This window comes from Solanum stenotomum, chromosome 1, assembly GCF_019186545.1.
Source record: "Solanum stenotomum isolate F172 chromosome 1, ASM1918654v1, whole genome shotgun sequence".
Classification (NCBI taxonomy): Eukaryota; Viridiplantae; Streptophyta; class Magnoliopsida; order Solanales; family Solanaceae; genus Solanum; species Solanum stenotomum.
This window is the reverse complement of record NC_064282.1, coordinates 12,678,426-12,749,846: the sequence shown is the minus strand read 5'-3', so window position 1 is coordinate 12,749,846 and position 71,421 is coordinate 12,678,426. Positions and strand designations below refer to the sequence as shown.

At 31.9% G+C, this 71,421-nt stretch overlaps 8 protein-coding genes and 3 non-coding genes across 15 annotated transcripts in view; 9 read left to right on the top strand and 2 right to left on the bottom strand.

Annotated features, from left to right (window-relative positions):
* LOC125865143 (annexin D4-like) overlaps positions 1-952 on the top strand; it is a 2,236-nt gene extending 1,284 nt beyond the window's left edge. Inside the window, exons 4-6 of the mRNA XM_049545327.1 lie at positions 75-302; positions 403-474; positions 598-952. Of these exons, the coding sequence (XP_049401284.1) occupies positions 75-302; positions 403-474; positions 598-810 (513 nt within the window). The 3' untranslated portion in view covers positions 811-952. The remainder of the gene's footprint in view (positions 1-74; positions 303-402; positions 475-597) is intronic.
* The window catches only part of LOC125865116 (annexin D3), a 17,028-nt gene extending 10,149 nt beyond the window's left edge, over positions 1-6,879 (bottom strand). Inside the window, exons 1-6 of one of the 3 annotated variants that reach the window (XM_049545318.1) lie at positions 6,736-6,879; positions 6,118-6,263; positions 5,448-5,675; positions 4,986-5,198; positions 4,789-4,878; positions 3,928-4,264 (exon numbers count right to left, since the gene is read on the bottom strand). In XM_049545318.1, coding sequence (XP_049401275.1) covers positions 4,061-4,264; positions 4,789-4,878; positions 4,986-5,198; positions 5,448-5,675; positions 6,118-6,263; positions 6,736-6,811 — 957 coding nt within the window. In that variant the 5' untranslated portion in view covers positions 6,812-6,879 and the 3' untranslated portion in view covers positions 3,928-4,060. Of the gene's footprint in view, positions 1-3,927; positions 4,265-4,788; positions 4,879-4,985; positions 5,199-5,447; positions 5,676-6,117; positions 6,264-6,735 lie in introns of those variants that run through there. The other 2 variants (XM_049545314.1, XM_049545297.1) reach the window with 2 other exon arrangements.
* LOC125853960 (U5 spliceosomal RNA) lies at positions 1,556-1,671 on the top strand. Its single transcript, XR_007445261.1, has one exon. It is a non-coding gene; the product is annotated as a U5 spliceosomal RNA (small nuclear RNA).
* LOC125853958 (U5 spliceosomal RNA) lies at positions 2,991-3,106 on the top strand. Its single transcript, XR_007445259.1, has one exon. It is a non-coding gene; the product is annotated as a U5 spliceosomal RNA (small nuclear RNA).
* LOC125853962 (U5 spliceosomal RNA) lies at positions 3,625-3,741 on the top strand. The gene has a single exon (XR_007445263.1). It is a non-coding gene; the product is annotated as a U5 spliceosomal RNA (small nuclear RNA).
* A 5,409-nt stretch (positions 6,880-12,288) lies between the features above and the next one.
* On the top strand, positions 12,289-13,827 carry LOC125865157 (annexin D4-like). The gene is made up of 6 exons (XM_049545346.1): positions 12,289-12,353; positions 12,457-12,629; positions 12,702-12,920; positions 13,017-13,241; positions 13,328-13,399; positions 13,490-13,827. The coding sequence occupies exons 1-6, from the start codon at positions 12,308-12,310 to the stop codon at positions 13,700-13,702; spliced, it is 948 nt and encodes a 315-aa protein (XP_049401303.1). The 5' UTR covers positions 12,289-12,307; the 3' UTR covers positions 13,703-13,827.
* A 10,960-nt stretch (positions 13,828-24,787) lies between these two features.
* Positions 24,788-25,228, top strand: LOC125865151 (uncharacterized). Its single transcript, XM_049545335.1, has one exon. It carries the CDS (start codon positions 24,812-24,814, stop codon positions 25,226-25,228), a length of 417 nt encoding a protein of 138 aa, XP_049401292.1. The 5' UTR covers positions 24,788-24,811.
* An 8,695-nt stretch (positions 25,229-33,923) lies between these two features.
* Positions 33,924-49,236, bottom strand: LOC125875486 (multisubstrate pseudouridine synthase 7). Its single transcript, XM_049556468.1, has 21 exons — positions 49,021-49,236; positions 47,779-47,857; positions 47,496-47,693; positions 47,187-47,401; positions 45,284-45,356; positions 44,953-45,009; positions 43,464-43,543; positions 43,313-43,375; positions 43,056-43,143; positions 42,129-42,231; positions 41,857-41,960; positions 41,391-41,464; positions 40,025-40,089; positions 39,729-39,901; positions 38,487-38,554; positions 38,294-38,354; positions 37,440-37,477; positions 35,845-35,913; positions 34,897-35,233; positions 34,488-34,590; positions 33,924-34,201 (listed from the first exon to the last, which is right to left on the bottom strand). Exons 1-20 carry the CDS (start codon positions 49,224-49,226, stop codon positions 34,561-34,563), a joined length of 2,181 nt encoding a protein of 726 aa, XP_049412425.1. The 5' UTR covers positions 49,227-49,236; the 3' UTR covers positions 33,924-34,201; positions 34,488-34,560.
* A 5,579-nt stretch (positions 49,237-54,815) lies between these two features.
* Positions 54,816-57,244, top strand: LOC125853293 (F-box protein At5g49610-like). 2 transcript variants are annotated; one of them, XM_049532962.1, is made up of 2 exons: positions 54,816-54,868; positions 55,914-57,244. In XM_049532962.1, the coding sequence occupies exon 2, from the start codon at positions 55,937-55,939 to the stop codon at positions 57,023-57,025; it is 1,089 nt and encodes a 362-aa protein (XP_049388919.1). In that variant the 5' UTR covers positions 54,816-54,868; positions 55,914-55,936; the 3' UTR covers positions 57,026-57,244. The 2 variants fall into 2 exon arrangements, with proteins under 2 accessions (XP_049388919.1, XP_049388918.1); XM_049532961.1 differs by having other exon boundaries at positions 54,820-54,924.
* A 1,535-nt stretch (positions 57,245-58,779) lies between these two features.
* LOC125856603 (F-box only protein 6-like) lies at positions 58,780-60,230 on the top strand. Its single transcript, XM_049536225.1, has 2 exons — positions 58,780-58,854; positions 58,950-60,230. The coding sequence occupies exons 1-2, from the start codon at positions 58,780-58,782 to the stop codon at positions 60,102-60,104; spliced, it is 1,230 nt and encodes a 409-aa protein (XP_049392182.1). The 3' UTR covers positions 60,105-60,230.
* Positions 60,231-61,271: 1,041 nt separating this feature from the next.
* Positions 61,272-66,848, top strand: LOC125861266 (F-box protein At5g49610-like). Of its 2 annotated transcripts, none has more exons than XM_049541212.1 (3): positions 61,272-61,496; positions 64,752-64,881; positions 65,606-66,848. In XM_049541212.1, exons 2-3 carry the CDS (start codon positions 64,762-64,764, stop codon positions 66,728-66,730), a joined length of 1,245 nt encoding a protein of 414 aa, XP_049397169.1. In that variant the 5' UTR covers positions 61,272-61,496; positions 64,752-64,761; the 3' UTR covers positions 66,731-66,848. The 2 variants fall into 2 exon arrangements, with proteins under 2 accessions (XP_049397169.1, XP_049397163.1); XM_049541206.1 differs by having other exon boundaries at positions 61,281-61,496; positions 65,567-66,847.
* Positions 66,849-71,421: the final 4,573 nt, after the last annotated feature.

Here is a 71,421-nt window from a genome sequence, read left to right as displayed (position 1 = left end):
TATTAGTTACCGATTAATGATATTTGTTCAAAGTTCTCTATTAGTAATTTACAATTTTTTTTAATGACAAACAGCTTCTAGTTGCTCTTGTAAGTTCCTACCGTTATGAAGGTCCCCGAGTAAGCGATGATCTTGCAAAATCTGAGGCTAAGATATTTGTAAATGCAATAAAAAATGCTAACAAGAAGAAGCTGATTGATGAGGATGAAGAGATTGTGAGGATCCTTTCGACAAGAAGCAAGCTCCATCTTAAGGCCATCTATAGCCATTACAAGGAAATCACTGGCAACTTCTTGGACGAGGTCAGAAAAAAAGAGTTTAATTTCTATGTACTGACTGTTCGTAGTTTTGTTTTATCCATTTGGTATTAGATGACCTATAATCTTTTTTTATTTTCTTCAGGATCTTGAAGGTGACTTGACCATGAAACAAGTTGTTCAATGCCTTTGTGTACCTAAAGCATACTTTAGCAAGGTAAATAGCAATCACAAAACTGATAAATAATGCAGCATACTGTATTTCTCCCTTTTTTGTTTGAAATAATTTGGTAATCGATTTGACTTTTTTTTTCTCATTTTCAATTTCTTATTGCCATAGATTTTGATCGCGTCCCTAAGATTGGATGTGGATGAATCTGCTAAAGACTCAGTGACCCGAGTCATAGTTACAAGAGCAGATGATGATGATATGAAGCAAATCAAAGAAGAATTTCAGAGCAAATATGGAACTACCTTGGCAGCAAAGATTGCAGAAGTTGCTAATGGAAGCTACAAAGATTTCTTGCTTACTATAATTGCAAAATCTGACTAATTATTTGGCCTAGATTTTGGCATATCCAAAGTTGCATAAGTTGTTTCCATTTGATCTTCTTTTGCTCAATTTATGTATGATTTCAATGTTCCCATTTCAAAAGAGCAATTTCAATATCATAGTTTTCAGCTTCTTGATTCAACTTATCATCAGTACATTATTTAATCATTGCAATTGCTATATCCAAGCTTCTATTCCATATTCTATCCTATCCGAATAATGAAATCAGTAAATATGCAGGCCGATCTTTGCTTTGAGCTCAAGTAAATTCCACTTATAAATACTTTACTCATAAAGGTTTAAAAAATGTAGGATCACTGCATTGTCCCTAGGTTTAGTTCAAGTGATGAAAGTTGAAGGACTTATAAATTAGATCACAGATTCGAGCCCTGTACCGTGTGAACTAAGCTTGATATTTAAGTGGAAAATACAAGAGATACAAAGTTGCTCGCACTACTTAAAGCAATCATAGAAGATGTAATTTAAAATCCGAACATGCATAGGAAATTCAAGATGCTCAGAAATTGAAAATTTAAGATCCGGACTTGCATAGAAATGGAAAAATTGATTTTCAATAATATAAATATTTGAAGGAGTAGTGAAGAGGAAGAAGCAGAGTAAACAAATATTTGATGCCTTTAAAAAAAAGAAAGAGAGAAGCGAATACCACATCGATAAACAATAAGTAAATCCGAACATTGCCGAAATATACAAGTGCATTGCAGTTTACCCGTTAAGCTCACGCAGCCACGCAGTGAGCACAAAGCGAACTATTCTTTCGCCTTTTACTAAAGAATACCGTGTGTGTGCTGCAATTAGTGGCATACGCTATTTTTTGGAGGGTTTCTCTATTTGAGACCCCAACAACTCAAGTCTTAACATTTTGAAACCATAAGTTGGAGGAATACCCCAAGTTATGGAGGGGTAAAGTCTGTTTGTGAATTCTCTACACAAAGTGCTAACAAGAAGGACCTGGTTGAAGATGAAGAGAATGTGAGACTGTAAATACCAATCATGAATAATGTGTATTCTATTGTTCTGCTTTTTGATATTTTCTTTCTTATTTTGTAGATTTTAAGCTTGGATGTGGATGAATCTCTAAAGAGTCCTAGTTGTTACAAGAGCAGAAGAAGACATGAAGCAAATCAAAGAAGAATTTCAGAGCAAATATGTGAACTACCTTGGCTGCAAAGATTGAAGAAGTTGCTACTGGAAGCTATAGGGATTTCTTGCTTACTATAATTTCAAAATCTGATTGATTATTTGGTCCAGATTTTGGCATATCCAAAGTTGCATCAGTTGTTCCCATGTTCTCAAATGCTTGTTTTCCCCTTTGTTTTTCTTTTCAAGTCTTTCACTCAATTTATGTCAGTGTATCCATTTTTCTAATGAGCAATTTCAACACCATAGTTTTTGGCTTCTTGATTTAACTTATCATTACGTTTTCGAATGGTACAAAAAGTGTACTTCCCCTTGTGTCTTCACATTATATTCGGACCAATAATCCAACCTGAATCAGTCCTACATGCGGCATGCCCTCAAGGAGTCAACTTGGTTCACAACAGTTTCATCTTGCATTATTTCTCCATTAATGAGATACAACAAAGTTAATTGATTGCCATACCAGAAACAAAGCTAAAGTGGAGATCAAAGCAAGGAATACTTATATTTAGGGACGATAACTAATTTCAGAGGTCTCACACTACTCAATGCCATTCTAAGTCTAACTTAAAGTCAGGGCAGAGCTACACTATTAGATACGAGTTTGGACGAATCTAGTATATATGCTTATTAAGAGATCCCTGAAATATGCATAACTAAGTTGAACTATAGATTCGGTTGGCTAGTTCAGAACCCATTAACTTTAAATCCTGATCTGCCACTGTTTAAAGTTACCATACAAGATGCAATTTGAACAACTAGAAACTGCAATTACCATAACTTGTAAGTTGAGTTATGGTGTTCAATCAGGGGCAAGTTCAGAACCAAACCTGCATAGGAAATTCAAGATGCTCAGTCCAAAACATCCTCTTGGACATTTCATCAGTCACCTTGTAAGCATTCAGAATCTCCAAGAAAGAAGTGAGGTGATCCGAAGATTACCACATCGATAAACAACGAGTAAATTCAAAAGTTGCCGCAATATACAAGTGCAGCACAGTCAATCTGAAAAATCACGCAGCCACGTAGTGAGCACATAGCGAACTATTCTTTCGCCTTTTACTAAAGAATACCGTGTGCGCGCTGCAATTAGTGGCATACGCCAATTTTTGGAGGGGTTCTCTTTTTTGAGACTCCCATCAACTCAAGTTTCAATCATTTGTAAGTTCTAGCGTAATAATATGAAATAATCTTTTTTTTTTTTATAGATTATGAACATTTGTACAACACTAACCAAGTTGCTGCCTCCAGCCCCCCTTCCCATTTGCCATGGCATATATATCATTGCAGTTCCTATTCGCATAAATCATAATGAGTTAGTAAATGGTCACTAAAAAGTGTAGGATATTGGTAATCATTGAATATGTATAAATATTTAATAGCAGTAACTAAAAGGATCAGTGGTATGGTCCGAATCCACCAAGAAACTGAAGTGAAATCAAATCTTGAATTTAACAAAGTGTACAGTACAGCTTAAATTGATCTATTTGAATGACTGGTGAAGAAGAAGAGAGCAATACTTTGACGCCTCAAAAGTTTGACAGAGAAATAAGAAGTGAGGCGACCAGGAGAGTCCCACATCGATAAACAACGAGTAAATTCGAGGTTGTCGGAATATAAAAGTGCAGCGCGGTGATTCTGTAACTCTCACGCAGCCACGTAGTGAGCACAAAGCGTACTATTCTTTCGCCTTTTACTAAAGAATACCGTGTGCGCGCTACAATTAGTGGCATACGCCAAATTTTGGAGGGGTTCTCTATTTGAGAACCCAACAACTCTAGTCGTAACTATTTCAGCTATAGTGACTTTTCCCTTTTGTTCTAAACTTAATAGTACTGTATATGACCTTATCTAAAATAAATTGAATTGTATTTTCTTTCATCTTGAAATTGAATGTAGAGTAAAGAATGAAAGAAGCAATTTACTCAAAAACTAAGTGACAAACAACAAAATTAAATATATGTTCACTCTGTCCAACAACTAGGTTTTTCACAACAGGTCCACATATTATTAATGTTCCATAATAGCATACAAAGTAAAAATACAGAATTGGAACACTACAACACAATGTTCAGGTCCAGAGAGCCAGTTAGACTTTGGCCCCAAGCAGTGTCATCAGGAACTTCATGTAATCACCTGATGTGTCACCAATAACTGCACTATCAAGATTAGTCTTGTTCGCGATGAAATACTCTCCCCTGACTTTCATCATATCAACTTCAGCCCGAGTTACAATGGCTCTAGTTAGAGAATTCTCATCAGTTCCAATACCAACAATCGAGGCTCTGACAACCTGAATATTCCAAAATACGCTATTTAAATGAAACAGTCTGGATCAAAATATTAAATACTCGAGCAGGATGGCATAATATGCTGTAAACCATGAAAGTAAGGCCTAAGCATGAAGCAGTTCTAGAGAACTCTCTGGTATGCTGAGCTCGTTTCAGGTTGCACACGTTATGACCCTATTTGGCAGTTTAATATAGGTAATAGAAGCAACACAAGAATAAAAATAAAGAAATTTCACATTCAATGGTGCATTGATACTGATGACTATTTAAATCCAGTGTAACCGAACATCAATAAGCAAATTGATAGGACTAACATACATAAATGAAATATATGGTCTAGCTTTTAGAGAATTTCATCTCTAGGATGTAGAATTCAACAGGAGCATGAGCTTGTACACTAAACATAATTAAAATAAGGTAGGGGTATGTGATTTTCCGACAGAAAGATTTGACAGAAAAAAGGGTGTAAAAATGAGAAAATACTTGAAACAAAATATAAAAAAGAAACTGTTTCTGTGAGTAGTACCTCAGCAAAATGTTTCTCTGGCGAATCAATGCACCAGATAACCACCTTCAGTATAGATTCCAGCAGACCTTTTCCACAGCTCTTCATGTCCTGTAAAAGAATCGTAAAAGTAGATAGAATAAAATGCAAATAAAAGAGAAAAATGGGCAGGTAGCGCTATGAAGCACGTTATGCAGGCAGCTTATAAAAAGTGTAACCTGGTCAATGGAGAATCCATAATTTTGCTTGTAGCACTCAAAAGTTGCTCTAAGCTGATGAACATTCCTTGTGCTGAGTATCAACAGAAAATTATCGGAATCCAACTGTTTTGTCCTTATGGTTTCACGAAGGATAGCAGATTCTTCATTTGCAATACTAGGATCCACCAATTCCTTATCATATCTGTAGGACCTAACTAGACCAATGAGAACCTGTCGACATCCATGCACCACATCATTTCAATAACTTGTAGAAGTTAGTGACACACAACTCAACTTCACAAGCAATCATCAGAAGCATGTTATGTAAACTGATAATGAATCATCATCTAGGTAAGATGTTTTCAGTACTCAGGATGCAACCCACTAGATCTATGGTGTCTTTAGAAGAACCAAATGAGGTTGGTTAAAATGATTGTACCTTTAAGCTAGTAAGATGTGACTAGAAGTGGCCATGCATACCTTTTGAACAGGCATAGGGACATTTGCTGCGATATCTTCTTCAAGTGAACAGTTGAAAAGGCCACGATATGTTTGTCTCACCGCAACCAGATGATCAGGAGATGATGCGCAAGCTATCTCTACTATCACTTGCAATTGGGTGATGGTTTTCTTTTTTGACTTCAAGGCTTCATTTGCTAGCCGCGCATCTCTTTCCGAAGGCTCGTATGTCCACAGGACAACTGCTTTCTGTCACACATGAAAAGTAAAATTAGCACTTGAAAACTTGGGAGATACCATGGTCAAATGGAGACTGAATTTACATTTTGCTGCAAATACAGGAATCTGACAGGCACAATTGAAACGTACTAAGAGGTAAGCTATGTCTCTCTCCTAAGGTATTATAACTAGCAATTAAAGAAAATTGTTTGCTGTATCAGGCTAAAATCTTCAGTTGGGTTTAAGAAATCGGAAAGCGAGGAGGAGGTCAAAAGTATTGTGTATATAAGTGCCACACCTACCTACTACAAAATTAACCCGTCCATATGACAAACTAGATTCTAGCTATTTCGAGCTCTGAATCTAGCCTGTAAAGATTTACGTTCTAGTAAGCTAACACTATCAAATTGTGAGTCAATTACGGGAGTGAATGAAATAATTAGGTCTAGAAAAGTGAGAAAAGAAACTGTACCTTGAAATCACCAGACAATTCAGAAAAAATGTCATCAACAAGGGACCTGTTGTAAAGTTGCTGATAGGTTTCTCTGATTTTCTTCCTCTGGCTTGCATTTCTGTGTCCCAACACGGATATCACCGACTTCTCATTAGTTCCCAGCCCTAAACAAAAGAATGAACAAATTACGAACACTCATTCAGATACGGAATGAAAACGGGTCAGTGAAGCCTCAAATTCATATTTCCCCCAATTTACAAGCTTCCCCTTAGTGATCTCCACCTACTCACCTCCCACCTGGCTTAATCTTTTTCTCTATTTTCTTCTTTGTTTTCCCCTAATCAAACTGCTATTTGCCTATTAGGATTTAAGGAGTAGTATTTTCTGTGCATGGAACAACCATTAGCTAATCTTTATCTGTCTATCAGTACAGAATCAAATTGCAATTAGCAGATCATATTTGCATCAATCAAGGGCAAAGAAAGTAGATGGAAAATATTCGCAAACACGATCATATTTTTCAGAAATTAAACATAGTTACTGTAGGATTCAATTGAAGAAAGGAAGTAAGCCCTTAACCATTAAGGGGGGGAATTCGCTGAGAGAAAAACAGAGCAAGGAAGGAAATGGAGATACCTTTGAAGGATTTCATGAGAGTTTCAGAGTCTTCAGTTGGAGAAGGAACAACATCTGGGATTCTCAGTGTACCCATTTTCTTCTCTTCTTCTTCACCGGCACAGAAATTGCAAGTTTTTCTTTCTGTTCTGTAAACACTGTCAGTTATTTTTCCCTCTCAGAAAAGGGCAAAAACGAAAATAAAGGAAAACGTCTTTTTTAGCTCGCTGCCCCTTAATGCCCTTATCTTTTGCTTAGACCGTAATACCCCTACGTTGAAATTTTACTTTCTTCAAACTCGCTGCATTTTCTCCTGGTACGCGTGGCCCTTTTTTCAATTTGATTTGTAATGATTGATTAAAATATTTTCTCTCGAAAATTGACTTTCGTATAGTTTTTGGTTTCCTCCGTCTATATCCAACTACAATAATGCCCATCAAACAATAAAATATAATTAAGAAACTCATTTATTTTTCAAGAAAAATATTTTATTTAGTATTAAACACTAAAATATAAATACGTTGAGTTGAAGATGATTATTGAACTTCAATCCTTTTTTTAGTTCGATAAACAGTATTTATAGAATGTCATTTTCAAAACTGTTTTAAGGGATAAAGTGAGATAACCTCATCTTTATCAATTCCATGTTTTTAAACAACCAATTGTATGATATGATCAATTCGAATACGAGTTGCATAACCCTTTAAAATTGAAGTCGTCTTTGGTAATTTTCAAAATGGATTTCCAATGCTATTTTGAATCACTCCCAAAAAGTATAAGTGTCTTAGACAATGGGGTGAAAATTAACAAAAAAAAAAGACATAAAAGCTAAAACCAAATTATATAATAGAATAATAAATACTCTTTAATTAAAGCACGGTTCATGTGTGAATCTTTTTTCACATCGAGATTCGAGATAATTGATGCATTAGTACGTCGTGTGAATGTGCATGTTCATCACCTAACGTTTATCAAAATAATATTGTTATTATAAACCGTTGAAGAAATTATACAACATGTGAATGATTTGAATTTTATACTTGAAAAGGAGAAGAAAAAAGAGTAAATTATTGGTTTACATAAACAATTGTAGCTTGGAGGGATAAAGAGATTAACTATCCTCCTATTTCATTTTTATATCCATTTCTTATTTAATACTTTGTTTATTTTGATTGTTTGATTCACATCGTATATAATTATCGTATAAAATTATAAAAGAAAAAAAAATACTTCTAAGAATTTCTCCATTCTAGGCTACTAATTTAAACTTAAAACGATTAATTTAAGATATAATTAAATAGTTTCTAGTTGATTATTTTCGGTCTCACAATAGGAGGTAGATAATACCAAATTTTACTTGAAGAAGATTATCTAAACACGTAATATATTATATCATCAGGTCAAAGGTAGATGTAAATGAATACATTATAGAAAACAAAAAAGTACATTATCTGTCCCAACACGTTCTTTTTGCTTGAATTGAAGTTAGATAATATACTATATTAGTACTAATTAATATTAACGAGTAACATGCATTATTGCACCACAATAGAGATTTTCTTCTAGCACGATATATTTATTTAATGATGAAAAGATTATATATATACATACTAAATTATGAAAGGGTAACTTATAGTGTGTTGAATATATCTCTTTCACATGGCATTAAAATGACCATAGATTCTCAAGATCTGATAGTCTTGAGTACGTGCCCATTACTCGTTGCTCACATAAATAATTGATAGTATATTTTTATAATTTCAATTCTTAATGTTCTTATATTTATATTTTATTTTTAATTCTATTAGAGAACAATATTGGGTGTCATTTAAGTCAATTATTATTTTAATAAACTCTATACAAATTAAAACGTAACAAGTGTTCATCGGATTTCAATAGAGACAAGGACATAATACACTTATGGTCACCGTCCAACTTTATTTCTCTATATATTAAAAATAAATATTCATTTTTATTTATCTAATTTAGAATGTAAAAAATAATTTATTTTTTTATATCTATTTTGCTATTAGTCATTAATTCCAATTAATCTTTTAATGAGTAAGATGATTACTAATAACTGGGGTGATATAATAAAATTATTTATTATATTTTTTACTTTTTTAAATTGTATATGAAGACAAATGTAAATAACGGTAGATGAAGAGAATGTTAAATAATTAATATTTTCTGATGGTGTGAACAAATTGATTTTGCTATGCGCTGGTTTCATTTTTAAAACATGGCATACGGAAAAATAACTAGTCATGGATATCTTGACAACGATTGACATAGTATGGACATAATAAATTTGATGATATATAGTACTTAATAATATTTTTCTTAAAATAAACTACGAATGCTTGGCCTCAATTATTAGCATAGAGTCCTGTATCGGATTAAAAATAATAATGAATAGTCTCCCCAATTAGTTATATGTCTTTGGACAATTTTTTCCTTATGAGTTAGTTTTGAAATTCGATTTGTAATGTTTGATTGACTAAAATATTTTCTCTCGAAAATTGACTTTCATATAGTTCTTGATTTCCTCCGTCTATATCCAATTACAATAATGCCCATCAAACAATAAATATAATTAAGAAACTCATTGGTTTTTCAAGAAAAATATTTTATTTAGTATTAAACACTAAAATATAGATACTTTGAGTTGAAGATGATTATTGAACTAAAATCCTTTTTTTAGTTCGATAAACAATATTTATAGAAAATCATTTTCAAAACTGTTTAAGAGATAACCTCATTTTTATCAATTCCATGTTTTTTTTAATAATTAATTTGTATGCAGACGATCAATTCGAATACGAGTTGCATAAGCCTGTGTGAAACTGTGAATGTGTTCATCGCCTAATATTTCAGAATAATATTATACAATTATAAACTGTTGAAGAAATTAATGGACTGCGTTTTGTATGAATACATCATGTGAATGATTTGAATTTTATACTTGAAAAGGAGAAGAAAAATATATAAAGTAAATTATTGTTTTACATAAACAATTATACGTATCTCAGTGGGATAAAGAAATAAACTAATCTCCTATTTCATTTTTGTAACCATTTGTTAATGGATACTCTACTAGTTTTGATTATAAGATTATTAAAGAAAAAAGTACTCCTAACAAGAATTTCTCCATTATCTTAGAGCTATAGAGTCTTATTATATCTATTATATTTGCTATTTCTAAAAATTTTTCCAACAAAAAGTACATTATCTGGCTCAACACACTTTTTTTGCTTGAATTGAAGATGATGTATGTATATATATATATATAGTACTAATTAATATTAACGAGTAGCACGCATTATTTAAATTTTAATGCAAGAAAGATTAGATATATACCAACCAAAATATGTTGGATCATACATCTCTTTCACATGATAGCTTGACGTGCCCATTACTCGTTGTTCACACAAATAATTAATTANAGAGTCTTATTATATCTATTATATTTGCTATTTCTAAAATTTTCTCCAACAAAAAGTACATTATCTGGCTCAACACACTCTTTTTGCTTGAATTGAAGATGATGTATATATATATATAGTACTAATTAATATTAACGAGTAGCACGCATTATTTAAATTTTAATGCAAGAAAGATTAGATATATACCAACCAAATTATGAAAAGGTAACTTATAATATGTTGGATCATATATCTCTTTCACATGATAGCTTGACGTGCCCATTACTCGTTGTTCACACAAATAATTAATTATATTTTTATAATTTCAATTCTTGATGTTCTTATATTTGTATTTTATTTTTATTCTATTAGAGAACAGCATTGCGTGCCATACTATCATTTAAGTCAATTATTATTTTAATAAAGTTTATAAAATTTAGTAACAAATGTTCTTCGGATTTCAATAGGGACAACAAGATTGTTCCTCCCTCGATCCGTCTTTACTGATTCACTATACTAAAAATAAATATTTATTCAATTTAAAAAATCAAAAAAATTCTTTACATTTTATATTTGTTTTGCTCTTATTATTACATAGCAATCAATTCCAATTCATATTTGAATGAGTAAGATGATCGATTAGTAACTAGGAATGATATAGTAAAATTACTATTATATATTTTGCTTCTTAAAAAATATACTATGTCGACTTAAATATAACAAATAAAAAAAAAAATAAAAAAATAATACTTTCTCATGGTATAAACAAATTAATAATTTACAGTTGTGCTGCACGTGATTTTCATTTTTAAAACAGGACATAGGGAAAAATTAAATAACTAGAATATCTTGACAACGATTGACATAGTATGGACGATAATAAATATGATGGATATATAGTGATATTTTTTTAAAAATAAAATATGAAGACTTGACCTCAATTATTAGCGGGAATCCTGCATTGGATCCGATGAAAAACAATTGAATGAGAATAAACTCCTTAATTATATGATTAACGATCATCCGCGGGTGGATCTATGTGGGTTTATGTGAATTCTTTCAACAAAAAAATATATTGTATTTAAGGTAGATTTTCTATTATTCAAATATATTACTTTTAAACCCCCATATGAACAAGAAGCAAATTGTAGTGTAGTGGTAGATCTCTTTTAAATTGATCCACATTTTATTTTTTAGGTTATCTTCATTAGTTCATGACCAATCTTTCAAGTTTAAACATCGAATTTCATGAATTTCATGCAACATGAATTCAAATTAATCAGGACACAAAATACATATCAAACATCAAATAAAAAACAAAAAGAATTAATTACATATTGCATATTAAACATCGAATAAAAAACATGTTTCAATAAAGTTTAATAAAAGGAAAAGAATTAAACAATATAAATTACTAGTTGTAAACTCCAATGACGACATAAAAGTGTTCCGTTAATGAAGTTATTGAAATCACAAGAAGGGAGAAAGAAATAACTAAACTGATAACAATTAACTTGATCAATAACGATTTTTATTAAATAAGTTATAACAGCTTAAGTAAATTCCAACCAAAATATTGCTTTGATTAGAAATAAACCGCTAGTAATATCAGTTTAAACTATTCTAGATGTCTTCANATTTGCTATATGTGAAAGTTGCTCTAGTAATATCACTTTAAACTCTTCTAGATGTCTTCATTAATTAATATACTAATATTAAACAAGGACGTGGGAAGCTCATGGTACATAAATAAAGCATAAAATACATATCTTCATTTAATAAACATTAATGAAGAAGATTTCATAGAGATTTAATTTATTTAAAATAATGTACTTAAATACTTTTTGACTTTTATTTTTGTTTAATTTAATAACGCATGGCGTTACAAGCAACAATTTAATGGACACGTCTTTATAATTTTAAATTCATTACTTTATTAATTAAAGGGACATGAATGCTACGTTATATACAGAGGGTTACTTTGGTCTTTTCGCCTTTACTCAAAACTTAGGTACCCGGTTAGTAATTGATTAAATGACAGAAGTACCCCTAATAACTCGTATAAATATAGTTGCAATTGAATCACAAGTCCCACATCTCAACTCTCAACTTTCTTCTCTCTTTATTACACAAAAACTAAAAAACAGAGAAAATAACAGAAGAAAAAAATGTCAGAGGCTAATGAATTTGCAGCTGTAACCAAAGCTTTCTCAGGTTCGTCAGTTAGATCCAAAACCTAATTTAACAGAATTCAATTATGATTGGAAACTGATACTTTTATTCGATTTTTTTTTTTTATAAAAATACAAATTTGTAGGACTTGGTGTGGATGAGAATTTATTCATTTCATCATTGGGGAGATGGAATCGCTATCAGAGGGAATCGTACAGAGTAAGCACTCCTGGATTCTTCAAAGAAGACGAACGCCAATTCCAGAGATGGAGTGATCACCATATCCTTCAGCTTCGTCAAGAATTTTTGCGTCTTAAGGTATAAAAAAGTTGTAAAATATAAGAAATGTCCATTTTACGTCAAAAAATAAATGTCGAATATTTATTGTAGGATGCAGTGGTGTTGTACACAATGCACCCATGGGAAAGAGATGCGCGTTTGTTTAAAGAGGCGTTGCTATTGAAAATACCTCAACATGATGTTCTCATTGAGACTGCTTGCACTCGATCCTCTGAAGATCTTTTGGGTGCTAGAAAAGCGTATCATTCACTTTTCGAACACTCAATTGAGGAAGACATTGCTCACCATATCAAAGCTCACGAAAGAAAGGTCTTTCTTTTATGACTTAAGTTGTATATAAGCACTACTTTTATTTTATATTATTCTGTGGGGCTCGTCTAAAGTCAGATTTCTTGTGATTAACAGCTTCTAGTTGCTCTTGTGAGTACCTACCGTTATGAAGGGCCAAAAGTGAACGACGATCTAGCAAAATCTGAGGCTAAGGTGTTTGTGAATGCACTAAAAGATGCTAAGAAGAAGAATCTAATTGAAGACGAAGAGATTGTGAGGATACTCTCAATCCGAAGCAAGCTCCATCTTAAGGCCATCTGTAGCCACTACAAGGAAATGACAGGCAACTTCTTGGACGAGGTAACAAAAAAAAGAGTTCAACTTCTATGCACTGACCATTCATAGAAGTTAAGATTGTTGATAATGTCAATTTTTTTCTTCTTTAGGATCTTGATGGTGACTTGATCTTGAAACAAGTAGTTCAATGCCTTTGTTCACCTCAAACATACTTCAGCAAGGTAAATACCAATCACCCAACGGAATAAATATATCGTACATTCTTGTATTTCTCCCCTTTTTGTTTGATTTTTTTCTCATTGATTGCGTAGAATTTGATTGCATCCTTAAGTTTGGATGTGGAAGAATCTGCTAAAGACTCAGTGACTCGAGTCATAGTTACAAGAGCAGACGAAAATGATATGAAGCTAATCAAAGAAGAATTCCAGAGCAAATATGGAAGTACCTTGGCTGCAAAAATTCAAGAAGTTGCTAATGGAAGCTACAGAGATTTCTTGCTTACCATAATTGCAAAATCTGACTAATTAATTTTGGCCAGATTTTGTCATATCCAAAATTTTCCAACATTTCCATGTTCTCAGATGTTTTGTTTAATTTCCCCTTTTGTTTAGTTTGTTTTGAGGTCCTTTGCTCAATTTATGTATGATTGCTTTGCAATGCTCCTATTTCAATCGATTAATTTCAACATCATACGTTGGTATACTTTTTAAATGTTGCAATAAAATATAGAGCTATTCAAGCTTAAGAATAAATGACCTCTTCTTTTATCTTCAAGCTTACTCTTCATATCGAGTTATCGACCTGTTAATCCTAACTGAATGATGATGAATTATTTCTTTTTAATATAGTATTCAATAACCTCAAATTACGTGAAATTCATGTTATTTTCATTCGATTGCTACAATGATTAACAATTCTATAAGCTTGGGCTGCTATCCCTTACCTATAATGTGTGGTTAGCAAAATTGATTCAACCGGCAGCCCATTTATCCCCTATTAAGGAAGAGAGAGATTCAAAGGAACGGCCTCATTTCTTTTTTTCCCTGTTTTCTATTATGGCCAGCTACTTTTAATGTAACATAATGATAGTGTTATCTAATACAAATATGTTATAAATAATGTGTGTACTATGAGATTGGAGATATGAATTTAAGTTACATACATATATCCATAGTGTGGGGAGTCTTTTACGTTAAGAATTCATCACCAACTTAATTGTTTACTTAAGATAAGGCAAGAAAAATCTAGAATATTCCGGAGTTAGAGAGAATTGAAAGAAGATCTCTAGAATATTTTTTTTGAGAGAATAGTCTAGAAATGTTCTAGATAGGGTAGTTCTAGAATTAAGTAATTGAAGAAATATTCTAGAGTAGAGTAGAAAAATTGTTCTATCACCTCCTATAAATAGAGGTGGTTCATTTGATATGTAAGCAAGCAATTAAGTAAGTAACAAACCAAGAAAGTAAGCAAGAAAACAAGAGTGAGTGCTAATTAAGTAAAGAGTGTTGCTGAAGCAAGCAACAAGTTAATGATCAAGATTGTAAGATCGAAGCGGGTCCTTACTTTGATATAATAAAATTCAAGTTGTGAGAAATCGATTGTGCCCGTTTTCACCACCAAATAGTATTCAACATTTTATACCATCGATCTGTAAATTATTTTTCTGATCAAACGAATGCTTAATTTCTTTTGAAGTTCTCCTTTCTCCAATTTATGTATTACTTGGATGTTTGTTTCCATTACAATTAACAATTTCAATATCTTTGTTCACTTTATCCTAATTCAAAAAAACTGCATGCCACATTTCTTCTCTTTCACTCAACTACAATGTCACAATTCTTGTATCTTAGTCTAAACAAATTCCTTTAAATAGATTCCAAATTATAATTTAGAATAATTTTTTTTGTTAATGATAACGAAGACTCAAAAATCAATATACATACTCGAGAATAAAAGAGAGTGAGCAACGGACGTAATATTAAACTACAAATTAGATTTTATAACAAATTTATAAAAAAACTACTTCATTTATACTTTGAATTTACTAAAAAATTTAATAAAAATAAAATTCATTAAATGATTTTGATACTTGATGAATAAGTTATGTTGCAATAGTTTCCATATTTTGGTTCAATAAAGAAGTAGTTAATTTTTTTAGTTTAAGAACTTCTACACCTATTCCCATACAATTTTGGACAAGTAATTTTGTTAGCTTTGGAAACTTACCTAATGCATCTATTCCCATACAAAATAGGATTAATTTTCGTAAAAATAAAATATGATCTTATTATTAGTTTTTTAATTTCTCACTTTTCTTACTTCCACATTATCTTAGAGCTTAATTAGTGTTCTTATAATTGTTGTTACATTCTGATAATGGTACACGAAGAAGAGGAACAGTTTAGATGCTACGGATGATAATAATGATCTTACCATTGAGGTTAGTAAATTGGAAAAGGAAAATAAGGTTCTTCGGGTTGCGATGTTTGAAGAAACGTTACGCCAACATCATATTCAAGTCCCAGCAACAAGTTCTCGGCGAAGCGTTTGACGAGGAAGAGATAAAGAAGAAGGTTGAATCATGGGAGAAGCAAGTGCAAGAAGATAATTTAACGATGATCTTCTAGCCGAAAGAGATTTCTTGACAATCATTGGCGGTAGGAGCCGTTGGTAAGTGTTTGATGAAAAGTGAATTCTTTTTTGTTCGATTCTACTTCGTTTTCAAAACAAAAAAATTGTTTCTGTGTTTTTGTGTTTACGTTCTTTTCAAAAAAAAAATTGTTAGTTGTTTCTACTTAGTTTTTTAAAAAAAGGTTTTTGTGTTTTTGTTTTACATTCTTTTAAAACAAATAAAAAAAAAATTGTTAGTTGTATTAGTTGTTTCTACTATGTTTTCAAAAAAAAAAAATTGTGGTTTTTATGATGTTTTTACTTCGGTTTTAAAAAAAAAAAAGGTTTGAGTTTTGTTGTTCTACTTTTTTTTTTTTTTTTTAAGTTTACGTTGTTTTCTAGTAACTAGTTTAGAAATACATGGTAGTATTTCATATGAACTAATGTCAAATTAGGTTGTAGTGGAAGGATGCTTTTGGGGGGTTAGATTAACTAGGCTTTGATATATATGTTAAGTTGTGATCTGAGGGTGTATAGATACAATATGGTATATATGTAGCTTTCAATCATGAGCCGTGATCTTATAATCTATATATATGTAGTGCTATCATGATGGTTGCTATCATGGGTGAAGGAAGAAGGCTTTGGTTTTAGGATCCAAGTTAGTGCCTTGTGATAGAATAGAGAGTTGATAATATAGATCAATTTATTGACGAGGGACACAAAAACGCAATAAGAGGGACATACAATGCACCGTGATCTTTCCACATGATATGTTCAAGACCACAAGATCAATGGATATTTTGGTCTACAAATCTTTAGTCTTAAACCAAAAGATTAATGAATATTTTGGTACATTCTACGAATCTTTAGTCGTAAACCAAAAGATTAAAGGATATTTTGATACATTCTACAAATCTTTAGTCTGAAATCAGAAGATTAAAAAATTTCTCTAATTTCTTTAACTACTGTTAACTCCAAGTAATTGAGGACTATATTTCTATTGCTAAACTAGGAACTTGGTTGCTTAGCTAAAAGTCGAAGACTAAGGCCTTTGAATTACTTTTTTTTTTTCAAAATATTCACGCTCACTATCAGTTGGGTTAGGTCATACCTAATTCGTGATAGTAGTAATTTACTCGTACAATACACTCTTTCATTGAACTTGATCATTTTCTCTTCCTTACACATTCTAAAGACAGAGAGTTGGCACATTTCAGTTGGTCTAGCCTGATCCAATGCCTTGTAATGGAATATTTAAGATTTTAAAATAAATTCAAGGAGCCATCATGACATTCAATATTTTGAAGATTTGTTACATATTCTTCAATTGTTAATTCAACTATTCAAGGTGACGTGACTATGCTAAGAATTAAGGTGACTTATCTATGATTGTAAAGTGATGGCAGGTCATGCTAAGGCTGGGCACCGGATTGGACCGGAACCAACGGACTGGTATGAACCGATATCGGACCGGAAAGGGATGGGTTGACCGATTTGTTGATCGGTACCGGGATGAACCGGACATGAATTACCGGGATGGATACTAGGTTCCGTCCCATCCCACTATATATCGGGATGGAACCGGACCAGACCGAAACAGATCGAAATGGAACGGGATGGGATAATCGGGACAACACATATAGCTATTTCAAAAAATAATAAAAAAAATTTTAGTTATTTTGTTTTTTTGAATTACGAAAATATGAATGTTTGTTTATTTTTCTAAGTTTAAATTAATTGTTTTGAAATAAGTTTTGAAATTTATAATGTAATTTTACTTAAATTTATTTTAAAGATATTTTTTTAAAAATTTTTACTTATTAAATTTGCAAGTTTAAGTTTAATAAAGTTTTTGAGCTTAAGTTTTGAAGATTTGAAATTTTGAAGTTTATAAGTTATTACTTATTAATATGTTATAAGTTATACTTATAACTTGTAATTTAAATAGCTTAGTTTGTAATTTTAAAAAATTAAATAAAAATAAGGATAAAACAATGACACAAATTAAAATAATATCAATCCAATCCATTTTTTTTCCTTTTTGAAAATATGCCTATATATAAATTATAAAATATAACTTAATTAATAAAAAATAATTAATCGAAACCGGACCCAACTGGTACAACCCGGTCCTATGCCCAATCTTAGGTCATGCTGATCCATACCAAAAAAAGTTTTTTAACTCCGCCTGTGTTTTGTTTGTAGTGTAACACAACTGATCCCAAACTTGAATAAAGAAGAAGGGTTTTTGTTTTTATTAAGAATTCAATTGGCTATTGATACTTTTTTTTACTTTTAGAGATTATTTAGAGAAAATCAAACCTCTTTGCCACTTTTTAATTGAATTTAAAAAAAGACATTTTAAAATCTTATGTATAAAAATGAATTTCTCTTATAAAGACTATAGAACTAATTATATGTTGCTTAAGTCTAATTTTAGGCATCTGACCACTGAGCTAAGCCATGAACTTGACTCTAGGTTGTCAAAAATTATATTTATCCACATTAGCATTTTAGTTACATTTACATCACAATATAATTTTTCGATGAAGAGTGTCTAATTACTGTAGCTCCTCCCCTGTGTGGGATGATGAGGAATGACAATCAGGTTACAGTCTTAAATTCACTGAATAGTTGCTACTTCAGCTTAGTATTGTGGTGGTCGAAAGGAAAAGATCAGTCGGAATAATGTGTGAAACAGTTGGAGTTTGAATTTGAGGAGGTAGAGATGAAAAAGAGCTATACTTTTTTCCCCTGTTTTCTATTATGGAGTCTTTTATACCATCGATTTGTAAATAATTTTTCTGATCAAATAAATGCTTAATTTCTTTTGAAGTTCTATGTCCTTTCTCCAATTTATATATTACTTCGATGTTTCCATTACAAATAAACAATTTCAATATCTTTGTTATCACTTTATCCTGATTCAAAAAAACCGCATGCCACATTTCTTCTCTTTCACTCAACTACAATGTCACAATTCTAGTATCTTAGTCTAAACAAATAAAATAGCTTACTCGTGTATATATTGTGGCTTTTATTAAAAAAGAAAAAAAAGAGCGAAAGTTAATATCAAATATACAAATTAATTACATTAATGAAGAATTAGCAGAATAAAATAAATTGTTTGTATCAATAACTTCTTATTGATATAAGCAATTACGACTCAAGAGGAAAATCTAAAAAATGTAAATTTAGGACAAATTCCTAGAAGATTCTCTACTTATACTTTAAATAGATTTTAAATTATTACATACAATAAACGTTTTCGTTAATGGTAATCAAGACTTAAAAATCAATATACATACTCGAGAATAAAAGAGATAATACATTTATTTAAGAAATGCATGTAATATTAAACTACTATTGTTGAAGAAATATCGTGATTAACTAGCACACAATCACAAATAAAGAAAATAGAGGAAAAGAAGAATAGCACAAAGATTTAATGAGGTTCGGCTAGGCCTATTCCTCTAGCTCCGCAATAGCAGAGAGTTTTCCACTGTGAAAGAAAGCGAACAAGTTTTACAATGCTTTCAAGCCCTTAGGGGTACATTATGTCTCCTATATAATGCTTTAGAATCCCCAACTATATCCACTATATATAGATTCCCAAGCCTGAAAAAGTTTTCCTAATCCTATAAGGACAATATTTTCGGGTTTCCTAAGCTAATAAAAATTTATAGTTTCCTAAATTGTATTATACTAGGGAGAATTCAACACAATATTAAGAAATCCTTTTTAATTAGTTCTTAATTGTTACGTTAATATCAACAAATCTTTTTCAATCAGTTCTAATTGTTACGTTAATATCAACAAATCTTTTTCAATTAGTTCTTAATTGTTACGTTATGGCGTTGGATGATAAAATTCTTCGCGAAGCCAAGTTAAAACAACGCTACTCTAAGATGATAATAAAATCACAAAAGCAAATTCTTGGCGAGGCGTATGATCAAGAAGAGATGGACAAGAAAGTTTGTTCGTGGGAAAAGGAATTGAGAGAAGATAAAGAAAAGAAAGCAAAGTCAAGGAAAAAAGATAGGGAAACGGCACGGATTGCTATTGCAAGCATGAAAAGGACGGTTCATTTTGATGATGCTCTTCAAGTCGAAAGAGATTTCTTGGCAATTATCGGATCTAGGTAAGTGTTTTTGATGAAAAGTGTTCTCGTTGATGTAGTGTTTGCATGCTTTCTGGTGTGTTTTCTAGTTGCTTTTTTCTACTTTGTTTTCAAAAAAATTAAAAACTGTTTGTGGGTTTTCTAGTGGTTGTTTGTGGGTTTTCTTGTGGTTGTTTCTACTTTGTTTTCAAAAAAATAATAAAATTGTTTTTGTGTTTTCAAGTTATTGTTTTACTTTCTTTTAAAAAAAAAAAAATATTTTGGGTTTTTCTCGTTGTCGTTTCTATTTCGGTTTTCAAAAAAAAAAAAAAGGTTGTGTCTTTGTTGTTTCTACCTCGTTTTTTTTAAAAAAATAATAATAATTTTTTTGCGTGTTTTTTAGTAATTAGTTTAGAAATACATTGTAGTATTTCATATACTTTTAAGGGTTAGATTAACTAGGCTATATATATATATATATATATATATATATATATATATTAAGTTGTGATATGAGGGTGTATAGATACAATATGGTATATAGCTTTCAATCACAAATTGCTTTTGAATGGTTGAATTAACGTGCTAAATCTTTTATGAAATATTTTTCAATATATAGTAAATCTTAGTAAATACTATACTTGTGTAGTGGATTTGGTATGAACTTCTTTTTGTGTATCGGACAATCGGTTGGAGGTTATTACACACAACACTTTCTCAACCTTAAGTTTATGTGATGGTTTAGTGTTGCACTTGTTAGGATTGCTGTCATGGGTGAAGTAGAAGCCTACCCTGCTTTACTACCTCCGCTACAGTCTGAAAAAGATTTTAGTTTTAGATTCAAAGTTAGTGCCTTGTGATTGGATATAAAGTTGATAATATAGATCAATTATTGGCAAGGGAGAGAATAATGCAATTAAAAGGACAGGCAATGAGCCATGAGCTTACAATATATCTAGGGTCAATGGAAATGCATCCGAGCTAAATGCTAAATCTATCCAAGTATATCACGACAGACGAAAAATGAGCTCAAATATATCTATTCTGTGTGAATAATATGCACCAATTGACCCGTTATGTCCCATGTTGCGTATCCCCAGGTCCCAGTGAGTGAGCCGGTTGGAGTCTCACGAGTTCCTCCAAGTAATTGAGGCCTATATTTCTACTGTTAAACTAGGATCTTGGTTACTTGACTGAAAGTCCAAAACTAGCCTTTGAATGACTTTTTCAAAATATCCACGCTTCCTCTCAGCTGGGGTTAGGTCATACCTAATTCGTGATAGTAGTAATATACTCATGCAGTACCCTTCATTAGACTTGATCTTCTTCTCCCCGTTACACATTCCGAAGATAGTGAGTTGGCACATTTCAGTTGGTCTAGCATAATCCAATGTCTTGCTATGGAATATTTAAAATTCTAAAAAAAAATCAAAATATTTTTCAGTCGTTAATTCAATTGTTCAAGGTGACGTGACTGTGCTGAAAAGGTGACTTGTCTATGATAGTAAAGTGATGGCAGGTCATGCTGATCCATATAAAAAAAAAAGTCTTTTAACTCCACCTGTGTTTTGTTTGTAATGTAACACAGCCGGTCCCAAGCCCGGATAAAGGAGGAGGGTTTATTGTTTCTATTAAGAAGTCGGATCCTTGATACAAAATCATCCTGGAGAATGCTTGTGCAAGTATATAAGTTTTTATTCTACTATGTTATGTAGCTAGTTAGTCTAATTAGTGTGTAAAGGTAGCTAGTTGCATCAAACTAATACGACGTAGGTACCTTCCTTTGTATTTGTTTATCCATCTTGTAGTTGTAAGGAGATAGCTATAGCATAACCATATAAAAAAAAATGTGTTTATAAGCTATGACATGTTGATTGATTTTGGCTTCAATGTCTGTCTGAATTTAAACTTCTTTAATGAAATTTCGTTTCAAAAGAAAGAAGGGAAGAAAAAAACTCATGTTTTATTACAACTTTCATATGTTTTGGCAGGATATTTTGGTTATATTTCTCATGAAATTATATGAAATTTCTTATCTTTAATTTTAGTTGATTATTTTAGTTATTTGATCCATAAAGTATACCTCCCTTTCTCCTTCAAAGTTTATAGTACTATTACTCATCACTCACATGCATCTCGTAATTTATTAGCATGCCTCTTTTTGTTTCTCAAGTACAAAATTTCATCAAAACAGTTTCATACGATATAAATGAAATGCTGATTTCCCTTTTTAAGTAAAAAATATTATAATTGAGATGAGTAAAGAAATCACAACAAATGAAGTTTTTTTAGAAATATAATATAGATTTTGGTGCTAGGAGGGTGAATTGATGAAATGAGCGGATTAAGTATGTAATCTATGGATTTAATTAACTTAATCGTTTTTTGGTTCAAAACATAATATAATATCTATATAAAAACTATTAAAATTTGACAAATTAATATCAAATTTTAACTCCTAAATCCAAGAAAAATAATTTAGTATTAATTAAGAATCTTAAAAAGTTGGACCCTTTAGATATTGGATGTCATTGATTTTTTACGTGGTTTTTTAAACATATTTATGTGATTTTTGAAAAATACTTATGCTCACGGGTAAGGGCTACACGTGCGATGTGTGTCCCCAAATACTAATATATTAAAAATGAGAAAATCTTAACCTCAAAGTTGGATTATCATTTTACTCTTATACAAAATTAAAATATTATAAATATTTAATTAATTTAAAATTAAATAATAACATATTTATCTTCTCATTTTTTTAAAAAAATATTTTTCTCTTTTGTTTTTTCTTATTTAATTTGCATAAATTTAAAAGGAAAAATCCTTTTGGCCAGAATGGTATTTTACCTATGTTATTTTATCTTTTTGAACATTTTTTATTTTTTTAACTTTAATACCTTCTAATTAAAAAATGGAAAAAATATTAGTTTACTTTAAAATAAATAAAATATTATACACTTTTTAAATTTCTGACCAAATTTTCTAGCCAATTAGCATTACCCAATTTAAAAGGTCATAAACACACTATTTAAGAAATATTACAGCACAATTGTGAAACACTGAAACTGTTGCTGAAGAGTTGTAAAAGATAATTGTAATCATGAAATGTGTTAATATTAAATGTGAACACATTTTATGTTTTAGGCCAAGAAACACATTAGTTGCATTCTAGCAATTTTTAATGTAGTATAAATATCACGTCATATACTTTCTCCATTCCATATTAATTTAATTTTTGAGGCATTTTTTATTTTTCAAATTAACTTAATTATTCAGTTTTCAAGACTACTTTAGAGTGTTCTTCCAATTTTACCCTTCATTAGTTAGTATTGGAATTAGGGATTAATTAATACTCCCTCCGTCCCTTTTTAGTTGTCCACTTTAGAAATGGCACACAGATTAAGGCAACAATGATTAGCACAGTGAAGTTACAAATTTACCCTTATGACAACTTTTCACTTCAAAATTACAACCACTTATTTGAATTAAAGTGAAATAAATTGGAGGGAAACAACATACACTTTTACAATTTTCAAGAAGTGTAAATAAGGGTATAATAGGAAAAAATTTGTTGTCCTTTCTTGATTTGTCAAAATGGACAACTAAATAGGGACAACNATAGTAGTAATATACTCATGCAGTACCCTTCATTAGACTTGATCTTCTTCTCCCCGTTACACATTCCGAAGACAGAGAGTTGGCACATTTCAGTTGTTCTAGCATAATCCAATGCCTTGCTATGGAATATTTAAAATTCTAAAAAAAATTCAAAATATTTTTCAGTCGTTAATTCAATTGTTCAAGGTGACATGACTATGCTAAAAAGGTGACTTGTCTATGATAGTAAAGTGATGGCAGGTCATGCTGATCCATACAGAAAAAAAAGTCTTTTAACTCCGCCTGTGTTTTGTTTGTAATGTAACACAGCCGGTGCCAAGCCCGGATAATTGTTTGTAATGTAACACAGCCGGTGCCAAGCCCGGATAAAGGAGGAGGGTTTATTGTTTCTATTAAAGAAGTCGGATCCTTGATACAAAACCATCCTGGAGAATGCTTGTGCAAGTATATAAGTTTTTATTCTACTATTATATGTAGCTAGTTAGTCTAATTAGTGTGTAAAGGTATATTCCCCGAAACCTTCCGATGTACATTTAATTTTCAAAATTTAACGACAAAATAAAATAAAAAGTAGAATACTACAAAATAAAAGAAAAAAACCCTAGAAATTTTAAAAGCTCGATTGAGCAGTGTAAACCTAAACACAAGATGACATCACATTGATCACTGGAAAACAATATTCCCCGAAACCTTCAGATGTACATTTAGTTTTCAAAATTTAACGACAAAATAAAAAAAAGGCGAGAAGCGAGCCTCATGCAAGTTTCTCAGTCAATTTCCTTTGATCCTAGTAATTTCAATTCGCAAGGTTTCTGTTTCCCTCATAATGGGCAAGCAATCAGAGAAGGCGAAGGCTGCTTGTACCATTTTGTTTGGTGAATCTTTTTCAAAAAGGTACCGCCTATTACACTTAATTTTATAAGCTTGGGGTTCTGTCCATTACCTATAATGTGTTGTTACCTCTAATTAATTAAATATCAACCATGGAATTAAGCAAGAGAAAGATTCAAAGGAACGGCCTCATTTCTTGTCTTCCACTCAAAACGTGACTGGGTCTAACCTCTTTCTATATTTCTGATGCGACAAGAGAATATTTATAAAAATTTAATAAGGTAGCCAAAAGTCTACTGTAGAGAATTTCCATAAAGTTTCCTATTTGGTAGAATATTTTAATCTCTTCATCATTAGTGAACTTGTATAGAAATTTAATTTTGCAAGTTGAACTGACTTTATTGCCCAATCTGATGCTATAAAAGCCTGACAAAGGATATTTAGCAGAGCACCAATTAACAATTAGAAGATGAAAGCTTATGCAATTGCACTCATTGTCTGTGGATCTGTGGCAGCAGCCCTAGTTTTAATTTTGTGTTGTTTTTACAAAACTGGCCGAAAGAAAAAGAGCTCCTCAGTGACTCGAAATGTGACCGGTGTTTCTCCGGTTATTCCTCCGCCGCCAAAGCCTTTACCAGCGAATCGCGATGTTGAAAAGGGCGAAATTAAACCCAAGGACAATACAACAATGAGAGATGGTGGAATGGTTATTCTAGGTGCTGCTGCTGCAACAGTAGTCACGGCAACTGTTATCGACAGTGCTTACAGTGGAGGAGGTGGTGGTGATGGAGGGGGAACGAGTGCTGGCTGTGGCGGAGGAGATGGTGGAGGATGTGGAGGTGGGGGCTGTGGTGGTGGTGGCGGCTGTGGTGGATGTGGAGGTTAAAAGCAGAGGCGGGTGCAGTTTCACAACATCAAACTCATAAAAATCTTAAAAGTTGAATTCATGGAATCCGCTTCAGATTAAAAAGGAGTGAATTATTTCTTTGTATGTTTTCTACAGTGGCTACTCATGTTTTATAAGAATGTACTGTAAATAATTTTACATACCATGAGATTGGAGAAATAATTATCTTTTGGATGTGTATTAGATGAACTCATTTATAAATACAATTTTATCAATTATACAGAAAATGTAAATCGTATTAGATAAGTTTAATGGATAAACTCAATTAAGAAGGTATCGACAGAAAAAGTGATAAATTTATGACTTTCCTCGTGGAATATCATGATCATATTCTTGCCGGTTATTATTGGAAGGTATCTAAGACTTGTTAGTTGTCCTATTAGTTTTCAAATTATGACACGGTGTTAATTCGCCTAACTTGGGGCAGGAAATATGTCAAAGTCCTCTTGAGTGATCACATGTACAAACCCATTATATATGTTTTCAATTCGAGCAATAGAATTTGTCAATATAAGGTATTATTAGATTGAGTATAGTTACATGATTAAAAATCTGACCAATTAACCAATCAACAAAATCACAATATTTGATAGATACATATATTAATAATCTCGAGTAGAGTATTACTATCTTCATTCACTTTTAATTGTCATGGTTTCATTTTTTAGAGTCAAACGATAAGAACTTTGACTAACATTTTATGATGTATTTTTCACCATATTGATATGCAAAAAATTGCAATTTATAGGTTTTTTCATATAGTTTTTGAATATCTAATTTTTTTTATTTAAAATATCAAATTAGTGTAATCTAATTTAACTTTGAAAATTAGTCAAATTGACTTTCGAAAAGTGACATGACAATTAAAAGTGGACAGAGGGAGTAGAATGGAAAGATCCATTGAGATTAGTCACCTTTAACTATTAAACTATCACATGCTTTTTTTTCGATTATACAAATATTTGACCATTAATGAAATCAAGTTATACATGTAGATTGTAGGAAGTAGTAGCCATAGGAATTAAGCAGGAGAAAGATTCAAAGGAAGTGCCACATTTCTTGGTTTCCACTCAACTACAAACTCATGATGACTTTGAGATAAGGCCATGGTCTTGCCTCATTTTATTTTTCTGCTGCAATAAGAAAATATATACCACCTAAAATGATTTAAGGTAGCCAAAAGTCTACACTAGAGAATTTCCACCAATTTTCCAGGCTCTAATTATTTGGTAGAATCTTCTAATTTTATCGAGTTAAGGGTTAAAATAAATAAAAGCGAACTGCAATATTGAAAAAGGTGATATTAAACCCAAACAACACATTTTTTCTTCAATTTTTTTTTAATTAAAATCGCTGATATTTTAATTAATTTATTTTTTGAAGAAATCGTAGTGGGGGAAGCGATTTTTTAAAGATTTTTTTTATTGACAGAGTTAACGGGGTTAATTTATGTGCAAGGATGATTTGCCCCTTGTAGTTTAATTTTTTTTTTATAGGCTGTTTATGCTTTTTGAAGGAAAAAAGTGGGCTTTTTGACTCCGAACTTCAATTATAAAGATCAACTTAAATAACTCTCGATCTAAGCAAATACATTAAAATAGAATTTCTCAATTCTAATAGTATAGTAATACTTGTTCAACAAGCTTCTATAAAAAATGTTACTTTGATTACGCAGTTTGGTGCTATAAAAGCATGTAACAGCCATTCTTGTGGATTTCTTATGGCAGTCCTTAAGATTAGATATCTATGTGCATGAATATGGTAAAGACTTCCTATGATACATTGAGCAAAATGAAATAATTTTTATGTAATAAAAATCCTTTTAGTGACTTTTATTATTGTAACGTAAAAATTGAGTGATCATTAAAGAAATAATTAGTTGAAGTGTGTATTGTATTTGTGATCATTTTGTCATGCAACGATATGTAAAATAGTGCTTCCTCAAAGTCGCATACGATTTATCTCACTCTTACTCTTTCAAATTTAGTAGTTTAAAAAAATAATGTCATCTTTTTAAATATAAAAATAATTTAACTTTGACCAAAATAATGTTATCTTTTATCATGTTTTATATCCATATAAATAACTAAGGACTTGTTGCTTATAAAAAAAAAATTGATTTTATTATTAGAGATCGAAAATGACATGGGGTAAGTTCCAACAACAAAAAAAAAACCCAACTTTAGAGTATTGAATCTGAAATATACCTTAAGACTCATTTTATTTCCAAGTTGTAGCCATCCATTTTGCTTTTTCAAATTTGATTGGGTTTATATTTTCGTTGTTGCTCCAATATTTTTATCGTGGAAATTGTTGAGAATATAATCAAATAATAAAAGTGTGCTCTCTCTAACAGCTTAAACTTTTAGATGAGATGGTCACACACTTCAACATGGTATCAGAGCAGGCAAAGGTCCTGAGATCGAATCTCACCGCCACCCAAATCAAAAAGAATTTCCACGTGCTTGGCCCATGAAAAAAAATCAGGCCCGCATGTGAGGGGACGTGTTGAGAATATAATCAAATAATAAAAGTGTGCTCTCTCTAACAGCTTAAACTTTTAGATGAGATGGTCACACACTTCAACAGAAATAACACTATGAGTCCCTTTTTTGGTGATGGTCTTGAAGCGGAAAGAGTTTTGTTGGCCATTATTGGTGCTCCAAGTCGATGGTAGATTAAAGATTGATATTTGTACGTATAGAACAGTATACGATACTTGTAATATATAGAGTATTATTTTTGCCGCCATTTACATTGTTTGTAATTGGTGAGAAGAAATTGTTAAAGTTGTTTGGGAAATCAATTAAAGAAATTCATGAGTTATTGTAGTTCAGTAGAGTGCACATTACTTCTCTTGTTGTTAATGATAGATTCTCTTTTAGATAAAAAAAAATATTCTTGAAAACATATTATTCACATCAATATATTGAGATATTTAACCAACACTATCGTACTTTCAATTTTAGGCATATGATCAGTTGTAGGTTGTAGTTTTGGAGCGGCGGTTGCTCCACAAACCTTCAAAAAGGACTTTCAATATAATATTAGTAGTTGGATTCAATGATATGAACCACGAGTGTCACTCAGATGGTAAGCGCTAGGAATTTACATAGATCATAGTCGGTTTGATTTGTATTTTTATTAAAAAATAACTTAATCAATTATGTCAATTTATTAAATTTATAAACTAACAAAAAAAATTGGTTCTCTTTTCGATTTTAGATGGTTCTTTCGAGTTTTTTTTTTGTTATTTTATAATTATATCATGATTGAAAAAGAGATTAAATTGAAAAGGTTATTATCTTTGATCGTGTGATTTAATGTAGAACTCGAATTTCCAATTGGTGAGGCATCTGATTCCATTTTCAAGACACTTGAATAAGGAGAATTGAAAAAAAGAAAAGAAAAGATGTACAATAACATCTCAAAGACGGTGTGTTAGGAAAATATATCAAAAACTCACGAAAAGAAAGGTCATGAGTACTTTAGACACTTGAATAAGGAAAATTGAAAAAAAGAAAAGAAAAGATGTACAATAACATCTCAAAGACGGTGTGTTAGGAAAATATATTAAAAACTCACGAAAAGAAAGGTCATGAGTACTTTGGAAAAAAATAAAATCGATTCGATTTGGCTTGGCTCAAACCTTATGGTAGTGGATTTGCGTCACTAAGAGAGCAAAAGACTGGAGTCGACAATCTTAGGAAGGAGTAAAAATACAATAAAAATAAAATATGAAGATAACATTATTTCTGATAACAAATTAATGTTTTATTTGCATAAATGTCAAAAACGTCCTTGATTAAAACCTTTTCTATGTTCCACTTGGGATATATATAGTTTATAAAAGACATAGGAATATAATTGGCTCTTGGATTGTACTTGTATTTTTGTCTTTTGAACAAAGGAATTAAGATGTTTTAATTTGAAGTACATAAATGATAAACATATAGTTCATGTTGTAGTGTAAAAAGACATTTATATAGAGCTTTTAAAATATATATTTAGATAATAATGTACATAATATTATTTTATTTTTTAAAAAAAGGCAGACAATTTATAAAAAATTCCTAAATACTCTTATTAGTGTTTTAAATATATCCAAAATTAGTGTTTAGAAACTATTACGTTAATAAAAATCAAGATTAAAAGGTCTATATGCAAAATTAATAAAGAATAAAAGAGATGGTGAAACTAATTAACTACATATTTAACTCACACATATTTAAATAATAACAGTCCTAAATGGACTACCTTGAATTTACTTGAATTAAAATTTACATTAATTTGATCATGCTTGAAAATAATAAAAACTTTTCAGGTTTGAAAATAAAATAAAATTACACGTTTCTAAAAGTTACCATATTTGGTATTTTGGTTTATTAGTTTAGGAAACTTTTTCATAAACCATTTCCAAAAAAATAAATAGGAAAGCGTAATTTTTCTACGTACATATATCTTCTCTTCGATCAACTTTCTTTCTATCAAAATTCAGCTTTTATTAATTAGTTTGTTCATTGTTACGTTACATTATGAACACAGAGAAGGATAAGATGTTGGAAAAGTCCCAACAACAACTTCTTCGGGCTGCAATGTTGAAGAAGCGCTATGCACATATAATCGTGAAGTCCCAACAAGAAGTTCTTGGCGACGCATATGATGAGGAAGAGATGAAGAAGAAGGCTGCATTGTGGGATAAGCAATTGCAAGAAGAGAAAGCCAATTCGAAGAGGGAAAGAGATAAAGATAGAAAGGCAGCGAGGATCGCCATTGAAAGCATCAAAAGAACTGTTAGTTTTGGCGATGATCTTCAAGCCGAAAGAGATTTCTTGACCATCATTGGGTGCAGGGGCCGTTGGTAAGTGTTTGATGAAACGTGAATTCTTTTTTTGTTCGATTCTACTTCGTTTTCAAAAAATAATAATTTGTTTTTTTGTTTTTGTTTTACGTTCTTTTCAAAAATAAAAATAAAAATTGTTAGTTGTTTCTACTTAGTTTTCCAAAAAAAAAAAAAGGTTTTTGTGTTTTTATTTTACGTTCTTCTAAAAAAAAATTGTTGGTTGTGTTAGTTGTTTCTACTATATTTTCAAAAAAACAAAAAGTTATTTGTGGTTTTTATGATGTTTATACTTCGGTTTTCAGAAAAAAAGTGTTTTATTGTTCTACTTTTTTTTTTTTTCAAGTTTGCGTTGTTTTCTAGTAATTAGTTTAGAAATACATGGTAGTATTTCATATGTAATGTCAAATTAGGTTGAAGTGGAAGGATTCTTTTAAGGGGTTAGATTAACTAGGCTTTGATATATATATGTTAAGTTGTGATATAGACACAATATGGTATATAGCTTTCAGTCACGAATTGCTTTTGAATGGTTGAATTAACGTGATAAACCTTTTTCCGTAAATCTTAGTATATACTATACTTGTGTAGTGGATTTAGGTATGAACTTCTTTTGTGTGTATCGGACAATCTGTTGGACGTTATTACACACACAACACTTTCTCAACCCCAAGTCTATGTGATGGTTTAGTGCTGCACTTGTTAGGATTGCTATCATGGGTGAAGTAGAAGCCTACCCTGCTTTACTACCTCCGCTACAGTCTGCAGAAGGTTTTAGTTTTAGATTCGAAGTTAGTGTCTTGTGATTGGATATAGAGTTGATAATATAGATCAATTATTGGCGAGGGAGTGAATAACGCAATTAAAAGGACAGGCAATGAGCCATGAACTTACAATATATCTAGGGTAATGGAGATGCATATGAGCTAAATGCTAAATCTATCAAATTAAAGTATATCACAACATACGAAAATGAGCTTAAATATATCTATTATGTGTGAATACCATGCACCAATTGACCCGTTATGTCCTATGTTGCGTATCCCCAGGTCCCAATGAGTGAGCCGGTTGGAGTCTCATGAGTTCCACCAAGTAATTGAGGACTATATTTCTACTGTTAAACTAGGATCTTGGTTACTTAACTAAAAGTCGAAGATTAATGCCTTTGAATGACTTTTTCAAAATATCCACGCTCACTTTCAGTTGGGGTTAGGTCATACCTAATTCATGATAGTAGTAATATACTCGTACAGTACCCTTCATTAGACTTGATCCTCTTCTCCCCGTCACACATTCCGAAGACAGAGAGTTGGCACATTTCAGTTGGTCTAGCCTAAACCAATGCCTTGCTATGGAATATCTAAGATTCTAAAAAAAATCAAAATATTTTTCTATCGTTAATTCAGTTGTTCAAGGTAACGTGATTGTGCTAAGAATGTGACTTGTCTATGATCGTAAAGTGATGGCAGGTCATGCTGATCCATACCAAAAATAAGTCTTTTAACTCCGCCTGTGTTTTGTTTGTAATGTAACACAGCCGGTCCCAAGCCCGGATAAAGGAGGAGGGTTTATTTATAAGCTATGGCATGTTGAGAGATTTTGGCTTCACTGTCTTTGTCTGAATTCAAATGTTTTTAATGAAATTTCATTCAAAAGAAAGAAGGGAGGATAAAAACCCATTTAAGAAAGAAATGAATGAATAAAATGTCTTATTTTGTTGCAACTTATATATGTTTTGGCAGGATGTTTTGGTTATTTTTCTCATGAAATTATATTAACTTTCTTAGCTTTAATTTTAGTAGATTGTTTTAGTTATTTGATCCATAAAGTATACCTCCCTTTCTCCTTCAAAACTTATATTACTCATCACTAACATATAGTAATATTATTTATTAGCATGCCTTTTTGTTTCTCAAGTACAAAATTTCATCAAAACAGTTTCATAATATATAAATTAAATGCTGATTTTCCTTTTTAACTAAAAAATATTATAATTGCGATGAGTAAAGAAAACACAATAAATGAAGTGTTTTTTAGAAATGTAATATTCCATAGATTTTGGTGCTAGGACAGGGGTGAGGGGTGAATTGATGATATGAGCGGATTAAGTGTGTAATCTATGGGTTTAATTAACTTAATTGTTTTTGGCTCAAAACATAATATAATATCTATGTAAAAACTACTAAAATTTGACAAATTAATATCAAATTTTAAACTCCTCAATCCAAAATAAAATTAATTTAGTATTAATTAAGAATCTTAAAAGTTGGACACTTTAGATACGGATGTCATTGATTTTTTATGTGGTTTTTTAAAATATATTTATCATATATATGTGATTTTTGAAAAATACTTGATAAGGGCTACACGCGTAATGTGTGTGTCCAAATAAATATATATATATCTTTTTGCCCTTATACTAAATTAAATTATTTTATTAATTTAAAATTAAATAATAACATATTTATCTTCTCGTCTTTTTTCAAAAAATATTTTCCTCTTTTGTTTTTTCTTACTTAATTTGCATAAATTTAAAAGGTCATAAACACTCTGCTTAAGAAATATCAATGCACAATTGTGAAACACTGAAACTGAAACTGTTGCTGGAGAATTGTAAGAGTTAATTGTAATCATGAAATGTGTTAATATTAAATGTGAATCCATTTTATGTTTTAGGCCAGAAACACATTACTCGCAGTGTTGCACTGTAGCAATTTTAAATGTAGTAAAAATACCATATCATGTACGATTTTCAAGAAATTCAAAAGCTTTAATGAATTTTAACATCTTAATGAATCCCACAGTTATATCTATATTTAGAGATAAAAAAACCAGTAATTGCTTCATCAGAATCAGCTCCTATGGATCTCTCAACTACGTTTATAAACCCAGAAGATAATAATCCTTATTAAACAATAGCATAAGGACATATCAGTTACAAATATTTTTACTTCTCTTGGCATTTTTCAATACTGAGAGCCTGCAATGCTACATTGAAGAATCCAAAAAGACATGATTTTACATTANTTCAAGAAATTCAAAAGCTTTAATAAATTTTAACATCTTAATGAATCCCACAGTGATATCTATATTTAGAGATAAAAAAAACCAGTAATTACTTCATCAAAATCACCTCCTATGGATCTCTCAACTACGTTTATAAACCCAGAAGATAATAATCCTTATTAAACAATAGCATAAGGACATATCAGTTACAAATATTTTTACTTCTCTTGGCATTTTTCAATACTGAGCCTGCAATGCTACATTGAAGAATCCAAAAAGACATAGATTTTACATTAAACATTATATTTCAAAGACAAATTGAGAATATTCATTTAATAAAATCTATTTAATTGTATTTTTTTTCTTAATTTCATAGTATCTCTTTCTTACTATTTTTAAGTCGATTCTAAAGAGATGAATAACTAAACTAAACTTATTTGATTAATTCATAATTTGTTTTTTTACAAATGATTAACCAAGTAAACTGAATTAAATGAACTAAAAAAATCGATTGTGACATTTATTTATCTTCTGAATATTATTTATCTTCTGAATATGCACAATAATATTAGTAATGATTGAATGGACACTAATTCAGAAAAAGATCAAGAAAAAGTAAAATACTGAAAAATAAAAGAAAAAAAACACTATAAATTTTAGAAGTTTGATGGAGCAGTGTAAAAGTAGGAAGTACCTAAACACAACATGACGATATAAGTTAAATTTAACAGATTAAAATTAATACATTCCTCTCATCCCGCTCCGTTTTTCATCTTGTAATTTTTACGTGTTTACTTCTATACTTCGAACCCCCTCAACAAAAATCCTGGCTCCGTCACTTACCATCTAACATAAGGGATATATCAAAAACACTGTTTACATCAAACGTATCTCTTCCAAATAGTGGTGCATATATCCGATTCAAATGGCTCTTTACATTCTATTACAGATTTGCTAATACTATATCATCAGCAAGCTTATCGAAAGGTGAATAGTAGTACAATGAAAGAAACTTGAAGCACTATAAGCAAGGGCGGAGACTGAAACTCATGGCTAATTTCCTTTGCAACATCACATTGATCCTGGAAAACAATGTTCCCCGAAACCTGCAGATGTTTATTTATTCTTCAAAATTTAACAAGAAGATAAAAAAAAAAGCGAGAAGCCAGCCTCATGCAAGTTTCTCAGTCAATTTCCTTTGATCCTAGTAATTTCAATTAACAAGGTTTCTGTTACCCTCATAATGGGCAAGAAATCAGAGAAGGGGTAGGCCAGGGCACTGCTGATGGTACCATTTTGTTTGGCGAATCTTTTTCAAAAAGGTACTGCCTATAATAACATATAACAATTTGCAATTCAAAAGCAAAAGCTAAGAGGAAAAGAAACCCTTACCATCTAACGCAATGGTACTTAGCAAAGGTAACCACTTCAAAAGCCAAAATTTTCTTTGTAGACGAGCGTTTGCTTAATCATTTAGTGACTTGTGAAATGCAACCTGCATAGCGAGTACAAAATATTAGCTTTCATCCATGCACTGCACCAACCTATCAATATGTGCAATATGAAGAAACAACATATTTCACGCTAGGTCAGTGAAAACGGACAAAGTCAGCAGCAGTTGTTAAACTCACTGACTCACATATTTCTTTTGTAGTTATTCCCCCTCCCCCTCAGGTAAGTTTAACTCTTCCTATGTCAGCATAAAAGGTTTATCAAGATAATTTTTTGGTGGGAGAAATATTTGCTTATGTTATTGATTTCGTCACAAGATAAATGGTAAAAGTATTGTCAATTAACATACAGAAGTGGATGTTTTCAGCAGCTCCCTCACAGCCATAGTTGCATAGCAAGAAGCTGGTAGTGTAAAGCTCAGCTTGAGAGCCATCTGGCTCTCCTCAGCATTACCACCACTCTGAGATTTCTCTGATTGCATCCCTGCTTCATTGTTAATCTTTTCCTCACACATTTTTCCAGAAAGCATGTCGCCACCTACAGAGATAGCTGAAGAGTCAGCAGGAAGCTCTTTGCTTCCATTGGTCGGGTCCTCCTCTCTGCCCTTGCTTTTCACTGACTTGGCAATGACATCAAAATCTGTCTCAGCCAGAGGTATAGTTCCATCAGTGTAACTAAGCAATTCCCTACAAAAACATAAATGCATTCAAAAGGACGAAAATGGAAGCTTCTTGTCCAATACAACAATAAGTTACAATCCCACGTAGATGGTTTGCGTATCAAGGGTGGGGCGAGAATCAGAATTCTAAAGAGTGTATTCAAAAGAAACATTTTTTCAAACTGGCATATATTACTCAGATCAGTCACCAAATCACAATTAAACCTCTGATACAGAGTTGCAGTTTACAGAGATCTAAATTAATTTTATAAAGTGAGGTGCATTCATTATGATAGAAGTAGCAAAAGTACCTATAATGTTGAACTACATTCATATTGATAATTATAATGAATAAAAATATTTAATTTAATAATAATAAGAGCAGTTGACAAAATTATTATTGGTTTTTTAATCTAGTGGTGGAAAAAGGTGATCTCCGAGGATCCACACATGAATGAACTGACAACTAAAAGTTTGGAGAAAAAGGCATCTTGACAAGTCTTTTCAGATCCAGGTCGAAACAAGATAAGTGACAAGTCCTTGGGGTTCTGAATAGAATTCAGCAAACCTGGGAAGGATGGAACAACGTGACAACGGAGAAGAACTGAAACTAGATATGTGCCACCATGTCTGACCTACCATTCAAAATCCTTCGGCTTTTGAAACACACGTCTGTAAGCTCCAGTCATATTGGTTATGGAGAATTCTCTGCAACAAAGAGGAGGACAAGCCCCAATAGTAAGTAAAGGATAATTCCGTTCTCATCCATAACTTCAGACTTCAGTCCATTCTAGGGTTAATGATAATGAGAGCATCCCATAAATATCACCTTTTCTACATATGAACTCCTTTTTACTTTTTTTTTGTGCAAGAAATTTATTATACTAAAGAAAAATAAGGCCACTGTATAGCAAAGATAAAAGTAAATCAGATTGCATCAAGGTAGGAGGAATGATTTAGGCATGGTCTTTTAGCGATAACTTCATACATGGTGCTTTACACCTCAACAGCACATTTAACAGACTTCCGCAGGAAGTGAGCATGTATTCTCGGTATCACGCAAGTGAGTAGACAGAAGAATGAATTTCCTTAAACATGCCTAGCAATGATTTGATCATCAGACGTTCTAGGTAGATGGAATCGCTGATTGGACAGTTCGGATTGGTGTCGCAACCGAATTGACGATTGCCAGGCAAAAATGTGATGTTGCTTAGATTTCAAGAAGCAAATCATGGTGGGGACAAGGAGCTTGATCAATGAAGAACTCTTTACCTGCTTCTTGATCGATGGACCGTTATAGCACATCGTGTAATGCTCTAAACAATAGGTATTCTAGTCATTAATTTAGTGGCTCCTATTCATTCATGGAACATGAATTGTTTCTGGTAGATTAGAGAAGGCCACAGAGAATGATATAAAGCTGATTTGTCGCTGACAGACATGTCAAGGGTCAAATTATTAGTTACAGATTCAGGGAAATACCGTGCTCGGTGGTTATTGAAGATGTAATATTCTTTAGTCTGAATTTCCCAGACTAAGATGATCCAATCATCGAAAATTATGTCGGAAAATAACAGGTTTGAAATTGAGGAAGGACGGCAAGCAATCTCCCAGTTGATTTTTAAGTGTTGTGTACCATTTGCCCTCCCTGAAATATATATATATATATATTTTATTTTATTTTTTGAGGGGGGTGGAGGGGATTATAATGAAATTGAAATACAAGGCAGATGGGTCAGGGGAGAGCAATGGAATGAAAAAGAAAAAAAAAAGCATATGCAATGTGATATTAGGGAAAGCAACAGAAGAGAGAAAACTCTTAAATTGGGTGGAGAATAAAGTTTTGGACTTAGAAATTTTTTTGGAGGAGCCATGAGGGTTACAAAGAGGGAGCAATAGATCTCTTATCAGATAGAGAGCATTGGTGGAGAGAAGTGAACAGCGAGGAGAGCTACGTGGAATGATAAGGTTGAAACAGTAATAGTCGAGAGGACTGTACCAAAGATGGAAAAGGGACGAAAGAGATGACTGTTTTTGATACTATGTGTCTTCTATACATAGTATATGCGTTGTGTAGCTAGCTACCAAGCTAAATAACAGTTTGTGATTTCTTGTACCATATAATGCTGACGTGACGTGCATTCTAAAGAGAATTTACTTACAAAGAAAAACATCAAGCAACTAATGAAGAAGTGGATGAATTATTCAAAATTAGAGAAAAATGTTTTACTCACTTGATCTTATGTGCAGTCTCTGTCAAGCTGATACCATCCTGACCAGTAATGATAGTGTGTTAGAACGGAACAAAATAAAGAGAGTAGACACGAATAAATTTAAGAACAGCAACGACAGTCATCACAAGTGGACTGGACAAAGGTTAGTGATAACTTCACATGCAAATCTTTTTAAATTGTTCTACTTCCCATTGTACTTCAAAATTTAAACAAGAAGCTAAATGCACATCATGAATTGCAAAACATCATTATATGAATTAGAATATGATTAGTTGCCATCGTAGAAGAATGTTAATAATCCTAATATGAAGTTATGATTGCCACTTTAGGTATACCGAAAACCATATGAGACAGTGAGCCCAATTCTGTTCGGCTTTGCATGCTTTTTGGTTAAAGCACTTGAGATGCTGTTCAGAAAATATAAATAAAGAGTTGCAGATAACCAATTTCACTCAGGGAAAGAGATTAAAAGGAAAAGGTTGTGCAACTTGGCAGCAATTTCTCCGACAAATCTAAAAGGCAGATTGATGTTCAGCTAGAGAGGAACAATCCACAGAGAAAAGGAAAAAGGATGTTTAAAGAAACAAGAGCCTGTTAAATAGGAGTCAAGTCCTTGTTCATAGCTACAGGTCTATTCCTCCTCAGCACTAGCATGGCATGGTACTGCCAAACCCATCTAGTTTCAAATACCATGTAGTTTCTTTCTTCATTATGGAGCAAACACCTCCCATCCCTCACTGCATTTCTCTTTCAATAATGTACCACCAAATCACATAAGAAGAAAAAGTAGTGATTGGCAAAGTATAATCGGATACAGGTATCACAAGCTCAGCCTTTAGATGAAGAAAAAATACCTTTTGTGCTAAGTCACGGTAAACTTCACCAATGTCATTTGATGGATAAATAACTCTAGACCTGCCATTATAATATGTCTCACAAACAAGAGCAAACAAAAACTCAAAAGAATATTGTAATCACTCTATTATCTTATCATCCGAACTAGAGTTATAATATCTCCTGAACTAGCACTATATTATCTTATCTTACCCAGGCAAAGGTAGAAGTACGTCATCAATGGTATATGTACCAGATTTAAGGTCTTCTTCATTTATAACCTGTCAAACAGAAAATATCGCTCGACTTAATAAGACGGATGAGAACTGCTCACAGAAAAAAAGCAAAGGTGCCAAACAACTACGCCTCAAGACCAGGGAATGCGAGGAAACTCAATATAGAAGAGGCACAACAAGAGCAACGTTTTTTTAATCAATTTAACTTCTCCCTAACCTCTTAGGAACCTCAGTAGGAACTAGGCATGAGAGTGAAGCCACTATGTGTACTTTTTAACATTTAAATTAATATAGACGCAATTTTAAACATCAGAAAAGAACTACTCCCCCCATATCATAAGTAACAGATAATTGATAATCATGCAGAATATATAGCAAGCTAACACCATCAAATTTCACCATACAAATGGATAAATGGTGGTCATCCAGGTCACCAAGTTGCATATTGCATCCTCCTCTTTTTCAGTTATATAGGGATTTAGGTAGCAACATGCAAGTAGAAGATATAGGAGAGAAGTATTGAAAACACCCCTGAACTTGGCGTGAATAGTTCAGGGATGAAACTAATAATTCACCCCAAGTTTAAGGGTGTTCTCAATACTTCTCTCAAAATATAGAGAACTTATAATACTTCTTATTTTGTAAAACGTTGGCCTGAGATGAGTTTAAATGGCAAAACATGGTCAATGAGGATTCATATAGCCTGCCCCTTCTTGTTTGGGACAGAGGCATAGTTGTTGCATAAAGATTTAGCAGTTGGCCCTCTTAAAGTCAAAATGCAGTAAGCCACTAACCATCCTTGCAAGTAAGTTCATGATATGATATGCAACCTGCTTTAGAGCACCCTGTAATTCTCAACCTTAATGGTAACTTTACCAATCAAATGAAAAGTCAAAGTGATTAGGATGTATCCCTTTCGTTATTTCATTTGGACATATTCTATAAAACATACTATCAGGGGAGAACATTTGTACAAAATTTGGGATTGTTTTGAGCTTTATCAAGCTGGAGACCCGGAGAGTGAGCTAGGTAGCTAAAAGGTCTTTTGTGTAATCTAATTAGGGGTTCTTGTTACTATGTCGTCGGAATATGAAATGTGAACTCTGCATAGAGTTGGAGGGAATACATATGAACCCATCTGCCATGCAATGTTTTTCATATAAACTCTTTGCTTAGAAATTTAGAACAGTTCTTGTACTTGGATAATCCAGATACCAACCTTGACTGGTATATTTCTTTCTTCAGGAAGATCAGTCTCTGAGATCTCATCCATATTGCTATAATCATCCATATTATTGTCTTTCACGTCTTCACATTCAGCAACAAAAGATTCTTTCACTTTATACTCTTCTTTTGAATACACCAAATCTCCCAACACAACTTGGTCAAACCCTATGATATGGGGCAATGAAAATGTATGAGAATCATTGGCACACCGAAGCACCCATAACCATAAGTACATTCTGATCAACATATATACGGAAAAATAGTTAATAGAAGTTGAATAACGCAAACCATGCTTTTGCACTCTCATGCTTGCCGCATGGTTCCAAAGATAACTTTGATAGCTATGAACATACCTAAAAAGGAGAAGATCTGTATCATTATAAAAGCTCAAACTTGAAAAGTTATGCATGACTCTTTTCTGTACTCCCAATGCTTTAAGCCCCTTAAATCTCATGATCAATTGATGTTTATGGCATTACACTCTTGGAAGCAGGTAAGAAGCTGTAGAGTTCTATGAAACTGAATAGCTTTTCAATTACTAGAATGTTTCACCTTCTTTAACTCCACAGTTCTCGTTTAGAGTTGAGCCAATGATTTCACAGTATTTACCTTAAGACCCAATGAGTTATGCAGTGAACTATATCGTCAGAGGTTTGATACATAAACAGAAAAAAGTAAAGGATTTTGGGATCATACAGCACTAGAGAAGTTGGGCACAGAGAAAAACTTTTCAAGAATTTACATACAAGTAATTTCAGAAGGGTTTCTTCCTGAAATATTCATCAAGCATATCTTTCGGACACGTCCTTGTGGAGGGTATAACTAGAAGGATCTATCAAATCAAGGGCTCGGATAAACAAGCCCCGCATATATACTGAATTTGTTCGAGGAAGGGGATGCAAGAGGAAAGGTGATCATAAGTTGTGATTTTCTTTGTTTAATTTTCTACAAGGATTTACTTTCCTGAGTTAAAAGAAAGAGAGATTTCAAAAATGGAAACACAAGAAAAACAATTAAGGGCCTTAGTGTAACAACCCTAATTTAATTAGAGGTTATTTGGTAATTGGGTTCGCCTGACTGGTGGTGTGTACTTGGGTGTCAATCACGTCTAGAGGGTAGTTTGGGATGTGACTCTTAGACTATTCACGTCTTTTTCATGCTCATGTGTTTTCTTTTTTCCTTGTTGGGGAGAGGGGGGTGTGAGGGATGTGCAAAAGCTTGGGAGGAATATATTTTTCTAGATGAAGTTGCCTTATGGTGACACCCATCTAGCAAGCGGATACCTAGTATGGGTAAAGAAATAATAACTGCTTTAGCAGTAAGAAAGAAGCTTTGACTTGAAACTAACAGTAGTTCAACAAAACTGAGGAGCAGGCACACTGACCCTACTATTTCAGAGCTGATAACTCAACGTCTTTGAAGCACCTTGATCAGAGAGCTCAGGAAAAGGATTATCAAAATGCAAATCTCAGGTAGATTCAACGCAAAGACTCAAGGGAACTGACTAGGAAGAATGAGTTGCATGTATTTGCACTTTATTGTTTCACCTTTTTTTTTGATAAGGAACTTTATTGTTTCACCTTTCAATCACTAAATTTCAGATAAATATGTAAAGTACAAGAAGAAAATAGTGAATCCTACTATGAAGACTTACATCATTCGGAGAGTCCTGGGTATGGCCTTCAGAGCTTGTAGATAGTTTCCAGGAGATCTTTTCAGGCACTGCAACTGAATAATGTTGACAGGAAATGTCAATTGTAGAACATAAACACACGATCTCATATCACAAATATTGCTTAATTATAATAAAATTGGAACAAAAATATGACCTGCTCTATCCCAGAGAAACTCAATTACTTTGGGAAGTCAAGGACAGCACAAATAATGCAAAGCAAAAAAAGAATAAAAATAAATTAAAATTTTAGGCAAACTTGGATTATTGCAAGTCTTTAAATGGTGACGCCCATCATGAGCAAAACATTAGCTTACTTTTGGGATGTCGGACTTACATAGGTGTAATAATAGAGGCTAACTTCAACTTCTTTTTTTTTTAGAAATTACAGACAATAACTAAAGGACTCAAGTGTGGGATAAATTTAATGTTGTTCACTGGAACTTACAATTGCCTTTTCAGCAACCAGATAACGAGGTAACTGCCTTAGAGTCCCATCAATGTCACCACTTTCCTTGTAATACTCCCTTACTGTACTGATGGCATTCTTCTGTATTCAAGGTTAAAGCTAAGGAGAACAATTCTTTCCTACAGGCACACATAATACAGAATATTTTTTATTAAAAATATGTTGGGGAAGAGGACTTTCATGTTTAAGGGTTGAGAGACAGTGAAAAAAAAAAAGCAAAATTATGGATAAAGTGAAATAGCAAAGGATATCCCCTTCTCTTGGATCAAGAATCAAGCTGACAGCAGCTTTCCATTCTCCACACAATAATGCAGCTCCAATTAGATGTGTTGGCACAGAACTGCTGCCAAACCGCTACATCATTTGCATAGACAACAAGATGAACATAGCCATCAAATTCATGAAAGATTGGTGACTTTCACAGTTTCACTTGCCAATCAAAATAAAAACTCAAGCTTAGCAATAAAGGAGTTCCATATTTTATTTCCAATTAAGAACTTCACTAAATCCCTCGTCAAAATCCAAAGAGAAATGAAGAGCCAAGAAAAATTGAAAGAATATCAAGCAGCCAACCAACAATAACCAGAAAATGTTATTATATGTGAATCCTGATCTGCCTTGATTATGTTGAGTACGGGCTTCTTGTTGGTGATTACAATGTCATGCAATGCACGACTAAAGATAAGCTCAAGCAAGCAGTAATTTCAAAATTGTAGCTCACATTTACCCCACATACTGACATACTTATGAATTAATTATACAATCAGGGAACCATAAGCGTATATGAGCAAGACACTGGAAAATGAAGAAAGGAAGATCATTAGTGAGTTTCTCCTAAAGCAAAATAAGGTCGGAGGGATTCCAGGAGTTTCTGTAAAAGCTCTTCTTTTTTCAATGAGAAGGTAAAAAAAAATTATATGTATTCACTACCCAAACTCTAGAACAGTCACAAGAAGTAATTAAAATGTACAGAACAAAGAGTTCCCAGCCCTCTTAAGTTTCACAATAATTCTAAGACACAAAAATAGCCTCTGGATCTTCAAAGTTAGCCTCTGTAAAAGCTCTTCTACAAAGAGATTCTTCCGAAGAACAACAAATGGACAGCCTATACTGGATTTAAAGAAGAGTTAACTTATCCACCAAAACCAAGATAAAAAGATCTGCATATTACGACGTACCTGTAAGCCAAAATAGTTTATAAACCCATGTTTTCCAAGGGCAACTGCTGATGCTTTAATTATATCCTCAGACTCTGCTGACACTCCCCTGTAAGGATTTCAGTTCCAGCCGACCATATAACAGGTCATACAATCAGCAAACTTTACAGCCATACTTCAAAAGAATAAGGAATATGAGCAAAGAGAGGAAAATGACATTCATGTCCCATATGGAGCCTCACAAGAATGGACAAATGAAATATTCAAACATAGTATACCTAAGTGTTATAGTAAATCGGTTCCCATAAAGCTGCCCAAGCAGAAGCCCTTCTTTAACATGGCTGTAATATCAATAGGTCAGAAACACTTTTCATCAAAGAGAGAGAGAGATTGTCATAAGACCTAAGAACACAGAGGCGTTGATCTCACCAAAAGTCACCAACTTTGATACCAATCAATCTTTTGTTGAGAGCTGCTAATTTACTTGCTTGTTGCTTGAAAACAGTTACCTATATAGTGAAAAATGTGAGAGTTTAGTGATAGAAAGAGATATCACTAAATATGTATACCCACATTGAAAAAGAAAAAAAGGTGCTGTTGTGTGAAATAGAAAGTATCTAGGTGAAGGACAACTGATACACCAAGCAATTTGTGGCACCAGAGCTGGTTTAAAACATTTTTTTCTGGTCAAAACAGATGTGAAACTAGCAAAAGTAGCAATTTCAGTTCATAAAATGGATGGATATCAACTTAAAGACAGAGAAACGAATTGAGAGATCATTGCAGAACCTGGAAAATCATGACTATAGTGGTTAATTTATGTTGCCAGCTTAGAAGTTGTTGAGTTTTAAGTATATCCAGTCAAGTGATAGCAGTGTTTTTGGAAGCGCGAAGCGGAAAAATGTGACGAGGGTTTGCTTCGCTTAAAGCATGAAGCAAGAAACAAAGTGCGCATTTCATTGAAGTGAAGCTTATTTTTTGACAATTTAAAATTAAGAAGCGCTATACCCTCGCTTTGCTAGCTTTTTACAACTCAGAGTGATAGTGGGACAAGTGAAAAAGAGTTTCGGGCCATAGACCTTCAAATAGCAGATTGGTCAGCACAAAGTAAACAAAAAGGAGAAGATATTAAGGAATGCTACCTTGAAAGCTAAATGTTAGCAAGTCTTCATACAACACCAGAAAATCAACAAAACTTTTACCAGAAACCACACAAACCAACTACTATTCCACTCTGGTTTATTAAAGCATAAGCAATAATACTACTAGTCCTACAACTACTTTTTTTTATAAAGAGGTAGTCCTACATTAACTACTACTAACTAATAGGCAAATTTCACTATTGTGATTTAAGAGAAGTTAGAATGCAAGAAAAATCAGGAAAACACTAAAATAATAGCATAAGCACAATTCACAAATTCTGTGTCAACTTACTGGAAAAAACTTTTAAATAAAGTACCATAAAAGCATGATAAAGCTTAAGATGACAAGCATCTAAAGACAGAACTCAAACCAACATGCTCAAACATGACCCATATCAAAGGAAATCATTTCCTTCATTTTTCGCAATTGTGATCCCCCATCATTCCCTTTTCTCAAACAAGAAAAAGGTCTTATTCACTCAACATCGCGTTGGAGTTCCAAAGTCGCAAGCAATTGTGTTTATTAAAGAATAGCACAACGACGACATATAATTAATATAATCCCACAAGTGGGGTCTGGGAAGGGTGGTGGATACACATCCTTGCCCCTACCTTGAGAAGATAGAGAGGTTGTTGCCGAAAGACACTCGGTTCAAGTATTAAAGAGAAACACATGACATCAAAAAGTTGACCAGATGACAAACCTATTAATTTTTACTCCTAAACAAAGATGCAAGTAAATAGCGAAGAAAGAAAAAGATGACCAGAAAACGTACCCTCTGAATTGAAACAGCACGCTTATCTTTAGTACCAGCAAATCCAAAGGACCTAAGCTGCCAGATCAGCCATAAAATCAGCCATAAAATCAATCATATACATGTTGTCTTACAACTTTTATATATCAAACTGTCGATAATGCAGAACTAGTACTTGTAAGTTGCAACACACATCTGACAGCAATACAAACACTGGATGAAGTGTTTCCTTTTAAATATTTCTTGTTTAAACTCAGGTATCGATTAGAAAAGGTAGCAAACATATGCGAGAGAATATTGGTTTTGAAACTAAACGAAGTAAGTTCAATCTAGGAAATTGCATGTCACCAACCTGAACGCCAAGCATCTTTGCGATAACGTTTAAAGCTTCCTGTGTATCCTTATTCTCCTTGAAAAGATGAAACCTGAAATTTAGATTTTGCAGCAACAACACCCTTTCAGATACTATTCAAGAGCAATATGATGTTAAACAACGCCATGCTTTCTAAAACCATGAAGGGTAGTGAAAAATATAAGAAATTTATCAAATAAGATTATTAAGATTTTTATCGTATGATCTAAGTAAGGAAATCAGAACTTAATACATACTACATAACATTTACAGCGCAACAAGAGTAAGGAATTAATGTTGGCCTGTTTCATTGAATCATATTTGTCTTCATTCCAACGAATATGTAAACTTTCCTTGCCAGCAGAATGGGTAAATAGGAAAATCAAAAGAAAGAGAAATTCAGCACTCAAGCTTGTTGCTAGAGTGGAGACAACCTTCCAAAGGCATACTCCTCTAACTAACTTGATGATAATCCGACCTGCTTGGGTTGCAACCAATCGTCATTGTTAAGAAAATGATTTGTGGGCCTGACGCAAACCCAAAAGCTAGCTCATGGTGGGGATTATCTAAGACACTTCAAGAAAGTGACAGTTCATTTGCTCAACCAATGTGGGTCACTCAAACATCTCCCTGCACACTCCAGATTGAACATCTAGCGCATGGGTAACATAATAGGTGGGCCCAATTCCAATATTGAGTAAATCAAGAATAAATATAGATCTTGCTCTAATATCATTCTTTGTAAATACGGAAAAAGTTTTAAATCCCTATAATTGTGTAATCAGGAGAGGGAATTAATTTTCTTGATTACTTGTAAACACCATTCAACTCTCAACATGTTTGAATAAACAAGCAAGCAATACATTCCTTGACTTCACATTCTTCACCAACATCATATTCTACAACTTTAAATATCAGAAGAATGATCATTCAAATTCTTAGTAACTAATCATTACTTGGAACATATGAAATAGGAGATTGTTCCATAGAGGTGACCGTGACACCGCATATAGTATTGAAAGAAGACATTGACTACACCAGTTCTATGAAGTAGGAGATTGTTCTAGACTATAGCAGTTCTATGAAATAGGAGATTGTTCTAGACTATAGCAGTTCCATGAAATAGGAGATTGTTCTAGAATATAGCAATTGCAGTCACTCAATAAAGATGTTCGCCTCAATTTTAGAATGGTGATGGGGAAAGAGGTGAGTCATTTTACAAGAGATTCATGGTCTTACACCCCCACGAATGGATAATGATCTTTACTTTGTCGTATCAATAAAAATGAATGGGTAAAAGATATAGGAGAAGAGAGGGTGGCCAACCTTTACTAGTAAAGGAGCTTCTTGTTGTAGCACTCAGTGTGATAGCATTTAGCAAAAGTGAACAGAGATTACTAATTTATAGAAGTTATTAGCAACTGGAAGAATCAAAATTGACTGGATCTGTTGATATGCTTACGAGATTGATGTTACTAATCTTAAATGAATAATTGGATTTTGCTTGAGAATTACTTTGAAGATGCTTCTTTGACACCCTCTTGGAGAGTTGTTTGAAGTATCACTCAAAAATAGTTTGACTACTCCAAAATGTATTACTAAAGAATTCTTCTTTTCCAGATTATTTGATTTCTCTATGTAGTTAATTTATAAGACTATATATTCAGAACATACTCAGTAGTCCAACAAATGTGCAGTATGAACTTCTTGAATGAAGAAAATAGAGACCATTAATCTTTCCTTGATAACTAGAAAACCTATCTTTGTATGTGATGCAAAAAATCTACACAGAACACAATAAGCTAAAGATGCATCAATGCTGTAGATTTGTATGAATAAAGTACCTTCTCAAAAAAAAGATCTGAATGAAAAAGTAGAGGCAAATGCAACAACTAGAGTTTACCTGAGGAACTTGCCAAGATGTCCTGGCCAACTGTCTGAACCTCTACTGTCATAACGTTTATCATCTCGGTCTTTCCTTTTCCTAGAGGATCTACCCCTTCCATTATTCCTGTCGTTATTCAATCTCACACGAACACACTTTGATTGGTCCTCTACTCCATCAACTGTATCGGTTACAAGGAATTTTAATCTTTCCTTGAAAAAGTTATGAATTGCCTGAAAAGTATTAACATATCAGATATAGGATACTTCCAAAAGGAACCATATGAAACCAAAAGAAACAACGAACGAGCACGTGATAAGGACTAACAGTCCGATGGGATTTATCTGAACTTGATGAAAGGACGATGGATTCATCACTGACATCAGCCCCAGAATTAAGTTCATCAATAAAAGCTTTAAGCTTGTCAGCATCAGAATTGCCAGCGAGAGATCTGAAAGATTCTATCTCTGTCACATAACTTCTATTCAGTTGGTCAGATATATTCACAGCCTTGTTCTCTGAACACTGGAGAGAGAGATTGGCGCATATCATAAAGCAATTTTAAATGAACATAAAGGTCACTAAGAAGAAATTAAGGTCAACTTATCACCTCCTTTGGAGCCTCCAACGAAGTCAAATGAACAACATTTTCATCTAAGTCCACCTCATTTACAATGAAGTCGGAGTACCTAGAAACAAAACAAAGCAACCACAAAGATGAACCCATTTTCCTAAAATAAGCAAGACAATTCCCCAAACCCAGCTGCAGCTTTCAAGAATGCCCAAACAATTTCAAATTAAACTGTTTGTACCTTTAATTATAGCACACTCATGGTGGAAATATAAACAAAACCACAAAACAAAAGTTGCTTGAATTATCAAGAACATGCATATAGATTTCAACATTGAAGATACCTCAAGTTTATGACTTCCTAAAATATTTTCTTTAGATGGTAATTGTCTTTGTATATGTACAGATCACACACTTTAATAGGACAAGAAAACACTTGACTCTAACTTTCGAGTTACAGAAAATGCAATTCCCTCAATGGGTGGTACAACAAATCAATATGAACTTAAACTTCTTTAGCCAAAAGATGAACTTTCAGGTCTAGGCATTCTCAAGTAATATAAACCACATCTCTAAATGATCTCCAACGTTTTACTCTAAGACCAATATATACAGAGAAAGAACATAATTCCCAACTTATCTTTCCTCTTCAAAGAATTCCCTTTACATGAGTATTACTCTATTTACCAATTCCAACTAATGATACACCCCATTTGACGACTCATCCCAATGCAAATACATACTCATTATCTAGGCATTCTCAAGTGATATAAACCACATCTCTAAGTGATTTTCATCATTTTACTCAAAGATTTGGTATAAAGAAATTGAAATCAAGAATTGGGATATAAAGAAAGAACACATTCTGTAATCAAGAATTGGAAAGAACACATTATGTAATCAAGAATTGGGATATAAAGAAAGAACACAATATGTAATCAAGAATTTGGAAAAATAAATTGTAATCAAGAATTGGAATATAAAATTGGAACGACTTCCCAACTTATCTTTCCTCTTCAAGAATATCAAGAATTGGGATAAAATAGGTTTCCCAACTCATCTTTCCTCTTCAAGAGTTGGGATAAAATAGGCTTCCCAACTCATCAAGAATATCTAGAATTGGAATAAAATAGGTTTCCCAACTCATCTTTCCTCTTCAAGAATATCAAGAATTGAAATAAAATAGGTTTCCCAACTCATCTTTACTCTATAACCAATTTCAACTATTGCAACTGCAAATACATAACCAAGAAACTGTCACAGAAAAAAGAAAGAAAAGACCTCTGCTTGAGGATGCCACGAAAGCCAGGGAGGTTGGAAATGTAGCAAGAGATACCCACATCAGATTCATCCATAGTTTTCATAGTAGCAGGCAAAAGGGTGTGTTCAAGAAATCTGTAGTAGTAGGGTTTAAGAATGTTAGGCAAAACGGTTTTTGTTAGTAGCAGATGATGACGCCTCAGTTTAGAACAGAGGGTTTTTAACATTAGTAGAGAAACCTAAGTACACACAAAACTCAACAACTTATATATAGAGAGTAAATTAATTCGCTTCAGTGGTCGCTCCAAGTTTTGTAAAGTTAATTTAATAAATTAAAGTGTCAAATTAATATGGGACAAATAAAATGAAATTGAGGGAGTATAAACTATATAATTTTTAAGGTATATAGCGATTTTTCGAGGTGTAACTTTTAACTTTTTTTTTGTGGTGCTATTTTTAGTATTGTGTTTTTAATTATTATTTTTATGACCGTGAGGTCCGAATCAATTTATATATATATATCTTTGATTAAATCTTTTTTTTTCATAATTTGGATATGATAAACATGTTCCTTTCGGAATTAAATAAGCGTTGATTGGATTATTAAATAACTAATGACATATTTTAGAGAACTCAATGTGTCTTTAAATTAATGTTATTAGTTAAAATATTATATAACATAAAGTAACAATTCAAAAAGTTGACATATTGCGACTGATAATTATAAATCTAATATCAAATATGAAAGTAATGAATCAATTATCCAATAGCATTAACTACAACATGAAAAACAATCATCATGCAATACATATACAACGCAATCCATGAGATGATGTGATGGACGCATTCCATAACAAAATATGACTTGCTAACAAATGACATCAAAATATAATTCATAATAATACATGAATTAATCTTTCATACATAATATGTGTACAAGTAGAACACAATCTAAGTAAATTTCAAAGGAAAAAAAAATAACAAGTGTCACCATTAAATAAATAATAATAATAGTCGAAAAGCTCATTATTTATTCTCAGTGTATTGAAATCAATGATAAGGCTTATTAAAACATAAAATAAAATGTCAAATTGATACAATTATTTCAAATCAAAACTTAAAATCAAAATAAAATGCCATATAAGTGTATAATCTACACCAAACTTTGTTAAAACATACTCTTATACGTTACTTTTATAATATAATTTTAAAATACGTAGCATACAATATATATATTTTTTTTTATCTATACTATACTTGTGGTTGTAGATTACTTTAGAATTTTTGCATTTATCATGCATATATAATGACCTTCGATTGATTAAAGCAACAATTATGTAGTATACAAGGATGTGGAAAAGTAATAATGAGTATGACAAACATAACATTGTGATATTATAAGAGAAAAAACATAAAGTCACCACTAAAGTTGTTTCGAATTTTCATAAAGACACTTTAACTCAGATATTCAATACTTTTGTGGGTGCTAGGACGTCCTCAAAGTTAAGATGTCTTTTTAAAAATTCGAAATAACTTCAGTAGTGATTTTATGTCTTTTCTCTATTATTTTAAACAATCTATAATTATTATCGAAATGATTTGATATTTTATCATCCTTAACATATATAAATTTTGAAATAATGACATCATTAAAGTCAATAAAACACATATGATTACATGTAATTTTTTTTGAGAAAATGACATAAATAGTCTCTTAACTATAGCTAAAATGGTCTCAACTATATACTTAACAAATTTAGTCCTTTAATTAGTCAAAACCTTATCAGCTTTGGTCCTTTAACTATACACTTACCGATTTTAGTCCCTTAACTATAGGTTTATCGATTTTAGTCCTTTAAGTATTCAAAAACTTATCAGGTTTGATCTTTGTCCATTTTTTAAATACAAATTGCTTAGGTTTATATTAACGGAAATCTTCGTGAAATTAAATCTTTAACCCATTTTAAAGTTGTTTCTCTATCCCCGCCCTTTTTTCTTCAAACTACTCTTATGAAAAGAACAATAACGTCAACGATTTGAAATAAAATTAATGAGGAAAGCAGATATAAGTCCTGATTTTATTCAATGGAGGATAAAATTAAGCATATAATTGTTGTTAATGACTTGAATATGCTAATCAGTGCGGATTTTATTTAATTTACTCAAATTTCTTTACGTAAAATAAAATAAATAGAATAATAAAATTGATCTATTTAAAATAAATTTAAAAAATTGCAAATCTACCATTTTATAAATTTCAATTCTTAAAAATTAAACAAATTCCGTTCAATGAAGTCGTTGGAGTACAAACTTTGGATTTAATGGGTAATAATTTTTTTCTTTTTATGATAAAGTTGAGCATATTCGAGTCATTAGTAGCAATAATATGCTTCATTTTATCCTTTGTTAAATAAAATTATGACTTGTATTTTCTTTTCTCGTGAATTTTATTTTAAATCGTTGAGGTTAAGGTTCTTCGCATAGGGTTAATTTGAAGAAAAGTAGCAGAGAGAGAAACAACAGAAAAATTTGGTAAATGATTTAATTTCTCGAGGCATGAATTCCGTTAATATAAACCTAAGCTATTTGTATTAAAAATGGACAATAATCAAACCTGATAAGTTTTTGAATATTTAAAGGACTAAAATCGGTAAGTTTATAGTTAAGGGACCAAAGCTAATAATTTTTTGAATAGTTAAAGGACTAAATCCGTTAAGTGTATAGTTAAGAGACCATTTTAGACCTACTCTTATAATTAAGAGACTATTTACGTCATTTTATCTAAAAATTTTATTATCAATATTTTTATCTCTAAACAATAAATTATAGTCATATTTAATATATGAAATTCATATAAAAACTAATTAAACACATATATACGAATCGAAATTGAACGTTTTTAATAAAAACTTACATTATCATAAGAAATTAGCATAATATTCTTCCACATACAACATATTAATAAGTGCTTTATGACTAAATAACACAAACACGTACATGTCTCAATATAAACGCATTTAATAAGAAGAACATTTCATAAAGAAAAATTGTTTAAATAATTATTGTCAAATATTTAACATGTACGTTATTATTTATTTATTGTAAAATAATTTATGCATTATTTGTTTTTGTTTAACAATTTATGTATTACTTATTTTATACACAACAACCATCATAATATTAATTATGGTATAAATAATTCATGAATTACAAACCTTATATAACTAACTAGTGTACTTGACCGCGCTTCGCGCGGTTATGAAAAGAATTAAAATAAAATTACATACTAATATCAGTAATTACTTTAATAAAAGAAATTTTTTATTAATCACATAATATTATAGAAGAGAAGCTATGAAAAATATTTAGGTTAAATATGAAATTCATTAAGAAATCAATATATGTGAACTTCTGAAAGTTAAATATTAAAAATAAATTTCATAGAGAAAAAGAGAAGATAGTATTAGAACTACTGGAATGTAAACTTGAGATGGAATTATTTTTTTCTTTTTTATTTGGGATCTTTTTTAGTATAATTTATCTATATTTATGTAAACTTGAAATTTGATTGTTCTTTTCTGCTTCTTTGTAATCTTTTTAATTATATTCTTAGTATAATTTTTCGATAATGTGTAAACTCAAATTGCCATTAATAGTTATTATCCATGACTTTATTGTTAGCCAACACTATTTTTAATTATTATCCGCAATTACTATTACTTGTCGTTGTCATCGCCCAATCATCACATATTTTAATTGTTTTTATTATAAAATATTAGATTAATTTAATATTTGATTAATAACTTTTAATAATTAAATTTTTTTTTAAAATAAGCTTACATATTAAAATGATGAAAAATAACAATCTTAATTAGTTAGTTTCCATATCTTAATATATTATTATTATATTTAGGTTGAGATATCCAGTTACTTTTTGGGACAAGTTATATTGGGAAAACAAAAGAATGTAAGAAAATAAATTTAAAAATAAACATAAAATAGAACAAAAGAGAGAATTCACTAAGCAAAAAAGATTCAACAAAATGACACATACAAATTCCTATTTCTTTTAATTTTGCTTGGCTTAACCACAAAAATATTAAAAAGTATATTTCACATTTTAAATAAATATTACATTCAATATAATAAATTCCTAAGACTAAAGAGTCACAGTAATTGAGAGGATTAAGAATTTGGCTTTGGAGTTGCTTGTAACATAATATAGTAATAGTTGTTCATTATTACACTAATGAAGAACATTAATTATAGAAAATGAAAAGACAATCAAATTAGAGTTATTGAGATAAATATTTTATTATAAGTAAATAGAAAGCAAGGAAATCAACAGTATTTTTAAAATTATAAATTAATCGCAATTTTGAAATAACTTGAGAACTCCTGAAAAACAACAAAAATGAAAAATATAAAGACTGCAACTTGACTTATTAATAAACAACTTGAAATCTCCTAGAAAACAACAAAAATGAAAAATTTAAAGACTGCAATTTTACACATTAATAAATAATTTGTTTTTAAGAAAACCAAATGTATTTTCAAAATTATAAATTAACTTTACATTCTTATGTTCTATCATTTTTGTTAATAAAAATTGTTCCCCCAGAATCCAAACTATGGAGGTACATGTACGTATTTCTTTAAGTAGCATATCGATATCCATTGACTCATTTTCTGTTTCTATGTTTTAAAATATTATAGCCCACAAACACAATAAACTAATATTATCAACAAAAAAGTGAGAGATGAATTTACCTGAAAAAAACATTTTTTTGAAGAGTGTTATCAATATAATATAATCAAATTATCTAAGAATTACAAAGAGGTCTAAAGAGAATAAATAAAATATTTTTAAAAAAAAAACTCAGGATTTATATCTTCACGAACACAAACAAATAACATTAAATGTCTGATTTCAACAAAGAAAGAGTTGTAATTATATTAGACATATCAAATTATTTTACCTTGTAAAATCAAATTATGCAAGAATGTCTAACCATTTTCATCATAGATATATATCCTATAATCTGCAAAATATGATCAAATAGGTTAAAAAAATTATCTAGCAAAAGAATAAAAAGATATAGAATAAGGAGATAATTGCATTTAATCATAAGTCCTCTTACACATCTAATCATTTTTGACAAAACATAAATAATCCAAAAGGAAATAATATAATAGAAACATTACTTCTTAAGCACCTAAAAAAAGTAAAGAATAATCAATCTATATAGTGCAAAATCCATTAATCTCCATCTCTGGATGATTTCATTTCATCTTATATGCAAAAGTCAAGAAAAATAATAACAAATTGTTAGTCCTAAAATGAATCTCCGTCTTTATGGTTATAAAGAGAATCATAAAGATGACAAACCAACATAATTTATCCAGAAGAAACAAAAATATACTTTGACATATTAGCTTTTCTTGCTAATTAAGAAGATGATTTTGCAAGAAAAAAAATAATTTAAATAAATAAGAAAAAATGTAAAAAAAAAAAGAGAAAAATAAATAAATATGAATGGAGGTCATAAAGATGTGCCGCATCACATTTTCTATGTTCCTCCTTTATATATATAGAGAGAGAGATTCATCCATCAAACATCTCTTTAAATGTCCTTTTGGTAAACAATTTTTTTCGTACTAATATTGCATATAACTTAAATCTTTAGACGTAACTTTCTATTAAATATTTTTTTATTTTTACATATCTTTTAAATATTTGATGGTATTCATGAGTAATTTATACTTTTTAAGGGACTATTTTAGACATATATTAAAATCATGGGAACAATTTGATGAAAGAAAAAAATAAATATCAAGAGTCCATTCTAGTATATACAAAGAGTCCAAGGTAAAATTTCTTCACTTCGATCAACAAGAGTAACTCTCTGTGAACATTTGATCAAGGTTTGATTTCTTTAATTACGCGATTATCAATTATCCATACAATGTATTGATTATATCATGAGAGTTTGTTGTAGCTTTATGATTGATTGCTTCTATCTTATTATGTGGTTTTGGGATTAGGGTTTTGTAATTTGCAATCTTTTTACTGATTTCGTTTTCTGTTTAGTCATTCTTTGCAATGTAATTTTTGGATATTTTCCGACCCATCTTGTTTTCTTGAAGAATGAAGTTATTTTTATGCTCAAATAATTGTTTCACTGAGTTTGGCCAACAAAATCCTTTCAAAGAATGTCCTTAAGAAAAAAATCATTGTTTTGGAAACTTATAATCATTATATAAACGAAAAGCATCAAACTTGAGTAGTTAATCGACATTCGTGTCTGTGTTATGCCCTGTATTTTGTTTATGCTGATTATCTTGACATGAAGACTAATGAAGTTAGTTGACTTGAATATTTTTGTTTGATCATTTATTATTTAGTTATCAAATCCAGGACAAGGGTATTATTCGTATTTAGTCCTGATTTGAAGCTAGGTTCACATTGATTCTTTTGACATGGAATATAGCAAGTGGTTAGCAGTCACAAATAACATTCACATGATGACCAACTAGTGGTCCAATTGAATTATGGTTTTAGAGACACTAAAGTCATCAACAAGCTGTCAAATTCACTTTTGTACTAATCTTAGCACATGTCGTTAACGGAGTTGTTACCAGAAAACCGTTGCTTCTGTAGTATGACATCTTATTCTGTAAGTATCTGCATATGAATAGAAAAGAGTTATAATGTAGGGTCTGTCACAGGTAAAACTAAATGAGATAAAACACGTAAACCAGTGGATGTATCTAGAGAAAGAATATGTTGAAGATTCTTTGTGGGGTGATTTCATTTGTTAAATGGAAGTATGAAACTATTAGTTCCGAACTCCTAAAGTGTTTGTTTCAATATGATGCATTCTAACTTTTAGACCGGTGTTGTTGTTTGACAGTGGAACAACTTTTGGTTGCAATAATGGATCGTGGAAAAAGGCCAGACAGATCTCTTGCTGCGCTGAATAGTAAGATGTATATGGATCTTAAGGACATCATCAGGGAACATTCCCTTTCATTTCTTCCTGCCAAATCACTTTTCAAATTCAACGCTGTTTGTAGGGACTGGAAACTCCAGATTTCGAGTCCATTTTTTGCCCATAATCAGTCACTTTTTTGTCGCAGTACTTCAGGCTTCTTTATCCATTCACTTGATGGTTCTCCTTCTCTCATACCCATCGACCCAAGCTTTTGTGGGGTGCCAGATCCATTACTTAAGTTTTTGCCCGAGCCTGTTGACATTAGGTCCTCCTCAAATGGACTGCTTTGCTGCCAAGGTCGTGCAGAGGACAAGGCCTACTACATATGTAATCCTGTTACTCAGCAGTGGAAGAAACTTCCAAAATCAAATGTGAATCATGGACCAGATCCAGCAATTGTGCTCATATTCGAACCATCATTGCTCAACTTTGTAGCTGAGTACAAAATTATCTGTGCTTTTCGATCCACAGATTTTGGTGATGCAGTTGAGTTTGATATCTATTCCTCCAAAGGGAATTCTTGGGAAGTTGCTGGGGAGATCCATTTTGGAGCTAGAGCAACACGTATGCCAAATCCAAAATCAGGGGTTCATGTGAATGGTGTTGTTTACTGGATGACAATTTCAGGTAGTATTCTTGCTTTTGATCTAACAAAGGAGAGGTCACAGCTTCTTCAAAACCATGATTCTCGTGGGATTTTGGGGGAGTTTAGTGGAAAGCTCTGTAAGATGAACGTCATTGGTAATTCAATCAGTTTAAGCATTTTGGATAATGTCCACTCAAATACAATGCAAATGGGAAGCCAAACCAAAATGTGGGCAGGAAAACAGCAGGTTGTTCTTGACAGTAATATTGTTGGGAATGTAGCGGGGGACTACTCAGTTTTACACGTCGACAGTAATATGTTGGTGGTTCGGAGCCAGGGAAAAGCCTTTTGGTATGATTTCAAGTCTCGTGCAACAAAATGCATTCCGGGTGAATTTCATAATTCGAGATGCTTTCCCTACGTCAACAGCTTAGTCTCCCTCTAGTCTGCCTTGGCTGCTGTTGAAAGATCTTTGTTTCGAGCTACAACATCCTTGCTTGTAATTTCTTTCAAGAATAATCATAGTTTGTCTATTTTATATTTCATGTTATTATTATTCATTACTTTATCTGTGATGATTATTTCAAGTGACAGCGTAGGATTAATTATGCTATATAATAGCAGTGGATATATTAAATATTCGTAAATGAAGTTTGTTTCATAATCCTTCCAAGCTTTTTCCTACTATAAAGTAAGTAGAGGATCATACCACAATTTCCACTCATTGTATATGGTTGCTTTTATATTTTTATTTTTGTGTTTTCACTCGAGTGCTAGTAGGGGTGGCAAAATCAAATTCAATCCGTCCAATCTGTTTAAAATAACTCGCTTATTCATTAGCTCAATCCTTTTCAACTCAACTCATTAATAACATTGTGTTGTGATTAATTCGGATTTGCGTCCTAAAGTCCAGGGTGAAATTTCTTACCAAAGATAACTTCATAATTACTGTATTAAATTGTGAGTTCTTTTAATAGAAATAATTGACTTTTCTCCATATAGCTTTTATACTATGAGTTCTTTTAATAGAAAATTATCCAATTTCCTTTTTTTTTTATCTGAACTAGATCCACTAAACCAAATGAATTCATACCAAATTAAATTCTCAAATCCCCAAAAAAGTAAATTGGGTAATTTTAGTTGATTTGGGGATTTCCATCCAATTGAGGGACACAAATGAAACAACAGGGTTAAGAATAATTTCATCGAAACGGTAAGAGCATAGTCAACCAATAAAACAAAGTTGAGAGATATTTTCGACCCTTTTCCCTTAATTTAATTGGTGTGCAGTTTTTTTCGAAACTATGGGATTCGTTTTAGCTATTACATTTAGTTTTAAATTCATATTCTTTAGTTATAGCTTTATTATTTTGAATGTCAATATTATTTGTGTATATTTTGTAACTACTTCAACTAAAAACTCAATGATCGATAACGAAAAATACTTTAATTATGGACATCTCACTGGACCTTTTCATATTAGATTTTGAAAAAAAAAAATGATCTGCTACAACACAAGCATAGTGTAATTTATTTTGAAGTAAGAATTTAAAATCATTTAATCAATAATTCAATACCATTATCAAATATTTATTTTACACTTAGTGAAATGATTAAATATCATTTAATAATTAAAAAAAATTATTTAATTAATAATACTTAAAAATAAATTTATGAACAAATATTGGACCCGTTTAAAGCATGAGATTTTTGTAACTAGTATTACATATAAATAGGAGAGATAAAAAGGATGTTATATCCTAGAGGGATTCTCTTTCCATGATCCATGAATGAATATCCTAAAAGAAAAAAATATAACGATAAAATAAAAATAATAAAAATTGGTTTCTTTCAGTTACTTGGAATGGAAGTTACAAGAGAAGGAAGATCTCCTTGTTAAATAAATCAACTAATTCCTTATATATGGGAGAAGAAACTAAACAAACACTCTCTGTTTTATTAAAACTAAAACTCTTTATTCTTGGTTTTCCGGCTATTGTGAGTATTATGATTATGTATTACAATTGATTCAATTTCATTGCCTTTTGATTCTTTCTTTGTTTCAAAATTCCATTTTATGTGAAATTTACATTTCAAAATCTGTTAGTATAGTGAAATTTCTTGATTCTAATTTCTAGTTGTAAGTATGCTTTGAGGGTGTTTATACTTACAATTTTTCATTGTCGTGCTTTTAGATAAATGAAATCTTGGAAGGATGACGACATGACTGATAGCTCTGATGAATATGAATGGGAGGATGATGGGATTTTCAAGGTATTGTTTTCTTCCTCGAAAACACACACAGCCTAAAGAAGAGTAGATACAATTTTTTCACGAGTCTTATTACTATACTGTTTTGTCTTGTCTAGGACGACGTTAAGACTGTTGCTTTTAAGCCAGAATGGAATGAAGAATCTGAGATACCTGCAGATTACATTAGGAGAGAATACATGGAGATCAAAGACATGGCAAAGAAATATGTAGCGCCTTTCCTTCCAGCTAAATCATTAATGAAGTTTCGGGCAGTGTCCAAAGAATGGAATCATTGGATTGTTAGTCCATTATTATCATACCAACAAAGTACTTCATTCTATAAACTTTCAGGCTATTTTTATCATACAGTGGATGTTGATTTTCAATCTAATCCTGATTTTTTGTCTCTGGACCGTTCTGCGAATGGAGTCCCCAGTCCTTCCCTTGGTTTCTTGCCTGAAAGGGTCAAAGTTCTAAGTTCTAGCAGCGGGTTGCTCCTTTGTCAGGGACGGGAGAATTATTATGTTTGTAATCCTGTAACCAAAGTTTGGAAACTCATCCCTTGTCATCAATATTATCATGGATTTGATCCATCTGTTGTTCTTGCATTTGATCCTCGGGATAATATTGAATCATATTATCACATTGTCGCTGCAGTCCCTCTTCTTGGTCAGCCAGTTGTCTTCTTTGAGATTTACTCGTCTCAATCAAATTCTTGGAAGCGCTCTTCTTCAGAATGTCTTGAGTTAGAAGGTACAATTCTTATTGGTGGGGGATTTTATATGAAGGGGATGGCTTACTGGAATACAACATCAAATGAGGTGCTAGCATTCGATGTGAAAAATGAGATATCAGCAGTTCTACATGTGCCTATTCCACCTGGGAGATATGGTGCCTTGACTCAGATAGAAGATGAGCTATGCTATGTAACTGCTTATAATGACGGTGGGGATGTTTTTGTATTAGATATCTATGGAGGAATGTACATGAGCCTGAAAAACAGTGTAAGCATAAATCTTGGACACAAGAAGTCTCGTCGAGCATTTGAGGAAATTCCCTTTATTGAGAACAGTACTGTGTCGTGTAGCGTGCTACCTTGTTTTAACAACGCTGATGATATTGTGGTGATCTACACGAATGAAAGGATATATCTTTATCACTTGAGGGAGCAGAAGGTCGAGGCTCTCAGGACTCCACGACAATTAAATCCTCAGAGAAGATTCATACCTTATATAAACAGCCTCGTTATGTTACATGAACTGAACAATTAGTGCCTTGATGATATTTCGGTTGCTGTCAAGTAGAAAACTCTCCCCTACATCCCCGCTGCTGCTGCTCTGTTCTATGTGGAATTGAACATTTTTCATGATTTTTTGTTTGTTGGACTTGGATGACAGAATTAGTACTTTGAATTAATAGCTTAGCTTTGGTAAATAGATCATGTTTTCAATTGCCATTATTTCGTTTGGACAGTAGTTTTGAATGTTTTTTCCTTCACAAATAATAATGGTTTGGAGTTTTTAGTTATGGCTTCCTTTGATTTTCTTTCTACTACTGTATCAAATAAACAAGGCAATTCCCCATCATCTACCTGGATGCAGAGGGCCCTTGTTAGCTCTGTAGTAGCAAATTTGGGATGCTATGTGTGACACAAACGTCGACAATTGTGTTGTTGTAATTTTCAACTATGGATAATTTCAGATTAGACAATTTTATACTTATTAGCAGTAGCCCTCCCTAACAAAAACAACTTCGTTTTCAAGGCCTCTATCAAAAATTACTTGTCCACGCTATTAAAAATATTTGTCACAAATTATTTGTTAATTGGCCCAGTGATTTGGGCTTGGGACATCCATGTTGGAGGTCTCAAGTTCGAAATCCCTTGCCAGCGAAAGTAAGGTGTTTGCCTTCTGAGTCGAGATCGTCGCACTGGACTTGCCTAGTGTAGGTTACCTCTCCTATGTGGTTTGCGAGCTATTGCGTAGAAGTAGGGGTTTCACCCTAAGGATATGTAATGACCCTCTTGGTCATTTTTGTGTCTTGCCTTCTGTGTGTCGTTTAGAGCGTTNGGTAGGGTATAGTAGGTGTCATCATGACTCGAGAAATCGGGTCGTGACAGGATAGCAACGGGTTCGGGCGACAGATCAATAGTCAACTCAAGGTGGGTGAGATATTCTTTATTTTAGATAGTGAAATCATTCCATTACCACCAACCCAAAGAAATATGACCTCTTTGAGATATACGATTTATGCCTTAGTGAAAGGACTTGGCTTTGCATCTGAAGGAGATTCTCTAGTTGGGTACAGTGCAAAGCCGAAAATAAAATAAAATAGAATTATATCATTTTTTTAAAAAAAGGTTTACAAGTTATATTCTCAACAGTTTGTGGTGCACTATACTCTTTACATAAGCAGTTTTTTCTTTAAACCCTTTTTTAGTATCTTCTTCGCATTCTATATTCTCTCTTTTGGGGGTTCAGTTGGAAACACAGAAAGCCAAATTAGTCAGAGATTTTTCACTCTCCGCTATGGCTATCGATGGAGAACAGTCGCACCAATCTCACAGATCACGTCAATCTGGTCCTACCGCCAAGAAAAAATCAAAGTCCAATGAGAGAAAGAAGGGCGTTTCCCACGAAAACAATAAGCAACATAATCCCAAGGTACTCATATTCTTTAATTTTTCTTTAAATTCTGTATATCATTATGTGCTTGGGTTGTCAACTGTTTTACGCTATTCCTGACAATTTTTTAGGCAATAATATGTGTGATGTAACCGCTTATGTAGATAGTAATTTTAAAGTTTTAGTATTCCTAATCGAATAGTTATTTCTTGAGACTTATTGGCATTTGCAGTTAATTCCACTGTGAAAGAAAAGAAGTCGCAAGCACATGTTTGCTTGGGTTAGATGTCATTCATTGGGTATTAGATTTGATCCTCTTATGGATTATGCTATTATAGGTTGGGAAGTCACTGATAATTAAGTCTCTTGTGAAACTTTTTAACAGTAAAAGAGGAGAAAGCTTTAATTTGAAATGTACCTCTCTCCTTTAATAACAATAACAACATACTCAGTGTAATTGCACTAGTGGAAACTAGGGAGAACTTGCGAAGGTAGAAAGATTGTTTCGCATATATCCTCAACTCAAGTAAAGCATATCAAATAAGATAAATGCATAATAGTGATGCAATTGTTAATTTGATAATTACCTAACATGCTTTAATAATATTACGACTCAATCAAGTGAGTAAATAGGATTTAAGATCCACTAACTGATAATATAAAGCTTTAACTTAAACATCAGATTGATTGGTTAAAAGATAGAGAGATTTAATTATGATCGTCAATAATTCACGTTAGTATGCTTGATATGGAACGTGATAATTGCGCTTTTAGTATCATTTTATTTATGGATGTTAATTCACTTATTTACACCTATAATTATTTTTTTTACTTGATTATTATGTTATCTAATGCTGTAAAATTTCTTTTGTAAGAAATTTATAACACTTACATGTAAAGAAATAAGAATAAATATTGGTTTCTTTCTTATACAAGTCAAACTGCTCGACCTCCATAGTTACTTAGGATTAGAGCTGTCAAAATGGACTTGTCCCTTGAGGCCACCCCAGTCCAATCCGCTACTAGGGATTGTTTTGGTTAAGATTTCTTAAGTCCATTTAAAATTGATGCTTATAAAGCCAGCTCAAGTGAGTTCACTGGTTATTGAGGCTCGACCGGAGTTAGGTTGAGGCCGTCTCGTGGGGCAATCAGGATGAACCTTTATTGGTGGAGGAAGGGATAGTGATGGATTCCTATAAAGCATCCAGGAAAAGCTAGCTCCTACTCTTCCTCCTTCTCCTAAAGGCTATTTAATTTAAATTAGAAATTTAACAGAAGATTGTAAAACAAAGAGAGTAAAAACTAGGAATAATGATTATTGAATAAGTTTTAGTATCTTACACAATACTTTACTCATTTTTCTTTAAATCCTAATCACCAAGTATAGAAGTTGCATTCATGATTATGATTTAATGTAAACTCTAAACTTAAAAAGAAAATTGTGAAAAAGAGTAGAAGCTAGGAATAGTGATTACCAAATAAGTCTTGGTATCTTACACAATACTGAACTTATTTCGCGTTAAATCTCCAATACTAAAATTCCTAATCACCAACTATAAAAGTTGTATCTATCGTGCTAAAAATCTGATGTACATTTTTATTCAAATTCAAAGTGGTAATGTTTAAAGTGAATTTAAAGATTATTAGTTTTTGTAGTTGTTTGATAATGTTCAACTAATTAAACTTCATGTAAATGCAAAAGAAGATAATCTCAGATCAAAAAGAAAGGGGGATACGGAGAAATTGGTAGATGATACAAACTTAATTGGATTGAGCCTTGGTATAGAAACTTACTAAGTGATCACTTTCAAATTCAGAGAAACCGTGAAATTAACAAAAATGAGCAATCCTGAGCCATATTGTCTCCTGCTTCGACTGATAAATCCAACCAAAATTACCACATCATCAATTCAAAAGAGAGATGAGTTTGGATATAATGCGGATTCAGGCAAATTTACCTCTTACAAACTTGATGAAGAAGGGGGCATAGGATATTAATCAAAACAACTTTGTGAATTGATTCAAATGTGCTTAGTAGTGATGTGTTAGTGTTGAATATGTACTTTCATATAATTATTTGTTAGAAATGTTAACAAATTGACATACATTTAAGTTCGGATTTAGATTGAAAACAATGAAGGATTAGTCCATCCCTACCTGTGACACTCTTCTAAGGTTGGGCTGGGATGGTCATTTTAAGGCTTTTTAACATGAAGGGATGGCCCGCCCTAACCCATCAAATTCCTTGGTCCGCATAGCTTAAGCTGAATTAGATTGAACTGACCTATTTTGACAACTCTATTCGGAATGAAAATGACTAGAAATTTGACTTGAGATTGTGCAAGGCAATGAAATGTCGAAATTCTCCTCCTTTTATCAACTTTGTTTCCTTATAAATATATAGACATAGAAGTAAGGAATATTTCCTTTATACAAACTAAACTCTTTACTAAATTTCTGCAATCTTTAACTCTCTCCACTCTCTTCTCCACACACGGTTCTCGTCACCGCTAGGGTTTCAAGCAGCTTTTCCCCCTTTCTTCTTTGTTTACGGCAACTCAACCCCTGGTCATTGTGAGTTCTTTCCTTAATTCTTCTAATGTTAATTTATTACCAGTATTCATTAAAAACACTAAATTTCTTTTTACGATTATCCATTATATATGTCAACAAAAGTGATTTATTCTTAATTTGTTCCATTTGATAGTCATTTGTTTCAATTGTTGGAATGTGTTTTGATCCCTTGTATTATGCTTATGTGGGACTAGTTGTATGTAAATATTTCACGTTTCAATTGACCAAGAATTATATATATGAACTGTCGGATTTTACTCAGATTTTATGATATGATCTGCGTGAATGACTTATTTAATTGCCTTTTGACTCTTTGTTTCAAAATTCCTTCTTTATGGAAGATTTACTTTTCTAAATCAATGGTTGCTGGATTTTCAGTATTGTGAAATTTCTTGATTGTTGATAATTTGATTTCTTCGAAGCACAGTTACCAAGGAGATGAATTGTTAAATGGTGATTGGGAGATTTACATTTCAAAATCTATGATTTTAAGTATAGTGAAATGTCTTTCCTTCTTTTGATATTGATGATTAGTGATCTATGAAGTAGAGTCTAGAGTGTACCTCATCTACTCCTTCTCTGAGATCCTAATTTCTCGCATACTAAAACACTTTGTTAGAGTGGATTAGGCTGTCTTTCTTTTGATTGTTCATAAGTATACTTTGAGGGAGTTTATGCTTTAAATTTTCCATTGTCACTAACACCGTGTTTTTTGGGCAGAAAAAATTAAATGGAATCATTGAAGGACAACATGATGACTATTAGCTCTGATGAGTTTGAGAATAATATCATGGCTGATGCTGAGGAATTTTCTCCAGCTATTCAACAACAGGATTGTGGGACTCACAAGGTATGGTTTTCTTCCTCTCCTATTTTTGAGTATTTTTATTCGTTTTATATGAATAACAATACTGAAACTTATTTAATTCAGTACAACAACAACATACCCAGTGGAATCCCACAAGTGGATTTGGGGAAGGTAGGATCTACGCAGACCTTACCCCCTCTCCCCCTCCCCCCCCCCCCTACCTTTATTGGATAGAGAGTTTGTTTCCGATAACCTTTTTATCATAGAAGAATGGTCGTTTTTTCTTCTGATCGATAGTTCTGCAATAGTGAAACATATCTAAGGTTACACAACCAACAATTACTTGGATGGATGAAAATTACTATTCATTTTGCTTCATTTGAACTCATCTTATTCCAAATCCATTTTTTTTATTTTCACAATGTAATTATATGGGCAATTTGAACTCCCCTATATTTTTGAGAAGCTGCTTCTTTAGATCTTGCACTTTCTATACTCTCTTGTTTGTCTTTCCGTTATTTTCATTATTTTTTTGAGAAATGTTGATGAATACACTATTTAAATGAGCCTTTGTAAGTGAACTTGTTGAAAGGGCCCAACCTAAATAGAGAGGAGTAGAAATAAATGTTTCATGGGACTGACACCAACTAATATGAGTTTGAGCTGTAATTGATATGCATATATCTCTTTCATCTGATTACAATAGCTCTTTTGTCTTGGATTGCAGGTTCCAGATGACGACTTCAAGGCTGTTGCTTATAAGCAGGAATGGAATGAAGTATCAAAATTACCTGCAGACTACATTAGGAGAGAAGACATGGAGATCAAAGATGTGGCTATGAAACATGTATTGCCTTTCCTTCCTGGTAAATCATTGATGAAGTTTCGGGCAGTGTCCAATGAATGGAATCATTGGATAGTTTGTCCGTTATTAGCATACCAGCAAAGCACTTCATTCCAGAAACTTTCAGGCTACTTTTATCAAGTTGTGGATGTGGATTTCCAATCTGATCCTAATTTCTCGTCTCTGGACCATTCTGCGAATGGTATCCCCAATCCTTCCCTGGGTTTTTTGCCTGAAAGGATTAAAGTTCTCAGTTCTAGCAGCGGGTTGCTCCTTTGCCAGGGGTTGGAGAGTTATTACGTTTGCAATCCTCTGACCGAAGATTGGAAACGTATCCCTCCTCATCAATATTATCACGGATCTGATCCAGCTGTCATTCTTGCGTTTGATCCTCAGGGTAATATTGAATCGTATTTTCACCTTGTCGCTGCTGTCCCTCTTCTTGATCAACCAGTTGTGTTCTTTGAGATTTACTCGTCTCAATCAAATTCCTGGAGTCGCTCTTCTTCAGAGTGTCTTGAGTTGGAAGATACAACTCTTGTTGGTGGGGGATTATATATGAAGGGGATGGCGTACTGGAGTACAACATCAAATGGTGTGCTAGCATTTGATGTGAAAAATGAGGTCGCTGCAGTTCTACGTGTGCCTATTCCACCTGGGAGATATGGTGCCTTGACTCAGGTAAAGGATGAGCTATCCTATGTAACTGTTTACAACGATTGTGGGGATGTTTTTATGTTAGATATATACGGAGGAATGGACATGAGTCTGAATCACAGTGTCTGCATAAATCTTGGACACAAGAAGTCTCGCCAAACACTGGAGGAAGATCCCTTTATTGACAATGGTACTGTGTTGTGCAGCGTATTACCCTGCATAAACTGTGGTGATGACATTGTGGTGATCTGCACAACTGAAAGGATATATCTTTATTACCTGAGTGGGCAGAAGGTTGAGACTTTTATGACTCCAGGACAACTAAATCCGAAGAGAAGATTCATACCTTACACAAACAGCCTCGCTGCGATACATGAGCTGAAGAACTAGCTGTTGCTGTCAAGTAGAATTCTCATGTCCTTCCATCATAACTCCTTGAACATTTTGCTTCTTCTTTTGTTTTTTATTTGACTTGGATTGCAGATTAAGCTGTTTGAATAGCTTTGTGTTTTTGTTATAAATATGTTTTGGATTGCCAATAGTTATTGTGAGTTTTTAGTTGTCAGTTTTTTTCTGCTGCTACTGTTTATATTTTATGATGGAATGTGAGGTATGATTAGCTTTACGTTGGAGGTGGAGGGTGTTTACTACTTGAACCGTTTCCTTTTGTTTTTCCCACCATGAAGAATTAAAGTTTATATCATTCACGTTTACTAGTATGCTAGTAAAGAAAGCCCGGTCGCTGCCCGGGCCAACATTAATAAAGTTATGTTGTTACTCTCTTCGTCCAATATTAGATGAGAATCTTACTAAAAATATTTTTTTCATATTATTTTAGCACTTATTAAATTCGGATAGAATTAATTAATTCTTTTCCATTTTACTCCTACAATTAAAATGACCATTCCTATATTGTATGTGTATTTTGTGTAACTCATTTCAATGTGCATTGATATAAACAAAGGGCAAAATGGTGAAGTCTACCAATGTATTAATGATTTCTGAATCACCGTGTAAAGTTGAAAGTGCCCATCTAATATGGGACGGAGGGAGTATAGTTTATGTATTGTTATAAAATTAGTAAAGATTGTTATAATATATTTTTCTCATAAGTGAGCTAATATAGAAACTTATTTGTCATTTGTCTTTTTAATTTCAATTTTAAATAGCAAATAAATGTAGCGATAAGATTGAGGGTAGAAATGAAGCATATCTTTCTAAATTTAAGTAAAAATAAACAGAGTAGAAGTAACATTATGGTTATCGATAGGACGATTCATTCGGTTATTTTTAAAAAAATTATATCATTCAATTTTTCGGCTATTTTATAATGTATAACCAAAATTAAAATTTTAAAATCATCCCAATCGTAATTTATGTGACAGAAGCAGTACAAAAATTAGTCTTTTTTTTGTTGTTTTGTAGATATTTTAAGTTATTATTTATTGTAAATTATAGTACTTTTTATTAAAGTTTTTAATAACATATGTTACTTTTTATGTTTGAGAGTTAAACGAACTTTTTTTTAAATGTCTTTTAATTTTATATGTGTTTTGTCCTTTTCCATTTTGAAAAACCAATATTCTCTCCATTTTATTTTATATGTCATTTCTTTTTATAAATATATTGGTTATTCCCTCTTCTTATTGGAACACATGTTGACTTGTGGTGAATACTTATTCCCTCTTCTTATATAGTAAAACACATGTTGACTTGTGGTGAATACTTATTCCCTCTTCTTATATAGTAAAGTAATACATATAAAAATAAAAACTAAATTTTATAATATGTTTTTAATGGAACTGGGAATCGGGACAAATTTAAATTAATGTGGGCATCAATGAGGATAGATAATAGACATTGGATGAAAACATACAATTTGTTTTAATCAAACGCAAAATTTTACTGGTCAAATTATTTCTAATAATTATTTTGAGAAAAATACTAAAGGGAAAAGAAGAAAATAACATTCTTATAAATTGGGTTATTCTCTACTTATATACTAGTAAAAATATCTGATGTAATAATTAAGATAGGACACAAACTAGGAGATACACTCAAAGTAAAAGTGTATCTATCACGAATAAAATTTGATGCAAACTACACAAATTTTACTACCTTAAGGTCTAATCACGTGCATTCTCATAAGTTTTTACAATTACTATTCGTGTCAAATTTCGATCTTACATGTATAATCTACTCAGATATATGAGGTCAAAAATATGTGCAGTTTGTTCTTGAAACATTGTATTCAAGTGATTTTACATGTATCTTGGACATACTAACTCTCTCGTTCACATCTCTCCTACATCGCTTGCCTCTCTCCCTCTCGCTTGTATCTAGTATCCCGGATATATATATATCTAGTGTGATTCACATGTATCTGAGATATACTGACTTTCTCGCTTGTCTCCTTGTCACTGCATCTCGCTTGCCTTTCTCCCTATTTATTTTTATTTCAGAGTGTATATGATATCAAAAATACATGTACTGTATTTAATTTGAAATTTGGTATAAAAGTACTTCCTCTGTTCCTAATTACTTGTTCACTTTTAAATTGACACACCTATTAAGAAAACAATAATTGACATAGTGAATTTACCATTTTACCCTTATTAATTATGAAGTGGAAGAGTTTCAAGAAATTCTAATTTTTTTTTATAGTAATTAATTGAGGGTATAATAGTAAAAAAATATTGTCCTTTCTTGATTTGTCAAAATGGACAAGTAATTAGGGACAACTAAAAAAAGAAAAATGGACGAGTAATTAGAGACAAATTGAGTACTAATTAGTGACACAATATGTAATTATTTCAAATTATAGGGATAAGGGTCTGAAAAATACCCTAACTTTGGTCGAATTTGCTTTGCGATACTAAACTTTCATGAGGACCTATTGCCTCCCTAGACTATTTAATACCTTATTTTAAACATATATATTTGCCCACGTGGACATAAAAAATAATGCAAAATTATAAATAGTAATATGTCCATGTGGGCACATATATACCTTTAAAATACACTATTAAATAGTTTAGGGGGTAAAAAATAGGGTATTAAACAGTCTAGGGAGGTAATAGGTCCTCATGAAAGTTTAGTATCGCAACAACAAATTCGACCAAAGTTGGGGTATTTTTTAGACCCTTATCCCCAAATTATATGGAGAACTAGGTAATTTATCCGCGCGAATATCTTTCTAAGCTTTTGAACAACCTTTCCAATAATCGACTGTTATAAGAAAAAAAAAGTAAATTTCATAGGTTTTAAGCAACAAAAAATAAATGATTTGTCATTATCACTTATCTCAATAATTGTAAATAAATAATGAATGACTAAAAATATCTTGATATCTAATAATTTTATCTTTTACATAATTTATCATAATATATGTTTGATAATATAATTGTCTTATTAAAATTGAGTGATGTTTTTATGTAGCGATTAAACATCACTTTTACTATTTTTTTTGTACATGAAAAATATAGAATCTAGTAATTTTTTTTGTTAGAATAAATCCTTGCAGAAAAAAAAATTATGTGAAAGTTTTCAATAATCAATATTAATTATAAATAAGTTAAGACCGTTAAAATATTTACAACACAACAACATAAATAAATTTTCTTAGAGAATTTTTACTTGTCTGAGGTCACACGTTCACAACTTTTCGTTATTATTACTTTGTTAAACAAAATTTATAGAAGGAGAAAAATAAATTTGAAACAACAGCAAAATAATATTGTTGACCCTTTAAGAAATTCATTTTTCATTAAACTGCTGCTCTGAAGGCCCTTCTAGATGCTTTATCAATGCAACTTTATGACTTTTTCATAAATATGTATGTATAATGTTGCATTATGAAAGTACAAGTAGATCAAAATGTTGGATTCTAGACTCATATTAAAGAAATTTTCTCGAACATTAAAAAATTAAAAATTAAAGAAATATTTTAAACTCATGGATAACTCAAATGCTCAACAATGACTTGGGACATGAAATACAACAAATCTATGTAATAGACACATCTTTTGTAGCTTAAGATATTATTTTTATTTAGAGTAGGTTTTGTTTCATATTTTTCAAATTAAGTTTGCCGAAAATAGTCATAACTCACACCAAAAAAATTTAGAAGAATAGACTGTAAAGGGAAAAAAAGAAAAACATTAAAAGGACGAAAGTTTGTCCAAGTGAGATAATATACATCCCAAACGAAAAGTAATCAATACATTTTTAAGGAGACAACAAAATAGAAAAAAACATTAAATGGGGTAAACTGTGAGTTATCCTATGATGATAACAAATCATTCTAACCAGAAAAGTTACTATGTTTTGAAATAACATACCTCAAAAAAATTGACTAACACTTCAATCAACTCTAAATCCTTAAAGTATTGATAATATCCACTGATACAATTTAGTAAAAATAGATACCAACAACATAAAAACCAAAAAATATGGGCATGCAAAGTTTTCAACTCTCAAAGGATTTTCTAAAGAACACGAAATCTCATCCTTGTATGTGAAGGAGTGATGTTGTTGATGAAGAAATTAGAGATATGTCAGGGCTTTTTTTATTGTACCTTGAACAATTGCAGAAGAGAAAAATTGTTTGAATATTGAATTAACATTTGTTATTTAATTAGTACTAACAAATACTTATAATAATAACTTTGCAGAAATATAAACAACAAAGTTTAAAACATTTACTAAAAAACAACAATTAATAATATAAGCCTAAATTAATGACTGTCAAAAAAATACCAGGATCTGTAACAATAAAATGAAACAGAATGAAAAAAATCGAGTCCAGTGAATGCACAATGTCCCCTTAAGAAAATTATTCCACTATAGTACCCCAAGTTTAAAGGAGCAAAGTACAAAATTTTTTAATTGTCTAGAAGACCAAAAAGGTCCGCTCTCGGCCATTCCACACGCTGCCTAGCAGAGACGTGGTTATCTGAAGTGGATTCTCTCTTTTGTAGTAGATGTCAAACCTGATGTGCCCCATTGACTAAGAAGGGGGCGGACACAACAGCTACATACACCCCTTCCTTTCAGTTGTTGCCAGCGCTTTCCCGGGCTGA

Bases quoted from the DNA above. Each gene is read 5' to 3' on its own strand.
- LOC125865157 (XM_049545346.1), top strand. From the start codon at position 12,308: ATGTCAGAGGCTAATGAATTTGCAGCTGTAACCAAAGCTTTCTCAG. The intron at 12,630-12,701 runs GTATAAAAAAGT...TATTTATTGTAG, and splicing joins AAGAATTTTTGCGTCTTAAG to GATGCAGTGGTGTTGTACAC. The intron at 12,921-13,016 runs GTCTTTCTTTTA...TGTGATTAACAG, and splicing joins TCAAAGCTCACGAAAGAAAG to CTTCTAGTTGCTCTTGTGAG.
- LOC125865151 (XM_049545335.1), top strand. From the start codon at position 24,812: ATGAAAGCTTATGCAATTGCACTCATTGTCTGTGGATCTGTGGCAGCA.
- LOC125875486 (XM_049556468.1), bottom strand. From the start codon at position 49,226: ATGTTAAAAACCCTCTGTTCTAAACTGAGGCGTCATCATCTGCTACTA. The intron at 41,465-41,856 runs GTAAGTTCCAGT...AACATTATTCAG, and splicing joins TGGTTGCTGAAAAGGCAATT to TTGCAGTGCCTGAAAAGATC. The intron at 38,555-39,728 runs GTTGGTATCTGG...TCTGTTTGACAG, and splicing joins AAAGAAATATACCAGTCAAG to GTTATAAATGAAGAAGACCT.
- LOC125853293 (XM_049532962.1), top strand. From the start codon at position 55,937: ATGGATCGTGGAAAAAGGCCAGACAGATCTCTTGCTGCGCTGAATAGT.
- LOC125856603 (XM_049536225.1), top strand. From the start codon at position 58,780: ATGAAATCTTGGAAGGATGACGACATGACTGATAGCTCTGATGAATAT. The intron at 58,855-58,949 runs GTATTGTTTTCT...TGTCTTGTCTAG, and splicing joins AGGATGATGGGATTTTCAAG to GACGACGTTAAGACTGTTGC.
- LOC125861266 (XM_049541206.1), top strand. From the start codon at position 64,762: ATGGAATCATTGAAGGACAACATGATGACTATTAGCTCTGATGAGTTT. The intron at 64,882-65,566 runs GTATGGTTTTCT...CTTGGATTGCAG, and splicing joins AGGATTGTGGGACTCACAAG to GTTCCAGATGACGACTTCAA.